Source organism: Haliotis asinina, chromosome 4 (genome assembly GCF_037392515.1).
Source record: "Haliotis asinina isolate JCU_RB_2024 chromosome 4, JCU_Hal_asi_v2, whole genome shotgun sequence".
Classification (NCBI taxonomy): domain Eukaryota; kingdom Metazoa; phylum Mollusca; class Gastropoda; order Lepetellida; family Haliotidae; genus Haliotis; species Haliotis asinina.
The window spans coordinates 17854024-17920832 of NC_090283.1; the positions used below are offsets into that span (position 1 = coordinate 17854024).

Sequence of the window (66809 nt, forward strand, 5' to 3'; positions counted from 1 at the left end):
ATATCATACTCCAGTCACCTAACAAGGGGGATAACTGAACGAAATCCATGTGTTGATACACACTCAAAACATCCTTTATGACTGTAACAACATTGATTCAATCCCATACATATCCTGATTTCAGTAAGGTCTACCCTACTTTTTTTTAAAGAATATTTTTGTTTTGTTTTAGAATGATACTGATTAGTTTTGTTTTATACTGTAGTGTCATTACTGGATAGCTTGACAGTCAGTGCCATGGCAAGGATGCAGGATAGCTATTCAGCGTGATGCATATCCTTGCTACAAATAATCACTTAAGCTAGAACTTGAGTTGAACGTATGACATACCATGAAAACAGATGTCTCTCTGTCTACTAACACCCACATCAATTGCAAGTATCACATTAATCCAGCGAGGTCCTGGCTAAGAAGGTGAAGGATTAGACATCTGAATTAAATTCCCGGGGTCTGTATTGAGTTGCTGAAAGTTGCACCAATCAGGACCTTGATGAAGTTTTCCTAGGAGTTGTGTTGAAGTTATGTTGTCGATATATGGGGAAAATAATCTGTTTGGTGAGTTGATGATGAATGTGGTGTCTCATGCAGTTCCACATCTCTTCTTGCACCTGTTTGTGCAGGGTAATACTTGATATGCCTTGTATGCAATTAGTGTGTACATCAAGGGAGGCACGATGTAGAAAAGCCTGAGTATTTCAGACAATACATGTTTCGAGAACAAACATAATCATGGAGAGGAAGACATTTCTTATGGATAGACAACTTCCTAATTGCAGTAGATGCGACGTTTCAGTTTAGATCCTAACACCGTTATCAAGCACTGTGTGAGGATCCACACCGAAATGTCGCATCCACTGCAATAAAGAAGTTGTCTATCCTTAAAAGAAATCTTCCTCTTCATGATAGTGTTTGTTTTCGAAACAAATGTATCATTACAAATACTATGCGTTAATCAGCTCTCAGGGGAACCTTGGTTCAGACACAACTGATCCGGAAACAAAATTGCAAAAGCGACTTTTACAAATGAAAACAGCAAAACATACAAAAACAGTCAGAACCTGAAATGTTTTCTGATGTTACGAGTTCTCAACGTTCTCAAAATAGTGTCAAGGATGTCGTTTCCTTATAGTGCGAGAAAATGATTAAAATGTTGTTATTTACTGTAACGGGATCGGGTGGGCAGACTCGCTGACTTGGTTGACACATGTCGTCGGTTCCCAGTTGCGCAGATCGATGCTCATGTTGTTGATCACTGGATTGTCTGGTCCAGACTCGATTATTTACAGACCACCGCCATATAGCTGGAATATTGCTGAGTGTGGCGTAAAACTAAACTGACTCACTCACTCACTTGTTTTTTACTGCCTTGAAATTGGTCACATTGTAATCGGGAAAATGAAGCATTAATAGGCTCAGACATTCAATGTTTTCCTCACTTTATATTTATATGCATTTCATTAATCACAGCGTTATTCTTTTACTCAGCATATCCGTGTAGCGATATTCAATGCCATGTGTAATGTTATTTGAGAAATCTATCAAGTATGTCATTCAGCCAGTGTTATTGTGCATCCATTGTGTAATGTCCAATAGTTCTCATGGCAATTGGTCTCATTGACACATGGCAATCTGGAAAGTGAAGTATTATTAGGCTCAAACATTCAATGTTTTCTTCACTTTATATCTACAAGATTTTCCTCAATAAGTGTTCTTCTTAAACAGCAGCACTGTGTAGCGTCATTCAATGCCATGTGTAAAGGTATTTGAAGAACCTGTGAAGTATGTCATTCAGCCAATGTTATCGTGTATCCATTGCATCATTTCCAATAGTTCTCCTCCGACCAACTTGCTACCCCAACATGCGCCTAGGGCCATTGACCAGTCGAAAATTGTATATGTTATGTGCCTTATTGAACAGCCTTTCGCTCGAACAGTTGTGACACTTGCTCTTGCAGACAGAGTACGTGAAAACACATTGTGTTTTGCAGCTGTATTTGGACGGTGCAACCCTTAATCTCTCCTGTTTATCGTCTCAGTGCAAAATAGATTGTCAAATCAAGACTTCCAAATCCTGCTTCATTTCAAGTGTGGGTGAATGATTGGTCCTCGGTGGTCAGTGGGATACGCTGCAGTGTATCGATTCAAGCTTACAGTTAATGATGGATCTCAGAGCTCAAAGAACTCATTACTGTGACGACTGTTGCGCAAAGCCAGCTCTACACGTCCACTTTGGGTCAAATACTTTCTTTTCGTCAGGAATCTTTCTGCTCCACAGATGTTGTTAGAAGTAACTATTGCAGCTATTTTCATCAATGAGCTGACTTTGACATATGCCCTTGGACGATGTTCAAAGCAAACAATATCTCTATGGACTGTCACGCTACAAACATGCAAGATCAAGAAGAAATTCCCTTTGTCTGTCCTACACCAGACAACGACTTGTGAACAATGTTGTCCTCACTGCAACCTTTATCGTAGCGCAGTGGATTACTTGTCCCGACAGATCAAACAGTCTGTCAGTTTCTCACATTTTATCAGTGTATACAGGGTTACTTAAAGACGGGACCAAATTTCCGTGTCGTTACAGTAGGTAACATTCAAGCCTAGACTGATTCGCCAGACAGATATAGCAGCATCCAGTAGTCGTACTGTGTTGGGCAATTTTTACTGTGATGATGGTAATTTCAGTGTGTGACACAGATACCATCCAAACTCTGTGGGAGTTGCAACTTCAAAGAGCAAGCACTGAAGGCTGATAAGAGCGCCAAACAAGATGACTCAAAATGAAAATTAGTGGTCGTAATAGCTGACAAGGATACTCTAGAAACGGTAGCTATCACATTCACTGACTACGGAGCTATCTAGAAGCCAATAACAGAGTTCGAAGAATTTCTACCTTCAACAACACTAATCAATATCATTCAGAATACAAAATACAACAGAATATTATCAGGTAACGTCAGAAAGTAGTACAGGAGTTAAAGCCAAACCGAAATATTTGTAGCAACGATATGCATCACGCTGAATAGCTATAACTGCATCCTTGCCATGGCAGTTGTCATACTCACTGACTGTCAAGCTATCCAGTAATGACACTACAGTATAAAACAAAAATAATAAATATCATTCTAAAACAAAATATAATATGCTCTTTAAAAAAAAGTAGATGAACTGTATTTCAATGTACGATTGTCGAAATTGGGAGATATGTGGGATTGAATCAATGTTGATACGATAATGAAGGATGTTTTGAGAATGCCTCTCCACATGGATTTCATTCAAAGCATAGCTGTTCGTTCAGTTACCCCCCTTGTTAGGTGACTGGAGTATGACACGAAAATTTCAGGTTTACAATTTTCAGTCAGTAGTCTGGTCTACAGTGATTTATCGACCTTCCTGAAAAGCGCCAAGATTCATAATAACACCCCATGCACGTTGTGCACGTTCTTCCCCTGCATTGTGTTTGCGTGTGGTGATTACGTGAAATGATGCTGCATACACAAGATGAATGCCATTTTAACATTCCTCAGATGGTTTTCTTTCTACCAGACTTCATCGTTCAGGTTCCCCTACTTTTTTAAGAGTATTGAATTTTAGTATCAAGTAATGTCACAGAGTACAATTATATAACCAAACCGAAACGTTTGTAGTACTCATATGCATAATACTGAATACTAGTAGGTATAAGTGCATCCCAGCTAGGGTCTAAACGAATGCAACAGCCTGGCAGTCATGAAATGTGAATACTGTCATTGCAGTTAGTCAGGCTTTTCTAAACCACACGGGTTTGGATGATTTAGCATTTGAAGAAAGGACAGATACATTCTGCTCACCGGACTTGAATGACTAATTCACAAGCATAAGTATGCCGAAAAATTAACTTTCCGAAAAACTAGAACTTTCATGTGACCGTGACAGGTCAAATTCTGTTCTGTTCTTTATCTTCTGTGGAGCTACGTGACTGAGTAATGGACATTAGTCACATGACCATGGGCAGGACGTGTTCGAACATTTGGGAACAGTGATAAAGTTGGAGGAAATTGTACATATGTCATCACATATAGATTTTATATGTCATCACATATACATTTTACATCTTTGTGACAACGCCCTGATGTAGCAGACTGATTGTTGAGGAATGTTGGGGTATTATATTACATGTGGGCACCGTTACCCCATGACTTGCTTACTGACTCTTTTGCTGAAGTACTAGGCGATAGCGACTGATTCCAGATTATTGTATCCTGTCTAATGCTTTGCTTATGACCTCATGACGTAATGATAAAATTAAACATTGTTTCTCATGGTGTGTCATCGCCAAGATGTTTAACATCAGTGTAGCTATGACGATCGATCGCAGTTGAGTTCTATCAGTTAGTAGCCAAGGAAGACTATGGTCATCTTCCGTCAGTTGTTGGCGATCTACGGCCTGTTTTCACACTGGATATATTTATGACACTGGATATTCTAGCTACGTGGCGGAGATCGATGGAATATATTGACCTGCGTCCACGCGGTACCCGTTAAAGGGCAAGGCACAGTATGGTGATCTGCCGTCAGTTTCACACTGCATCGTCTTCAATATTTAAACGGTTTTAGATTATATTACTAGCTTGTACAAACCTGTATAGGTGATAAACTACGTGTTTTACTGTCAGTGACTGACAAGTGTTTATAATTTACATTTCATTGAACCATAGTTTAATTTAGTCATGATGTAGCTACAATATTGATGTGACTTAAAATCACAAGTCACTCACCAACTCACTGTGGTATCCGTTACACAATATACAAAAACAAACTGCATACATCTATGTGTTATATATTTATGGCACCCGTCCACCCGGTCACTGAGCCTGACGATCCGACACGATGTGCTTCTTACTAGAAACAAGCTTGGTTCCTTTCATTGAGAGATGCAGACATACCGACATTTCCTTTTTCCTTATTTCGCATGTTACCGGCACGAAATAACTCCTCTTTGCGCATGTCCAGGAAAGTACCATCGGGTTACCTGTATTAGAAGCAACAATAGTTTTGCCACGGCTTGCTGTTTTCCAAGGATTTCTCTCACTGAAATTGAAATCGCTTAGGATATGATGAACCAACGCCTACGACAGGACCGGAATCCGTCGAAAACGCTGGATCAGTTTGGCTATAACTGATTGACATTTTGAACGAAATCACAATGTGTTAAACGTTCCAACCGTGTGTTCAATGCATCGCCACCGCCTCTCTTGTTGATGTTGTTGTGTTGTTGATGATCATGCAAAATACAGTCAGTGGGGGGTATGGTCACGGAGTTGTGACACAATCCTTTTTCAGGGATTACGTCACAGGCGGATCAAGAACGAAGACCTTTTGGCCCCTAGGTTTATCAAATGTCCACAAACTCTCGTGAAAACCGATGAACTATGCATCCACCCTGCTTTAACTGTGCAGCTCCCACTTCTCCTGTTTTGCAAAACCCTGTACCCGCCTCTGTACGTGTTGTGTCACGATCTATCACTGATCAAACTTAACACTTAACATGATGTTATTTTCCAAGGTATTTTATTTCCAGCATGTACGCGGATGTCTATGTAACACGATTAATATCGATTCAGAATACACACAGCAGTTCCACAAAGACAATGCGTTGGATGTATTTGATTAGGTGTCACCGTAAACGGTGTATCGTTGTAAATGATATAGATCCTAGATTACTTTGCACAGACACAATTATTTACGCACCATCTTCATTCACTTAAAATCTTGCTCAGAGGCTTTAAGACAAATAATGGAACGAAAGGCTTTACTTACTTGAAGCACCTTTTCATGCTCATCATTCTAGGCCTAAGGATTATGTTACAACTCAGCGCTGGCCCTTTAAGAAAAACAGAAAACATCATTAAATCTCACAGCATATATCATTCTTCAAACCCAAACAACATACATATTATGGGAAAGAAGCCAGGCTATAAATCTCCATTTGTCTTTCAAGATACAGTGGATAAATCTAGGTAGCTATATTTACGAATCATTTCCCGTTCGATTCATTCATCTCGTCACAAATGACAATGGTAGTAAAAAAACGCGCGTCTAGCCACAAACTGGTTTGCAGTGAGTGAGTGTGATTTTATGGCGTTTTTAGCAACCCAGGTCTGTATCGTGACGATCGGACGCATTAAACATTAGGCTACCCCACCGCTCACAAATTAGCGCATATAATAATAAACACATATATGCGAAGTATATAAATATAAAATGCACAAAAATCATGTCAATGACATTTCTTTTAAACATATTCAGAGGTGAAGAGGCTAAACCACTTTGCTCTTTTGTCTTTCATAAGAAATGCAAATTTGTTAGTATCATTTAAAGGCCGCTTCAAATGGGGGAGAACGTATTCAAATTGCAATTCGTCAAGAAATGAAATAAGAACATGGGAATCAATATCAATGATACAGCTACAATGAATTTGTACAAGAGAAACAGGTCTTGGCATATCCACCGGATTCATTGAACAAGGAGATAAAATACCACATCTGAAATTGGATAAAATACGATGGTGATCTTTAAACATAATTATTTTACACGAGTTTCAACAGAGGGAGTTTACATAAGCGATTGCCCTCGATGAAAAGACCCAGAGACTGAGTTATAAATCTGAACCAAAGAAGGTGGGCAGCCGCTAGTGTTTATCACTGGGCCTTCTGGTGCTGACTCGATTATTTACAGACCTCCGCCATATAGCTGGAATATTTCTGAGTGTGGCGTAAAACTAAACTCACTCACTCGCTCGCTCGCTCACTCGCTCACTCGCTCACACACTCACTTCTCTTGAAGAACAAACCGACAACGTGGTGTAGTGGTCAGAGCGTTCGCCCAGTTCGCGGGATCGACCCCCGACTGGGTCATACCCAAAGATTTTAGAATATGGTACTTGCTGGTCCCATCTTGGCGCTCGGCATTAACGGTCGACTCGGAGTCAGAATAATGTGTCTGACTGGAGAATTCATGCTTAAATGCGTCATTGTATCTCAGCGAGCTAGCACAATAATACTAGCTTAAGCCTGGGCTAGTATTAGCAGCCACAGACAAAATGCATATGTTTATGAACAAAATGCATATGCTTATGAACAAATTGTATATGTTTATGAACAAACTGTATAAGTTTATGAACAAACTGTATACGTTTATGTAGTGGCTTGTGTAATTTGTCAGACAAGTATTCTAGTGTGTTTCTTTTAATGTCGGCGGAGCGACAACTTTGCTCACATGTCGCATTCCCTATAGAAGACGGACAGGAGGAAATCTTCTTTTCTTCATTCTAGATGCAGGGATGCAATTGAACGACAATAGTATTGACTTTAAGAGACATGTCCTCGGGGACGACTGCACCTTTTGAACAGCGCCAAAGACCATCGGTCAAAACAAGGTGTTTTTGAGCGAGCCGCTGAGTGGATATATTTAAATAATAATGTGCGACAAGTCTCTAGGCAACAGGCACAGATCTGAAAAATGTGAAACCTATTTCATCCATTTTTTTTCCTTTCTGTATACTTAAAGAAACAACTGGTGCGCGAGGGGACAACGAAATTCCGTTTACATAGAGTGAAAAATGAGTTTCTGTTGCCATGTTGAAAGGGGGAAAAGGAAACCTTCACACTTGTCAGGTTGACAGACAGACTGGCAAACTGACAGACAGACATGCAGACTGACAGTCTCGCAGACAGACAGGAGGCAGGCAGACAGACACGCAGACAAACAGCTGGCAGACAGGATGACAGACACATAGGTACACAGACAGCAGACAGTTTTATTCAAAGTGAATACCACAGATCCCAAATGCAATCATGAGTCAATAAATGATTAAAGCGCACATAAAATATGTGATCAATCAATAATTTTGTTGGCACTTTAAAGAAGCTATCATCTTCAAGTCAGACAATATATATTAAGTAAGTTTGAATTCATAATTCACTGACTAGAAAGTGACTTAATGTTTCCTTACGTTTATGATGTTTGATCTTCAGTAACAGATTGTTTGATTGTCGTAAAAGGCGACTATCGGGATCGGGTGGTAAGGTTCACTCACTTCGTTGACACATGTCATAGTATCCCAGTTGCATAGATCGATGCTCATGCTGTTGATCACTGGGGTGCCTGGTCCAGGCTCGAATAATTACGGACTGTCGCAATGTAGCTGGAATTTTGTGCGGCGTAAAACTAAACTTACTGACCTTTAAGATACACGTGTTGTTTTAAGTGTCAAAGAAATCGTGTGTTTTTTCATAATTTATTCCCAGTGGTATTTTGGCCAACGAAGCATCGAACACCGTACATGTGGATCGATCGATTGATCTTGGTTATTTACAGGCCCACGTGTTTTAGATCAAATATTACAAAAGCAAGCAAACATCTTTTCACTTGTTGGTGCAGTTTCAAATAACTAGAAAGCTGAGATTTTACGCACGATTCGAACTATATGGAAATATAATGATGCGGACGGAAGGCACTGTTACATTGAGTTCTACTGTTATATTGAGTTTTATTGTTACATTGAGCTCTGCTCTTAAACTGAGCTCTACTGTTAATTTGAGTTCTACTGTTACACTGGGATCAAATGTAATCCTCAGTAATCCTACGCTCATATACATGCATGCAACACACTCTCTCTCTCTTTTTCTCTACCACACATTCTCTCACACACACACTCACTATGTTCATATACATGCATCACACACACATATACTTCTCTCTCTCTCCTCTCTCTCTCTCTCTACCACACATTCTCTCACACACACACACTCACTACGCTCATATACATGCATCACACACACATACACTTCTCTCTCTCTCTCTCTCTACCACACATTCTCTCTCACACACACACTCACTACGCTCATATACATGCATCACACACACATACACTTCTCTCTCTCTCTCTCTCTCTCTCTCTCTACCACACATTCTCTCTCACACACACACTCACTACGCTCATATACATGCATCACACACACATATACTTCTCTCTCTCTCTCTCTACCACACATTCTCTCTCACACACACACTCACTATGCTCATATACATGCATCACACACACACAAACACACACACACAAACACACACACACACTTCTTAGTCATACAGTCGTCCAGACAGTAACCTAAAATGGACCTAACCTAGAGCGCTTTACGTAACGTTTGTGAATAAACATACTGCGGAGACAGATGCAATAGTGTTCCGCCATGACCGGAAGGGGTACGTCCTAAACCGGCAGTAAAGTCATATGAACAGGAGGAAAGTGCTAGGTCACGCAGTCAACGAAACCACAGGCGGAACATCTCCTCAATACGATCATAAGTAGAACGGACAGTTACATGCAGAACCACTACTGCTGAAGCATTTTGTGTCCGCCTGGTGGCCAGAATTCTACAAACAATCCATCTCAAAGTGCTGTCAACACTTCCGAGTGGAAACATCAACTTTTCTAATCCATTATAAGTCTTTGAGTCTTTGTAATTGTCGTTTAAGATCAAAGCGATACTTTGTGTAAGGGTGTTGTCAATGTCAATTTCAGCAGCACATCGCACTGTCAATCTCGACTCCCCTGGGAATATACAATCCCCATTCTCTTCCCTCAGAGGTTACTCAAGTCAGGGAAGATATGACAATCCACATTCTCGTCCCACAACAGCTGCTAGGAGCGGCGAGTTATGCGTCTTTCTCGTCCTTATGAGGAGAAAAAGGATAATTTCTTCTCTGATAAATTGTGAATATCAATACAGTTTTCAAATTCTGAGAAACGATACAAATGCAGTTTCAATTTGCAAAATAAAGTACGTGAAACTCGCAAGTTAAATATGTGTGCAGATGCACAGCTTATTTTCGAGTGTATAATACAGTGACCACGTGGCCTCTCACACTAAGTCTTGCGACCAGACGCTATGTCTTTCTGGTGAATTATAAAAGGTTCCCCCACGGTGAAGTGTTATGTGACTGACAGAGTGGATTCTTGTAGATTATCCAATGTTCCAGTAATACCTTAGCACGTGAACACCTATTGAGTGAGTGAGTGTGTATGGTTTTACGAGTATTTTATTCCAGTTATATCACGGCGGGCTACCCCAAAGATGGGTACCCATATGGGGAATCGAACCCATGTCTTCGATATGACGCTTTAACCACTAGGCTATCCCACTGTCCTACCCATTTAATACATTCAAGTAAATAAATACGTGGTTTAACCTCGACTTTTCATTTCATATCTGTGACATTACAGATGATTACAAAGGGTGTGATTTTGGGGAAGGATGTATTGGTAGGGAGGGTTGGAGATAGGTTCAGCAAGGGATTAATTGTTATGTAAGTAGAGACTGAAATACTATTAATATATACTATTAATATATATATATATATATATATATATTGTATATATGTACATTGTCTAGACAGACGTAGAATCGCTTAGGCGTTTAATAGGGAGCATCTGGTTTTTATGCCATTTGATTCTGCGTACACACTTCGATAGAGAGAGAGACATTTTTTAGCACAAAATGGAACAGAACACCTGAAATGACGACGATGATCGAACGCCTTGACAAGAAGGTTACCCACGCCCTAGCGTAAGTCAGCAGGACCGTGTCTGAGATCCGTCAATGCCGTGAGTGAGTGAGGTTAGTTTTACGCCACACTCAGCAATATTCCAGCTAAATGGCGGCGGTTTGTAAATAATCGAGTCTGGACCAGACAATCCAGTGACCTACAACATGAGCATGGATCTGCGCAACTGGGAACCGACGACATGTGTCAATCAAGTCAGCGAGCCTGACCATCCGATCCTGTTAGTCGCATCTTACGACAAGTCGACACAGTCGTCTTTTTTTGCTGAAGGCCTATTCTACCCCGGGACCTTCACGGGTGCATCACTATCGTGGGATCAAGAACTGTTTTAGTACAATATTGCTTTTTTGTTTAAATTTGATTACATTCCACATACTAGTAAACTGGTTGTTCTCTATTTATTAAGTATTTTACGTCCCTTTTAACATTATCTCTACAACAGTATGAGGTAGATGACCAGGAGAAGATCTTCATACATTGTACCCATGTTGGGAATCGAACCCAGTTTTCGGTGTTACGAGGGGGCTACCAATGGCACCAATGAGTCGATCTTAAATATGCATCTTGCAATTTAAGGACACGAACGAGTGAATGAGTTTTACGCCGCAATCAGCAATATTCCAGCTATATGGCAGCGGTCTGTAAATAATCGAATCCGGACCAGACAATCCAGCGATCAGCAGTATGAGCATCGATCTGCGCAATGACAACCGACGACATGTGCCAATCAAAGTGAGCGAGCCTGACCACCCGATCCCGTTAATCGGCTCTTACAAGCATAGTGACCTTTTATGGCAAGCATGAGTTGCTGAGGATCTATTATACCCAGGATCTTCACCGGGTCTTGAGGGCACGACCTAGTGGAACCAGATTAAGGCACCAAATTAATTTTTTTGTTTTTTTAGCACATGTTTTTTTTACTAAATTAACCATTTAATATCGTCAAACGTGTAAAATGCCTTCAAAATTACTAGACGTGCTGGAGTTTCATTCATGTTAAGCAAAATGTATTGAAGATGAATATCCTTGTTCGGGGCTCAAAGTTTACTTACTATAATACTCAGGGGCGATAGGGAAGCCAAGTAGTTAGACCGTTCCCTTGTCACGCCAAAGATCCGGGTTCAAATCCTTATGGGTACGATGAAAGAAGCCATTGTATGTGTCTCACCGAGATATTGGTTTATTGTTGGTAAAACCGACAGAAAACACAACCCATCCCTGTAAGCCCTGTCAGCACTTTTTAGGAAATATTCGGACGGGCGCCCGGGGAATTGTAAAGAGCATTGTGAAGATGACCTCGCGACGGAGCTAAACGCAAAGAAGGGTGCAGACGTTTTCCGCGTGCACCACGCTAAGGTAACCTACACAGCTGACATCCACGCTGCAGAGATTTTGTTTATTTATTTTTTTCAAACATTTTCAAGAAATAACTGTCTTTTCGAAATATTTCTATTCCCGGAAACTAACCAGGACATAGCCTTCTGCTGAGATGGCTGACATATATCGTTTTCTGAGTCTATCCCACTAGCGGCTTCTATGGAATGTTAACGTGAGTTTCCAAAATGCATCGTCCACAATTTGGCGAGAACATCCGGGTTAGCATTGGATTTCAGGAATCCATGTTTGTAGTTAGACGCGGCAACCATGGATGTCAAACCAGGGTTGATGTCATACGGTATTATTTGCGCGGATCGATTCTCTGGATTGCCCATTCTCTTCCCACAGAGTTTACTCAAGTCATATCTTCTCTAACTTGAGTAACTCCTGTGGAAAGACAATGTGGATTGTCATATCTTCCTTGAGTTGAGAAACCTCTGTGGAAAGGCAATGTGGATTGTCATATCTTTCCTGACTTGAGTAACCTCTGTGGGAAGACCATGTGGATTGTCATATCTTCCTTGACTTGAGTAACTTCTGTGGGAAAACAATGTGAATTGTCATATCTTCCCTGACTTGAGTAACCTCTGTGGGAAGAGAATCTTTCCTGACTTGGGTAACCCCCGTGGGACGAGAATGTGGATTGTTATATCTTTCCTGACTTGAGTAACCTCTGTGGGAAGTCAGTGCGGATTGTTATATCTTCCCTGACTTAAGTAACCTCTGTGGGAGGACAATGTGGTTTGTCATATCTTTCCTGACTTGAGTAACTTCTGTGAAAAGATAATGTGGATTGTCATAGCTTCCCTGACCTGAGTAATCTCTTTGGGAGGAGAATGTTGATTGTCATATGTTCCCTGACTTGAGTAACCCCTGTTGAAAGAGAATGTGGATTGTCATATCTTCCTTGACTTGTGTAATCCATGTGGGAAGAGAATGTGCATTGTCATATCTTCCCTGATTTGACCAACCCCTGTGGGAAGAGAATGTGCATTGTCATATCTTCCCTGACTTGAGTAACCCCTGTTGGAAGAGAATGGGGATCGTATATTCCCGGGGGAGTCGAGATTGACAGTGCGATGTGCTGCTGAAATTGACATCCGATGATGAAGGGCAAACACTGCCTTGAGCATGTACTTGTGGAGTGGATATGTGCACTATGTAAATATCCAATAATAATGTTGAAGATTGTCTGACCAAAACAAGCACGTAGTATTACAACTTTTTAAAATGTATACCCATTCAATCAAAAGCACAAAATAAAACGATTTTAACGATGTTTTAGAAGAAAAAATAAACCTTGACTTCTTGTACAGCAATTCCCCCAACACCATTACATGTGGATTGTCATATGTTCCCTGACTTGAATAACCTCTGTGGGAAGACAATGTGGATTGTCATATCTTCCCTGACTTGAATAACCTCTGTGGGAAGACCATGTGGATTGTCAGATCTTCCCTGCCTTGAGTAACTTCTGTGGGAAGAGAATGTGGATTGTCATATCTTCCTTGACTTGTGTAACCCCTGTGTGAAGACAGTGTGGATTGTCATATCTTCCCTGACTTGAGTAACCTCTGTGGGAAGACAATGTGGATTGTCATATCTTCCCTGACTTAAGTAACCTCTGTGGAAAGACCATCATTTGCAGACGTGCGTCGAGTGGCTAGACAGGTCGATGTAGTTTGATGCAAGTAGTACATTACAAACTCATGATGACGTTTAAATTGGTCTTCGTGATGTATATCAAAGAGCCGAGTTGTTATGGGAGATTAAAAGTAAAACAAGACGATTTAGGTTTGTAAAAGACCCTGCATGGATAGCTGGCCCATCACCATGTTATACTCTTGCAGTTAAATATGGTGTCCCCATCACTCACTCACTCACTCACTCATTTACTCGCTCGTTGACACAGTGAATGCGAGGTCTTTAAGGTATTAGTATCTTATCACGTGCTAAATTTCGCACATTCGCTAACCCAATCAATCATTCACTCACTCACCAAACAAACCCTTTTCTGTTTAATACAATCTTTGTCCGGAAATTCAATTTAGACATGTTTACGATTCGTTTCGTTATGTCATATATAAAGAAGCGAATTATCTTCTTTCATAGACAAAGTAAAGTTTGAATTTGAAATGTAGTTCTTAACGAATATCCCTGACTGACTTTATGAAATCAAATCATTGATTAGATGGTTTGGGTTGTAAAAACATTAAGTCTTCTGGACATTAAAGACAGGATGTCACACCAGTAACCAACGTCAGGCTCAGCTTTACTGCGTCATCAATGACACCTGGTAATGAACAGAACGTCGCAAATGATGAACAATGTAAGTGGTAAATTAATACGAAGCGCGTCACTTGGCTTCCACCGTACCAACCGGAAGCAAACCATCTCGCGTTAAGTACTGGCGGAACATCTCACTTGAGTTCTTACGCGTTCACTCAATGAGTAACCCAGTTTTAAGCGAATAGGACTGAAGTGATGGACAATGAATGAATCGGCCGGCAGCACGGACGGGATATTGTGAATGGCGTTGTCACATGGCAGGACCGTGTGACTGAGTGAAAGAATGAGTGAAAGAGTGAGTGAGTGAGTGAGTGGAGGGACGGAATACAATACGGGGAGGACAGGCGGGCGGGAGGCAGGGCGGCGAGAGAGCGAGCGAACGAACGAGCCGTTGTCAGAGAACATTAAGCCGTGCCTACGTGATGGTAACAATCGTATCCCGACTGAGTAGATCGATGCTTATCACTGGATTGTCACTGGTCTAGACTAGATTATATTACAGACCGCCGCCATATAGCTTGAATATTGCTGAGTGCAGCGTAAAACTGAACTCACGCATGTGACATTAATACCAGTCATGAAAGACAGACTCCCAGGGCGAGTGAGGACAACGTGTCAGCTAAACGAGGGAAGAAAACCCGAAGTAACGCAAGTCTTACACTGGATACCGTTGTACAAAGCGATCTTAAGGCTACTCCCAAACCTCAACATAGACTTCAACTGTCGTAGCAAAGGTTTCTTTGCACAACGGCTCTAAGCTTTATCAGGAGCACATGAATTTTCACAATTTGCATAAAACATTGCTCCCTAACTCAGATATCAATTTCTTTACTGATCGTTACACCTTGGTCAACCTTTGAATCGAAATATGTGAGAACGAAATCGACAAACAAGTAGTGTTCGTGTTATTTAAATTAGCACGACGGTGTTTCCATAAAGCAATAGCAAGGACAGAATGAGTCATAAAAAGCAACATATAGCCTCAAGAAAGTGACAAGTAACCGGAACTTTCCGACCTTAACGTCAGCCATTAAACATATGTAGGTAATAACGACGTAAATGAACATAGAGAACCAGGAAGAACATTCCGTATACTTCAGTACATCATCTTGCAATGGGAAAATATGTTCAGTTTGTCATTTTGTGATTCCTGGCAAATCAAATCTGCACAAATACCTTCAAAATTCAGTCTCTGTGATCCGTGCATCAACGTGACGTCTTGCCTGCACAGGCAGTGAGTGCGCGAGTACGACCGTGCGTGGAGTCAGTATGTTTTGCATTTGGGTATCCATGTTACTTTACTAGTATATGCATGTGTGTCTGTGTGTATATGCGTGTGTGTCTGTGTGTCTATGCGTGCGGGAGGTGGGTTGGAGGTGGCTGAGCATGTGTTCTTGTTGGTGGGGGGAGGGGGTTGGTGGGGAGAGGAGTATGTGTGTATGCGTTTTAACTAGTTTAGTCACTCTTATATCTTAAATATCTTCAAGCAAATCTAATTACATAATGTCTCGTGGACCAGCTGTCCAGGGGTGTTTTAATGTATTATAACATGACCGTAAATTTTGTACCATAGCATGTGGCACTTGAATAAAAAAATCGTTCCTTGTTTTATTTAACACTGCGGTATGGTGTCTAAGAAGATTACCAGAATAAACAGATATTTGTCCGGACAGGGTATTAACTTACCTCCATCACGCTCTCTGGAGGGACGTTCCCTCCATATACGGCGAACGTCGGTATAGTGATAACACGCATGCTGATCATAAGTCTGTTATTCAGTGTGATATAAGAAATACACAATGAAACAAATGAACAAGGAAAACTTTTATTCCAGAAATATAATGCTACGTGCGTGGATGGGCGTTGATGGGGTGTTGTAGTGAGTTGTGTTTGTATGTAGCGTGTGTATGTTTCGTGTGTATGTATGTAGTCTGTGTCTCTGTGTGTATGTAGTGTGTCGAGTGTACGTGTGTGTATGGTATGGTGTAGGTATGTGTGTGTCTGTGTGTGTGTTATGGTGTGGTGTGGTGTGGTGTGTATGCAGTAAGCGTGGTGTAAGTGTGTGTATGTGACCTGTGACAAGGGAAAAGGGTGTAGTGTGAGAATGTGGGGCTCCGTCTGGTGTACCCATGGCGTATTGTGTGTTATCTCCGCGGAGTGATGGTGTATACATGTGCGTGTGAGTTATGTATATACACATCCTGCTAGAGCACGTATATAACGCTATAATATCAGCATTCGGACAAAACCTGTGATGTGTACGTAGTACCAAAATCAGAGTATCACATGCATTTAGGCAGCGTCGTGCAAACACAAAAAACTCGAGACTTGTTTAACAAGTATATAAAACGATATCATGTGACTAGCATATACACATTATAGATGAACAATCACACCAGTTGTGTTCCTTAAAACGGAGAAACAGATCTCATATCAATAATATCATAGAACAAAACTCACAGTGGTGAATCACTGAGCATACCTTCGTCACTTCGTCAAAGCAAATTGCGATAATAAAATCCAAATGAATATCATAATAGTTATGCAGTGCAACTATGGTCAAGAAACATTCGTTATGAATGAGATGTCCATAGAGTTTGCGGGGGTTTACAATCAGTGTACTACAAGTATTTGAGATAAACCTAATGTTAAAATAACTAAACAAAGCAGAAATTTGTATAAATGTAAAGTTTCTTAAGAATGCTACACAGTGACCCTCGTTTTTCCAAACCCTTTGAATAATGACACCACACACACACACACACACACACACACACACACACACACACACACACACACACACACACACACACACACACACACACACACACACACACACACACACACACTTCCAACCTACACTCGTCTAGACACGCGTATATGAGGGAACACTAGCTCCCAGTTTCGTTTGGCAATATGTTCGACGCGATATAAATGGAACTGCAATAGTCTGGATTATCAGGCTTGCGCTATACGACTATAATAAGGAAAATCTTAAACCACTAATTAAACCATCCCATCGTCCCCAACCACTCACGAAGAAACATGGGGTCATGTACATAAACTGGTAGCAGGTTTACTACAAGTATATCAAAACTGAAATCATTATCCCATCTCCATAAGCTTGAAAGAAAATATAGATAATACTGCTTGCAATTTATGTTTTATTTTTCAAAAGTGGAGATACCGTCAAGGCCTTGACGTCTTGCAGTGACTAGATAATACTGACTGATGCTTGAAATTGACTAGATATATACCCTCTGTCCCCCCAAAACCGCTATGTTGAAGCATGAGTTAAGTTTTATGCCTCTTTTGTCATATATAATTGGAATAGGTGGAGTGCAATTTTAAAATTAAAATTAGTCTCGGAGTAATTAATGTGATTAATAAATTTCTGTTATACAGAACAGATCTTCAGGTCATAGAATCAGAATCCATAGGGGGCAAATATGGGGATTGTGATATAGATTGAACAGATAATTTCAAACAGAAGAATTGATTCCTGGCTATATTCACTCTAGAATAACGCACGTGAGTGTTACAGAGCATGTAATTCCGTTCTGAAATTACTGTGGCCAAATGACAAGTTTCAATATGGCTATACGTTCCATATTGCTGAGTCATCGATTTCCAATTCAATTTGCATATAATTTCTATTCGGTTTTCAAGTGGAAGTCTACTGCACGTGCCCTCCGGTACCCTCATGTGAATGAGCGATTTTTACGCCACCCTCAGCAATATTCCAGCTATATGGCGGCGGTCTGTACACAATCGAGTCTGGACCAGACAATCCAGTGATCAACAGCATGAGTATGAATCTATGAAATTGGGATACGATCATGCGAGTCTGACCACAGATCCTGCCGCTGATGTGTCACTACAGGAACCGCTTCAGACAATGACAATAAAACTACAGCTATATCTAACTTTACAAAATCAGTTCATTATCTCAAAGAGTTCGGCATATCTGTGTTCGTAATAAAGGCAGTTCGGATAGGTTCGATTATCCATTGACTGCCGTGATACTGTACCTTTGTTTTTGTAGTGAATGAGCAATTTGAAGACACGGAGTCGTCAGTGTAAATATGGTTGTAAATTTAATACAGTGGGAGCTGACAAAACCGGCATCTGTCCAATCCGGCAAGTTGTCAATACCGACATGCAATATCAGCCCCATCAATGGCTTGTACATTTACCATCAGCTCTACAATCCAGCACCTTGTCTAAACCAGATTATTCCTTCAGTCCCAATGAGTGCCGGTTTAGACACTCGTACACGTATTAAACAGCATGAGTATTATCTTTCAGTGAGTCCATAATTCAAACACATGGACAACAAATGGTGATGATTCTAGTGAGTTGTTTTCAATGTCAATTACTCTCAGACACTGCTGTGTCGAAGGTATGGCTATCTCGAAGAAAACGATTGGTCCTTGAGTACTCCTTCTTAAGTCAGTATTTCACGGTTGGGACGAAACTTGGAAAACTCGAAGTAATCCCATGATAAGCGTTTCAAAAATATCATATCACAGTTCAGTTTGTCTTGAGAACGGTTTTGTCTACAGTTCAGCATACGCTAATCTCAAAATTGAATTGTTTGTGTCGAACTTTGCATACCTGAAAGTATTTACGTAATCCCCATCAACGTCGACTCGACGGAGTCTGCCTGTAGGGTAAACGTTTCAAAGCCCACAGTTTTGTTTGTCTTGAGAACGGGTTTGTCTACATTTCCGCACTCATATGTCTTAAAGTTAAATCGTTTGTGTTGAACTTTGGATAACTCGAAGTATTTACGTAATCCCCAATACGGTCGACACGATGGTGTTCGACGGTAAGTTAAACGTTTCAAATCTCACAGTTCAGTCTGTCTGAACTTAAATCATGATGTCACGTTTGGATAACTCAAAGTATTTACTCAATCCCTATAAACGTGTTTGACGAAAAACGTTTCAAACGTCACAATGCAGTTTATCTTGAGAACGGTTTTGTCTACAGTTCCGCACACGTGGTCCAACAAATGTCCGCAGCTTCTTGTGGAAGGCAACATCCTTCTCACTGAGTGGTTGATACGTAACCAGATGCTTCACAATCTCCTCATCACACGGAACATTCATCATTCCTTCCCTTACCACCATCCCAGCCAGGAAAGACTTGTCCACCATCTGACGCTCACTTGCAAACCGGAACACGAACAAAATCCATTCATCCACTACTGACTCCTGTGACAGGATGATAATAGTCCTGTCGCTGTCCTCCACAGCGTGTAGGATGTTCTCCTGAATAGCTGCTCCTGGGATGAAGCTTTTGTCAGCCAGGATGAACGTGTGACCATCAGCTTCCAAAGGATGCACAATCCTTTCCATCATAAATGGAAAATCGGAATCTGCATACCACACAAAAATGGTTGACCCATGCTTTGTGTCTTCAACCAGGTCGGGCTGAGGCAAGGCCGTTGGGTGAATAGTCATTATATCAGTGTTATCCCCATTGTTGATATCAACATGGACACCATTAGCCGTGACGGTTCTTGTCAAGTCAGTTTGGTCTTCGTATGCCATGTTAACTGTTTCTGTAACCTTTTCAGAGTTACCCTGTTTTGTAGGCATGTAATATAGTAATCTTTTTAAGAAGTGGTCGCTGGACTCATTCACATATTTCCGTGCTTTGAAATATTTTTGCAATTGGTCATTGTCAAAATTCTTAGGCATAGTATTGTGTAGAACTGGTACTAGGAAATTTGCCTTTTCCTCTCGGCTCTTCTCGAGACCTGCTTCCAGAGCTATCTGCATCATGGAGTCAGTTTCGGAGTCTTCTCCGAGAACTAAAACCATTCTCTTACTTGAAGCCACACCATGTTGGATATTATCCTGTAAAGGCAAACCAAACTGGAAATCATGTGCTACATCATAAACTCTGTAATTGTGATCGGTTTTCAGTGGATTCACAATATTGTCTTGGGCCCAGTCAGATAAATAGGCGGGGTATACCACGAAAGCGTCATAGCACATTATTCCACTTGGATCGCTCTTGTCGAATGGGTGTATACCAGTGTGAACATAGAGAAATACCTTGAAGTCATCCCAGTGAATGAACAATACTAATGACGCTATGAGGACGAGTAACACAATTACTGTGGGCACTGCAATGGGGACTGCGACTTTGTGGATCGGTATTTCCTCACAAATGAAATCCCCATCAGGGACAGCAAAGATATTCCTCCCAATATCTTCAACAAAATTAACACATTTGACATCAAAAGAATCTTCCACGTCATCGTGGTTTGTAACCAGCCACTGTTTCATCCACAGCGAATGACAATCACACTGTAATGGATTACCCCCAAGCTTAATCCTTTCCAAGTTCATCTGTTGTATTTCTGGAGGGATGCTTGCCAGAACATTATCTTGGATGTATAATCGCTTTAGTTTTCCCATATTTGAAAGACATTCAGGATTCAACTTTTCAAGACCGTTTCTCTCTAAATTAAGTTCTACTAATCTGTGAGTTAATTCCTTCGCGATGTAAAAGTTCCTAATGTGGTTGTCCTGGAGCCAAAGCTCTGTGTCTCCAGTGGGCAGAGTTTGGGGAGCTTCAGTCAAACCAGCTCCTCTGCAGTCTACAATATTTACTCTACTGATGGATCGCTCGTAACATGAACAGTCATCCGGACACTGTGTTGTGTTAGAAGGACAGTACGTTTCGTCGTCCTTAAGGAGCAGCACCTTTCTCCCCGAGAGTTCTTGAGGTTGAGCACACTTCCAAGCATCAAAGGGGTATTCATTTCCATAAACCCTTAACGGAATGTCTGAACCAGTTAGAGTCCCGTTCTCCTTGAGTTCCCGAACATACGTTGTGAAGTTCAGAAGGTTACAATCACATCGGATTGGATTATTATCAAGAATGAATTTATAATGCTTTAGAAGCAAACCTATTTTGAAAGGAGTGTATTTATCCGTAGGGGTAAACGATATCCTTTGGATATTGCCATTTGACAAGTCAACAGCTCTCAGTCCGTCAGAAGGCCGATCCAAGTCTGGATTCCCGTTACTGACTGAATCCACCAAAGTATATTTCAAACGGTCGAAGGGTATTGTACGGTCAAGCTGAGAAAAATCAAGATCTGTGATATTGTGTCCTTTCATTCGGATATCGTACAGACTTCTCAACAGCAACAGACTCTCCGGAATATGTGTCAGTGGATTGTCCTCCAAATCTATTACTTTTAAATTCACCAGAAGTTTCGAGAAGGCGTTGCTGTTGATATACAGCAGCCTGTTACTTTTTAGGTCCAACTTTTCGAGTTTGAATAATCCATCAAACAACCTATCTCCTAGCAGAGAAAGACCATTGTTGCTCAGATCTAGGCGAACCAAATGATGAAGTCCTTGGAATACACCTGCCTCCAACTGCTTCAGCTTATTCCCCTGCAGTTCCAGCTTGCGTAATTCTGACGCTTTCTGAAATAAACCTTGAGGAATACTTTCAAGTTGATTCCTTGCAAGGTTAAGATATTGAAGACCTTCTACCTCATAAAACACATCTGCATGTAACGAATCCAAGTTACATCCAGCCAAGGAAAGCATTTGCAGATAGCCTCTAAAGTTATATCCGGTAAGGTTAAGAAAAGGGTTAAAATCCAGTCGAAACTCACGCCTGTATTCACGAGAGGACATATCAACGATTCCATAAGTATACTGATTCTGGAAGAAGGTGGTTCTTGTCAAGTTCCGGGGAAGATCTCTGGTGCTGTTATCCCAGGGAAATTCTGGAGGAACTGTGAAATTATTTACTGATAGATCCAGTCCTTGGAGTGTAGGCATATACTGGAATAATTCCGCTGGCAGCTCAGTGAGAGACAGGTTCCTCAAAATCATCTCAGCCATGAACGACAAATGGTCTTTGCAAGCAAAAAAGACGTCCATATCTAGAGAAGGGTGCCGCTTGTTTGAGATCATCAATGTTCCAACTCTGCCAAGCGCGGCACATTGTGCAGGGTCTGAGGAAGGTAACAAGGCAGACTGATAAACAATATTCAACACGGTTACACTGGTAGTATCTGCGATTACATTCAGACTCTCCAAACCCAAATCACAGTTCTGGATTTGAACGTAAGATATTACTTCCTTGACAGCAGGATAGGTTCCGTTGATGATGATGTTTGTGGGCTTCCTGCACAAAAATGCGTAAGCTCGTATTCGAGATCCCGTATAGTTTTGTTCATCTTTGAAGACATCTTCAGCATCAATGAAACATTCAGTGCTGTTGGACTGGTCTCCCTCTTCAGTGTCAATGACAGTTTTATGAACGTACACACGTTTCTCCGTTCCGTGAATCATATAGGTAGCGGATATGTTAAAGCTCCTTTGAGAGACTTTGCACCTTTGCGTTGATGATACAGAGGTCGAAAGGATGGAGACACCCGCTATGATGACGTACAGCAATGGCGCTAACATGATGCATCAGTGGACAAATCTGAAAAGGAAAAACGATACATTGGAGATCATGTAAAATATAACAAACATAACCCCGAAATGTAGAAAGTGAGTGAACGAATGAGTGAGTGAGTGAACGTGCGGGAGTGTGTAGATATCAAAAATAGTTCAGTCTGTAAATAATCGAGATATGTGTATTTGGATTTGAAGAGCATCTATCAGTCAAGTCAGAGAGTCTGACCTCCTGATCCCATATCTTCACGGGGCGACGAGTGGGTGACTAGGAATGTCAATGTCAAATTTAGTAAATATCTTCTTGATCTTAATTTTTTATTAGTATTATTTTCGGGGAAACTAAAACGAGATACGAAATTAAAATTATTTCACTCACTACATTGCTGGGGGTTCTATCAGGGGCCTACCAGTGGGTACAACAAGCTCACGAACCCCGTGAAGATCCGGGTTAAAATTGATCCTCAGTAACCCATGCTTGTCGTAAGGAGCGACTAACGGGGTTGTGTGGTTAGGTTCATTGATTGGGTTGAAACATGTCATCTGTGTAGATCGATGCTCATGCTGTTGGTCATTGGTCAGACTCGATTATTTACAGACCCTAACCATCTCGGTGGAATATCGTTGACTTACGAAGTTTTCACTGACGAGTTTAGACTAGTCGTCTTTCTGAGCAACCCTAAATCCCGGTTCGCCACCAGCGTTTCTTTGACATGTAACGCGCTTTTGACTGAGAGGCCATTCATACCTCGGCCAGTTTATGTACACTCATGCGAAAGGTCAAGTGTCCATGAAGTATAAGCTTGTTATCATATACAGAGCGACAAAATCTTCGTGTTGTGCTGAAGTGAGGCGTGTATTCCGTGTCGTGTAGCAGCAAGACGGAAATAGACTGGGGAAGTTTAGGGGATTTTTGTCAAGTTTACAGCGCGATCTTTCTCATGGCGTAACGGAATGCCTGGATGGTTTTAGCGGATCCAAATGACACGGAGTGCTGATTTTCAACCTAGACTCCTGGTCTCTAAATATTCATAATTTTGAAAGAAACAAGCAATTCCTTTCAAATTAAATAGGAGTAGTGAGAGGAGAGACGCCTCAGGAAATCTATATAGACATGCTTCAGTTAGGGTTTTAACAGGACTGGGCAGAAGGTTGGTGAGTTTGTTGTTTAACCCCGCACTCTTCCAGCTGCATGGACGTCAAATCGGCTAACCTGTGTAATTTAGTTTATTTCATGTTGCGCATTATTATTTATTGTTATTATTATGATTGTCTTATCGACCGGCCTATTTACGGTAGAATGTATATGATTACAGTCCAGTGCTGCGTCAAATTACAAACAAATTACATGTGTCTAGTCCCATATATGCGGCTATCCAGGTACGGTTTGAACTTATGACCGTTACATAGTGTTTGGACTATCTACAGCAGTGGTTGATAAGGAAGCGAATGGACAATAGACTCGAGTGTACTGTGTGCAGTGTCACGAGGGGCTTAACCCACTTCTCTCAAATGTTGTCTACGACATGACGAGGTCATTGCCAGGCCATCTTTATCGTGAATTTGAACTTCACCCCTTTTGAGAATGAATTTAAGGCTTGCGTATGTCGCATGTTTTTTTTTGTGTGTGTATTGCTGTATGTATGTGCGTGTGTGTGTGTATGTGCGTGAACACGTGTTTACGTACGTGTGTGTGTGTGTGTGTGTGTGTGTGTGTTTACGTACGAGTGTATAGTTGCGAGCACGTGTGTTTACATGAGTGTGTTTACGTACGTGAGTGTGAGTGAGTGTGTTTGTGTACGAACATGCCCTCATGATTTTATTATTTATCACCTTACGTTCTACAATTTACACCCTTGGTTAAATCCTTCATCCATATCTCTTTTGGGCAAACATTATTTGCCATTTCAGTCTGCTAGACCAATCTTAACGTCTTCGAAAATTGACGCTTAATCTGACTACATAAACAAAGTACTTACTTAAGTTGCCCCTGACATATCTCACGATTGAATGAGAGGTGATCTTAATCCCTTGGAGCATATGTGGGATATGGCTCGTCACCGTGTGCAACAAAGGGATCCTCCTGTACAGAACCTGGCCCATTTGGAAGCTGCTTTACACGAGGAATGACGAAGATTAATTGCTCCTTCAGGGATCACAGGAGGCTGACGGGGGTATCAGGAGGAGAGTGCTGGCTGACACATGGAGGTTACACCTGGTATTGACCTTGAATCGTGTAAGACACGCAAAAAGGTATTTTGAATGTTCAAATTCACTAAGATATTCAAAATTAAACACCACGGGGTCATACTTGTACAGTCATGGTTTAGTATTTTTGTCAAAATCAGTTATTATCATCATAAAATCCATGAATCCATAGAGTTCGGAACACGTTCACAGCCGCTCCCTCCCTCAAAGCCATATTCCCCCCAAACACACCCCCATATACTCTTCCCCGTCTCACTGCTCCCCCACCCCACCCCCATCCCCCATCTCCCATCCTCCCCATCACCCCAACCCACCCATCCTCTTCCCCCAACACGTTTTACGTCATCCTTCACATCTACGTATACGTCAGCGTTGTACCGATCCACCGTGCCTCATTTGAGACAAATATTAGGCAGTGCTGAAGAGGATTGGGGCAGGGTGGGTCTTCAATCTCCAAACTCCGGACCACCTCACCCAACCCCCACCACCCCCGACCCACCCACCCACACCCACACCTCTGTGATTGATGCGCAAAAGCGGGTCCCAGATCATACTAGGCAATTTTCACCTCTGCTAATCAAGCAATCAGTGTAGATATACACAGGTGTCAAGCTTGAGATGTCGTTGTTCATCACATCACACTAACCATATCCGCTACGCACCTCACACGGGTGTCATTTTACCGTTATGAATCATGCTGCAGTTATAACATAAAACCTCTCAACTCGTTTGGCTGACAGTGCCATAGTCTGCCTCAGACGTTGTACTGCATATTTCCCTCCCGCCCAGATGTTTCAGCAATGTTAAAGCTCTAACGAAGCAAGTCTATATTTATGATTACACGATGCTATTTAGAAAGTGGTCAAATGCAACATATGTCATATTTGGGATTTCACTTTCTCAGTAAAGTACAAATTCTAGTACTTTTTTTTGTGTGTGTGTGCTGGCGATTAGGTGCCTGACTTTGAGGGTGCGGGTTCAAATCCCGGATGGGACTCAACCAAAAAAAAGTACTAGAATTTGTACTTTACTGAGAAAGTGAAATCCCAAATATGACATATGTTGCAAGTCTATATTTATTTCCTCCACCTGACCGAGACTCCTTTTCAGTTAAAACAGTTTGTTTGCTTTGGGTTGGTTTTTTGTTTGTTTTGTTTTTGTTGGTTGGTTGGGGTTTTTTTATTGTTGTTGTTTTGTTTTTGTTTTGTTGTTGTTGTTGTTGTTTTTGTTTTTTTTGTTGTTTTTTTTTGTTGTTTTTTTTTGTTGTTTTTTTTTGGGGGGGGGTATATTATATTATTTAGAGACTATAAGCATTAGTATGACAGTTTCAGTATATATATCATCAATACAAATTATCTTGACGCTACGTTATGTCATTTGTCCCGCCGTGACAGTGTCGACATGAATCACGATGCGGATGTCATCTGTGCAGCTGACGAAAAAATAATCTATCATAGGACAGTTAGGATCGTTTGTGTGACATTATCTCGGGGAGGTCACACTGGACTCTCACAAGTCTCTAAGGTGATAATTAATAGATTAAATGATAGTTACTGAAAAATATTAATATCCCTCAGTCAGGCGTCCTGTACTGTCCGCTTATCTAGGCTGGTCTCTTTAAATGTTAGAATTACTGTACTGCCGTGCCTCATTTATCCGAACACTTGTGGTTTTTTTCTTGAAATTGTCCGGATAAGCAAATTTGGCCTTCCGGAGAGAAGTTAGGGTCTCACCTAGTCTTGACTCTATCCCAGAAGTTAAGGTCTTTCGTAAACCCTGAAGGGGGAATGGGACGAATGTAGGTGGTCTGCATCCCATGCTTGGCTGAAGATATTGAACTTGGAGACTGAGCTAAACATAAAAGCCATCGTGAGGAGGTAACAGGGAGGGTTGCTTATGGTTTCAATCACGGGTTTACTTGGTCTGGATTCGATCTATTTACAGGTAGCCTACTGACACCAGAATTGATTGAAAACAGTTTACAAATCCCTGCATCACGTCAATAATGCGAGGAAAAGACTTGATTGTGCGAAGCTTGAAATCGGACGCGCGTAAAGTAATGCAAGTGAAAGACAGGAATAAATGTTGCACCATTAGAGAAAGTCATCACTTGTTCAGAATAGACGTATATATGTTACCGCAATATCTCACATAAATAGCTTCCCTTTGCTTCAAAACCAATCAGCTCTCACCCCAGTTTAACCTCCCTCCCTACATCATTTCTCTCTCTCTCTCTCTCTCTCTCTTTCTCTCTCTCTCTCAATAGTTACGATCTGGGCATTTGACCGTTGACCCAGTCGCCATACCTACCAACAAGCGCGAAGTATCTCCGGAATTCCTTACAAGAGATAAACTTTAAGGGGATATGGGTGATATCTATATTTTATCTGTGACTGGTCTTTGAGAGTGGGGGAGTGGGGTTTAAAATGACGCTGAGATATATTCAGATGTTAATAGATGATAGAGATGTGTGAAAGTCCAGGAGGTGTTGGGTGTACGTTGCCTCGTATCAGGATGGATCGTTTAGGTCGGAAAGTTAAAAATTGAAAGAAAAAAATACATATCTTCCGTTTTATGGTCACAACTCTTTACGCCTTAACCCCCAGGCACCTTTCTTCACATTCTTTTCTTGTGAAGTTTCCATGGTGAAGTACAATCATCCATCAAGTGTTCACCACACCGTTTACATTAGGGCCTGAGCTAATTCTTCATCTGACTTTTAGCGCGTTGACAGTACGAGTCAGCGCAGTCATACTGTGTCTCTGTCTCAGCTGTTGGACCAGGATTCATTTGGGACGGAAAGTTAAACATGTAAAAAAATTCGTCAGTGTTTCATTAGTGCCCCGAATGTTTCTCACAACCTCCCCCTGCAACTTTTTGTCTGCTTTAGGTCGTGGGCGACTTCTCTAACGAGGAGCCCTGTGCTATATGACGATACCGTTGTGGAATGTTCCTCATATGACACAGACGGCGGTGTGGGGTCATTTCAATTTTAAAATTTCAAATTTAATTCAGTACCGTCAAAATGTGTGGACCTAGTAGCAGTAGTAGTAATAACAGTAGTAGTTGTAGTAGTATAAATCGTCGTCGCGGTAGTAGTAGTAGTAGTAGTAGTAGTAGTAGTAGTAGTAGTAGTAGTAGTAGTAGATGAAGTGTTTGCAGTAGAAGTCGTCGTATATTTATCTTCAAGGTGTTGATTAAAATATGTTTCAGCTGAGCATTACAGCACATGGACAGTATTAAAAGGCCACTATAACCCGATCTAATATATTGTCTTTAAACACGAGGAATGTTAAAAACTCCTCGCTTTCATAAATGTGTACCCGGTCATCTCGACCATGTACTCATTGAGGCATATCTCGCAGTGCACTCCACCCCAGGTCGTAATGCTGCACGTCCGCCGTGTTACTGGTTTACTGTTGAATGAGGGGTACAAGCTTCTCACAAGACTTGCACAGGTCTCTAAAGTAATTACTACCACAGTTTAAATGATAATTTATGTTAAAAATATAAATAACAGACTCGAGTCCATTCCACTCAAGTCGACTTGCCTTTCTATAGGATAGAAGTGAAAATTACCATATTCGCATGGGCTTAGCACTCGGTACAGTCTTGGACCAAGGCTAGCTTCTCACAAAGTGTTTAACGTTCTCAAGATCTGCGGTAATAATTAATAATTTAAATGATAATTATTTTTAAAAATATAAACAACAGTTTTTGTTTTGTTTTGTTATTATTTTGTTTTTGTTATTAATGATATTATTATTATTATCGCGATCTTTTGTAGGCCAGAAAAGTCGAATGTAAAGTAAAATTATCAAATATTCAAACACGTTGTATGAACATTTAATATTGTAATAAAATATATTATAACAATACAGTGATGTTTTCCCAGGTCATTCAGTTTGTACATAGCTCTGTAGTTTGACAACGAAAAGCCACGATACGCTCTGTTGAAAGTAATACGCTGACGAAGAAGTTTTCAAAACACGTCGCATAAATAAACATTATGTTCTGATAACAAAACGTCGCCCGAGATCTTAAGCTAAAGCTCGACTCACGTTTTCTTACTGACATTCGCCTGTATATAAGTAGAGATATTTCTTACCTTAACAAGAAAGTCATGAGCATAAACAACTGCTGAACGATTTGCACGCTGTCCTCAGCTGTCAAGCCGGCATTGTTTTTGTGTGGAAGCGATTGAACTCGCGTGGATCCGGCATGAGAAACTTGTTCTCGGAAATAGTGGGCAAATACGTATTACTCGACCTGTATGATTTACACAAAGACAAAGAAGAGGGCGACCATTGCAAACCAACATAATACAAAGGGAGATAACCGCTGTAAGGTACATTAGTAAGAACAGGTCGTACATGCGCATGTCAGAGGCCTTTGGGTGTTTACTCCCTCGGCGGAATATGGCCTATATATTGCGTTGTTGACTGTTCTATCCTTCGTTAGAGCTGTTGGGTTTTAATGCACACGCAGAGTAAAACCAAATTTGTTTAAGTTCTAGTTAGGAGACTGTGTTACGACGCAAAAATGTGTTAAAGATGTATTGTAAGAGATGCTCCGCCAATGTTCTGTTTCACACTGTTGAGAGAGTGGGGTGCACACTTCATTTTCACGAGTTTCAATGGTCATTTCATTAGCTTTCAGGGCAAATGGGGAAGTAACCCTCCTGCAACCCCCCTCCCTCCCTCTCTGGATCTGTCAAATGCAGTTGTTGTTTTAGAAGTAGTAGTAGCAGTATTAGTGGTAGTAATAGTAGAAGAATTTGTAATAGTAGTAGCCGTAGTCGTATATCTAGGAGGAGGGGACGAGTAGAAGAAGCTGTAACAGTCATCGTCAAAGATGTAGCAGCCGTGTAGTAGTAATTTGTGGTAGTGGTAGTCGTGGTTGTCGCTGATGTAGAACAATTAGTAGTAGTAGTAGTAGTAGTTGTTGTTGTTTATAGTAGTAGGTGTAGTAGCTAGTCTGTGGCAGTAACAGGAGCAACTGTAGTACTAGCACAAGCAGTAGTGGTAGTGAGTGAGTGAGTGAGTGAGTTTAATTTTACGCCGCACTCAGCAATATTCCAGCTATATGGCGGCGGTCTGTAAGTAATCGACTCTGGACCAGACAATCCAGTGATCAACAGCATGAACGTCGATCTGTGAACTGGGATATGTTGACATGTGTCAACCAAGCCTGACCACCCGATCCCGTTAGTCGCCTCTTACGACAAACATAGTCGCCTTTTATGGCAAGCATGGGTTGCCAAAAGCCTATTCCACCCCGGGACCTTCACGGGTCTAGTAGTAGTAGTTGAAATCGGTTGTAGTAGTAGTAGTGGTAGGAGTAAAAGTAGTGGTTGTTTCATAGAAGTATGTGTTGTAGTAGTCGTGCTTGCTGTCGCTGTGGCAGTAATAGAAGTAGTTGTAGCAGCAGCAGCAGCAGCAGTAGTAGTAGTAGTAGATTTATAGAAGTATGTGTAGTACTCGTGGTCGCTGTGGCAGTAAGAGGAGTAGTCGTCTTTTGAGCGAAATATTCTCAACTACGGTGTTAAACTCCGTTTGGCCTCTCCTGGATATAAGAGACCGCTAGCAGTGACCCCAGTGCGAGGAATGTAGAGGAAACGAGGTCAGAACTACAATTTAATGCTTTGTCTACAGTAAGTCCATTCGAGTCAGTGGCGCGGAACATGTGTGACACGTGCTATCCAGGAAATGAAATATACAATAGTTCACTTGTCACGCGATTACATGTCGTTTTCCTCTAACGGAGATCCAGAGAGAAGGTAAAACGAGTCTCCCTTCTGGGAGTGGTATAAAAGCCTTGGTCACGAGGAAGGTATGTTGCATGTTTTGATGAGAAATTTTATTTGGTATAATGTGTGCCTAGCATATTATCACTTGCTACACTCACCCTGCTAAGTAAAACGGATGAAACAGCATGGCTTTCGCAACTCTTGATTGATGTAGATGACGCCTGTGGCAATAAACGTTTCGGCTAGTGACAGGAGACAATTAACTTTGCGACAGGCCTGTTGAAAGAGTCCGTAAGTTTCAAATATATTTTCATGTAATACATTTCTTATTTGGGATTACTCTTTCTCAGTAAAGTACATATTCTAGTTACTATGCTGGTTTGAGGCCCAACCGGGATTCGAACTTAAACTCTCAGAATCAGGCATCTATTCGCCACAAAGTCTGCAATCTAACCCACTCAGCTTCCGCGTCTTCCAAACGCCACATTTGTAAATTGCATTGTGTGTTCGTATGTTTCGTAGCCATTGGGAAGATCGATGCTCATGATGTCTCTCACTGGCTTCTCTGGTCCAGACTTAATCATTTACCAAGTGCAATCACATATCTGGAACAACTGTTGTGTTCGGCGTTACAAACAATGAAACAAACAAACAAACATATCCTTTTCAGGCATACAAAATCTCCCCTAGCTCACGTGCCAGTGTATGTATTGTGTTTAAGTATATGAGTCTTAAATGTCCACAGTAGCATCTCGGTGGCCATAACGGATGTGCACTAACCGCTCCTTCACTGGAATATGTATAATAATATAAGATAATATAGACAGACAGACAGACAGACAGACAGACAGACAGTTTATTTGTATATGTGGCCCTAAGGCCAATAGTACGTCTGAGAGAAATCTTTACAATGCATATATGCGCTACCTGTAATTTCATATGTTGCTATTACATGAAAAAATCTATAGACACTCATTTATAATTTACATTACTTTCTCTGAACCTATGTATGTGGTACAACAAAAGAGCTAGCTTAAACAATAGGTCCGTATCTTCTGTGCGGAGCAGCATACAGAATTTGTGTCTCGAGGGTTGGTTATGAAAGAAACTAGGCAGATATTTTTTTCTAAATATTGTATTGCGGGCATATAAGTAGTACATGTTACTCATCCTCTTGCGATAGATTACAGAATGGACATTGGGTATCTATTGTATTTACAGTTTTGGCAAATCGTACAGCTTGGACATTAAAATTGTGGGCATTACATCTAAATTTCGTGAGCGCACGCTTAAGTTGTGGTGATTTTTAAAGTAAATTTCTGTATTAATACAGTACATTGTATTTATATTCTGTATAAAAGTTTATAGACGTAGATAAAGTTATTTCATTGTACCAGATACTATAGAAAAGATAGATAAGATAATATAAGATAATATAGTTGCTTTATAAATATACTGACGCACAAAAGAAAGTACACATTGGGACTAATATTTTGAAAAGTTTTACAAGTGACAAATATTATGTACGTATTCCCCAATACCACGGTACATATTTACGTTGGTCTTCAGAAAATGATATGGAACTGGCTGTTCAACCGAGTAGCAGATGTAGATGTATTTATGTTTATGCCGTGCACTTCACATGAAAATGGTCCTCATTGTTTTTCAAAGTCAGCCTCAATCTGCGTCATTCATTTACTTCACTTCTTTGCCGTCGGATTTGCCACGACCACAACACTTGGGATGTCATGAATAAGGATGACAGCGCCACCTGTGACGAAGAAACCCCTAGCAGTATAGAACGAAATAGTGTAACTTCGGTGAGATCGTACAGCCAGCCTGAAGCAAGGAGCCATTGAGGATAGTTTTACGCCGCTTCCAGCAATATTCCAGCAATATCACAAGGGGAACACAAGAAATGGGCCTCACACATTTACCCATGTGGGGAGTCGAACCCGGGTGTTTGGTGTGACGGGTGAATGTGTAACCACTAGGCTACCTCTACAGCCCCGCCTTAAAAAAGGACAGTGAAATATCATTGTGACATGACCAGTAAAATCAGTAAGTGTAGTTTTACTAAATCCCTAGTCTTAATGAACAATTGATGGACCTTAGCGATGAAGGCAGTGGGTATCCTAGTGTTTAAGCGTTCGCACGTCACGCCGAAAACCTAGTTTGATTCCTAAAATGGGTAGAATAATAGAAGCCCATTTCTGGTGTCCCCTGCCTTGCTATTGCTAGAATACTGCTAAATTGCAAACTCACTCAATCAATAGTAACCATTATTCTAAATATGTCATATGTGCAAAAGGTATTGATGTATGCTAAGATATATATAAACGATCGAAAGCAGTGTTCGGACAGTTTTTAATTGTTCACTTAAGTGGAGTTCATATCACAATTCATTATTCTGGAAACAGGACAAAACTTCAACACGCCACTGTAAAATACTGAATATGATTACCCACCAGCTAAGAGTGAACCGAGCAAGACACGCACTCCCGAAAACAGTTTAGAAAGCCTATTCCCCAACTGATCTTGTCCCCGCTAAGTGTGTCGGTCAGGATGTAGGTACAACCATACACCTGAATAAAGAGAAGAAAAACTAGACCCATTATTTTATGAACGAACACGAGGGGTGTTTCAGAACTGGACAAGATGCATTGAGCAAGGTGCTTGGAAACAAAGGAACAGAAAATTCACTTCACTTGCAGAAAAAATACGACGGAAATGAAAAATGACGGAATATTTCTTGAAGACCCTTGAAGTCATCACTTTAGAGTAGTATTTGTTGCAGCATTTTATACTGAATGTGAAATATGCAAATGCAATTTCCAGTTTTTAAGTAAAACAAAACAAACAAACAAACAACAACAACAACAACAAAAACCCAAAACAGAGAACCCCGTTACACATATCTGTAATAACAGTCTCAACAGGAAAATCTGAAAAATTACGCTAACAATATTTTTTCGATTATTGCTGGTTGGTGATGAGACAATTGTAAGTTGTGAGATTTCAACATATTCCCAGCACTACCCTGACATAACCTAAAAACGCACTGAATATATATTTTACTCAGAAATTTTAAAAAAACCCATTAATTCACTTACCTAAAAAGAAACCGAAGACTACAGCATACGTCATCAATGCGGGGAACGACATCATCAGTGGACATGGTATAGTGGCAAGTCCACACAGGTTACCGGCTGAAGCGAGTAGAGATACTCTGTTTAAACAGGGGATGTCGGATACCCGAGCAAACAGTAGGCGTCCCCCTAAGCTGGATATCCCGATGGCTGGAATCAGCCACGTTGCCCTCTCTTCGACGATATCCAGGTTATTTGCCAGGCCGAGAAGATGGTCGAATGGTACGAGGTGTGCCAAGGCCCCAGTAGCAGCTCCAATGAGGAAGAGGGTGTATTTGATGTTGATGAATGTTGCAAGGATGACTTTCGTCTCGGCGATGATGGCACCGGCGATAGAAACCTTGGAATCGTCTTTTTGGCTTGCTTTTGTGGGAGATAAAAGTAATTTTAACTTGTGAGAGAAGAATGTCTGGATTTTCTGAAACAGCAGTCTTATCTGTTTGTCAGAGGGGTTTTGGGTGTTAAATACTAACAGGTGTATGTAAATTGTGTTTATAGTGTCAGGGCATGCTTTCGTTTTTAGGAAACCCCTAGGGTCATTTGATTTACAGTGGGTCACTCGTGCAGATCCGGGTCAGAATTGATCTTCAGTAACCTACGCTTGTGCTAAAAAGCGACGTACTGTTTCGGGTGTTAGGTTTCTGCCAATATTATAAAGGGGAACATCAAAAATGGGCTTCATACAGTGTGTCCATGTGGAGAATCCAGCCTCTTTCTTCGGGGTGACGAGCGAACTTTGTAATCAGTGTGAAACCTAACCGCAGTACATTTGATGAAACACAGATACCCGCTTTAAAATACATAAACAAATAAACACCCCAAAAGAGAACACTGATTGGAAAATAGTTGAATCAATTTACGATACACAAACATATACTCGACGTCATTAATGAATGGTCAAGCTGTTAGTAACACTATTTCCATTCAGTTGTGAAATGGTCGTATTTTGTTTGAAACATATGCAACTGAATCTTTTACGGACGTTTGTAACGGTATTGTCGTTGACATGTCATTATTGTGTTCTTTTGCGTCCGATACATTCTCTTACAAATGACATATTTTTTATTCAGATAGTCAAAGTGGAAATCCACCAGTCACTTGATGTGAGTGATTTGCATGAACATGTCTGTCCATGGAAAGTGAAGGACAATGCACATGCACTGATGTTTTTTTCACTGTCGTTCACTTAGGAGATAAAGATCATGTATTGACCAATTTCCGGGTGAAGCACGGGAATGCATTTGGAACCGACGGCGTCAGCCGGAGGCTTCAAATGAAACATTCCCGTGCTTCAAATACTCAATATTACCCGGAAATTGGCCAACACGTGATGTTTATCGACATTGTAAACACAAAAGTAAACCAAAAGGTTTCACTGTCTGCACTCGTTTACATCGAGTTCGGGTACAGCAGTGAAGTGTCATCAGCAGGTCGTTTCAGCTGGTTCTCATGGTAGCGTCTGGAGTTGCTCATTTGTGACGTCATTCTTTACGTCACAATATGATTTGAATGACGTCACCACGGTTGATGACTCAACAAAACACTTGTTTGCGAGGTCAATACGCGGTGAATAGTCTCGCAGTTTCTGGGAATCTAATACCATTTGATCGTGTTTTTCAACCAATTAGATTACAGAACACAGTGACTTTTGGTTTACAATGTTCAGTTACCTGTTTGAAATCGTAGCTTAAAATGAGGGGTTTTTTTTACATTTTTTTAAAGGGATCAGGCTACAGGTCTGTTTGAATTTGGTAGATGTCAGCTTTAATGTGAGTCAGAGCGATATTAGTAGACTGTGGCAGAGATTTCAAGTCAATGCATACCTGGAATATGCACCTCAACCAGGGCATAGATTTTCGAAGCTCTCTTAGCGGTAAGACAGCCGTAAGTGCTACACGATAACAGTAACGTACGACTATCTTAGCGTTAACCCCCTGGATGCCGAGTTTTTTTCAGGCGCACATTTTCGTAACGTTTGAAAAGTGAGCGTTGTGCGAGATTTGCGATCGCGTGGCCCAGGTTCTGCGTACGGCTATGAAATTGCACAGACATGTAGAATATTTGATTTCCTATCCGTTGGTATAAATATAATTGCGGCTACCTCAGGGGTTTGAGAAATAGACACTGCTAAAAATTGTTCAAAACTTTTGTGTGTGTTAAAAAACAGTAAATTTCTCATTTTTTTATCGTGCACCAATAAAAGCACTCTGCTACGATTTTTTTAATTTGGCATCTTTACGGAAAGTGTGAGCGAAGAAAATACAGCTTGATATCTGAACGACATGAGTGTATATGAAATGGATGTATGTGTTAATGCATAACGTCATACTCACAAAATCACAAATGACCCGCAATAAATGTCAAAAATCGATTTTCTACTATGACGTCAAACGTCGACAGAGAGGTCATGCACGTATAAAGATAAGGGGGCATAACTCAGCTATGGTTTACATTAGGTCAATGTAACTCAGTTCACATGGAGAGAATTTGCTGTGGATATGGACAGTATATTTTCGTGATGTTTTGTTCACAGTGAACCAAACTATTCCAATACAAATTTCCCCAATGTGAGAGGATACCTTTTGGTAGTTTCACAATTTGTAAGAAAAGATGCAAGTGTACTACATCAAAAATCAGGCAATAGCGATTTGGATGTCCCTATCCGATACATATTTTAGTTCTTAGATTCCCATATTCTCCTGTTTGTGTATATGTATTTTTATTAATTTTGCATCATTATTAACAGAGTAACAGCCACATTTTCAAACGTAATGAAATAACTGAAAATAATGCGACATTTTAGTTGACGTCACAGCATGTTTTGTGCATTTTGTGACGTCGGAAAAAGACTACTCTGGTTGCTGATTAGTATATATCTAACCTAATTTCCATTCAATTTTATAAAAGATATCGGCTTCTGTGTCAGAATTCAACACTTTTTAGCCAAAATATAAAATGAATGGTTTTATCACTGAAATAGTGTCCTGAATATATCAACAATTACACGGTTTTACTACATATCTTATTGTGAGCAACACGCGCACCTGCCTAGCATCAATTTAGCTTAAATGAAAATTTCACAACACCTGAATATTCATTGAGTATTCATTTAGGAAAAAGACTTTTCTTCTCATGATTATGAAATCAATTCCCTTCATAAGTATGCAATGAAAGGTACAAAGAGATCGCTTTTTCAGTAAAGAAGTATTAGAAAATGGACGTAATGCTTGTCGAAATTAAGACTTGACCTGATGTATATATTTTTAACAATTTCCGTATAAATATTGTTTGAGTTAGACATTCTGCCATCAGATATATTTTAATCGCATTTGAATTGACTTTATTATCGAAAAACAATGATAATGAATCATGAAACGTTTTGACAAAGTCGCACCTGGTCAATTAATATTCATAATAGTTTTGTCTGTAAAAACGACACAAACCAATACAATGAACAAGACAATTCCTTTAAACAGTAGTATGTGTGCCCCTACATTTGATAAAATGTACAAATCATTTTCATTAATATTATCCGTTTTACTTCTAAGTTGGAATTAAATCGCTGTTTATTAACCTGTTCATATGTAACTGCAATATTTGTCCCAACGTATTGAATATTGCACATCACGTGAACTAAAGCACATGTTGCAGTAATGGCTACGTGTGATCTTCCAACACTTGTGTAGAGGCTTAAAATGTGGTATAATACACTTACTGAGTCAATTTCCCATGTAGATATTATTCAAACAATCAAAAGCTTTCAAAGAATAAAAACGGATACCTTATATCCACACATGATATGGTGTTGAACATGGATATATGTAGATACTGAAATCAGTTTCATGAAAAAATATCTGAACGATGCGCAAAATATACATCACAATACAAAAAGTGCAATCGGAATGGTATGGGCATTGTGTTTACTCTTGTTCAACCGACCTTCACCTCAAAGAAATTGCCTAATATGTGCAACAATGTTGACGTATGACATCACTACCGATGACCGATTTCTTTCAAAATGGCGGCTTCGCTGAGAACGGTACACGGGATTTTGCGACGACTTTTTGCTTGATTCAGGGATCTTTTGTATATAAATGTGAGATGTAAGTAATCAGAATTATTCTGACTATTTGTGTATTGTGATATGTTCTTATCGTTTACATTGTAAATGACGGAACAAGCCAGAAATGCCGATAAGTACCGTTGTCGTTCTGCGTGATTTTGCGTCAGTCATGGCGTCACGCTGCACTGAAAGTTTGACAGTTTCTTATGAATTACCAAATTATTTCATTGTATCTATTTTCAATTTGCTATTTTTTGCCACGATACTCTTCCCCTGAATATACTAAGCGTATTGAGCCATTGTAAGCAATGATTAGAGAGCTGGATGTTGGGAAATTTCCAAAAATGCTACGCAGTGTAAAATTGGAATTTTTCTTTGTTTACATTTCAGTCAAGCGCTGTCTTTCGAGCACAGCGTTCGTTTTCATACTAAATATATTTCGTTTCGTTTTGTCTAGACAGTTGGTATTGGTGACAAAGACCATTTGTAATTTGATTCTAAGATATATGGGGAATTCAATGATGCATTTGTCGCAGCTAACTATGAAGTATACATGATGTAATGGGCTTCTCAGTACCGGCCTTCTCGAAACGTGATTTTGTAAACACTATCCAATATGGCGGAAAGCGCACTTCGGCGTTCGTGTAAGTGTATTTTCGAAAACATCCCAACCGATTCTGGGTACATCGGTGACGTTTCAGAATTATCATTCCTGGTTACATGAAAACTTGATATCAGTGATCATTAATATGCTATTTTTGAAATTCATTACTCCCAGTAATTATCCGATTTTCACATTTCAAAACATACTGCAAATAACGCTGTTAATCTCGATTATGTACAGTTTGAAAAATGGCGACATTTACGATGAAGCCTATTTTGAAAGGCGATTTTCAGCACTTTAGCTTGGTCTGAGATGATAGTGGATGGTATCAATAAACTGGGAATTTTCCGCAGAATTCAAAACTGTGTAGTATTTATATATGCGTGGTATATTTAGAATTTTATTGGACTTCCAAGTGAGGTATGTAGAGGGGGGTTAAGAGAGCTTTGAAAATCTCGTCAGTGGTCTCACAGATGAAAACAGATTAGTTTGGGCAGAGATAAATCCTACTCGACGTACTCCACTTCACGTGTGGGTGTAGAGCGGATGGAGTGGTCAGCATGCTCGCCTGACTTTAACCTAATTGAGCATGCCTGGAAGAAACTTTGTTAATGTGCACACATGTCAACAAGTACCAGTGGATCTCCCAGGACTCCACAGAGCCCTAGTAGAGGAATGGAATGCGATTCCGCAAGCTTTCGTAATGGACTTGACATGGAGCATGAGACGCACAAGGTATTGAATGACCGAGTGTTTCATGTTTGTCATTTTAATTTGGGGGGTTGGTTTATATAACTGATACTTGCTAGTACTGTTGACCTGTTTGTGTGTATGTCGCCAGGGATCGAAATTCCCCCTGTTTGCGTGCCCTCGGCACGGATAAATTGAAAAGGGCACGGATAAAATTACAAGTCGGTGCCATTACGGCACGCCTGAAAAATAGATTTACCGTCTGTAAATTTTATTGTCTGACCATCAAACTGACAAAATAATTACTTTTCACTCTTATCATGGTGAGAAATACAACATCTGGTATATATTATTTCATTTGTCAGCGTGTTGTATGGGCGCCGCCATTTTGGTTTCATTTGCGCATGTCAGGATATTACGTTTCAAAGCTGCATTGAATTATGGGATAGGATGTTTACAACACGAGGTAACTAGCCGGCAAGCTGTTAGCAGACGACGGAATCATGTCAAAGAAGAGTGTTAAATCTAAAACAATTTTAAGCTTCTTTAAACCACAAACAAATGTTTCTGATAAATCAGATAGCGTCAACACAGGGGCTTCAGTTGAAGAAATATCTCGTAATGTATCTGACATTCCTGAAAACGATTCCAGTGTTGATGGTGTCAAGAAATGTGATACGACTGGCGATAATGCTAAACATACACGTGGCATTCCTCAGAATTGGCCTTTACCGAAATACAGGAATTGGCTCATTTGTGACAGGGAAAAGAACTTGATATTTTGTAAAGTGTGTTTGGAATTGGGCCGTTCTATTGGAAGGGATGGAAAACCAAATCATTTTGTGACAGGTTCACAGGGATTTAGAACTAGTAAATTAGAAACCCATGTGGCAAATGATGAACACATACTTGCACTGAATGCTCAGTATGCTTCACAGATTAAGCCTGGCCAGTCAGAAATTGAGAAGGGGATAGTTAATCTCAATGAAAAGGAAACATCTAAATTATGTAAACTTTTTACAACAGTTTTTCACCTAGCAAAGCGTGAAATGCCATTTACAGAGTTTGTTGAATTATTGAGACTCCAGACTGTCAATTTTGAGGTTGATCTTATGGCAAACTATGCAAATGACAAGCAAGCCAGAACATTTGTGAAGTTCATTGCACAAGATATTACAGACAATATGATGAAAGATCATGTGAAAGGGAACTGCTTTTCAATACTATGTGACGGCAGTACTGATAGTTCAGTTATTGAAGAAGAAATAATTTATTTGAGATACATTGATCAGGTTGAGTGTAAACCTGTCACCAACTATCTGTGTGTTTGGGGTGTTGAGAAAGCTGACGCAGCAGAGATATATACAGCAATTGATAGAGCTTTGACGGAAACTGGAGATTATCCAGACTGGAAGGAAAATGTTGTGTCTTTCACATCAGATGGAGCCCCTGTTATGATGGGTAGGAAGGGAGGGGTAGCTGCAAAATTAAAGCATGACGTACCACATGTGATACCAATCCCATGTGTAGCACACAGGTTAGAGTTAGCTATGAAAAATGCTGGGAAAAGTCTGTCCCTATTGAGTACCCTTGAAAAGTTTCTGGACGATGTGTATAAATTCTACCATTATTCGCCACTGAATTGGACTGGCTTACAGGAAACCGGAGATGCCCTTGGAATTAAAGTTGTGAGACCAGTGAACATATATGGCACAAGGTGGGCAGGGCACAGGCATAGAGCACTCCAGGCTCTAAACACAGACTATGTTGCTATTCACACCCACTGTACTCAGGTGAGCATCAACAGCAAGGGGGATTCAGCTTCCAAAGCTAAACACATCTTGGATTGTCTCCAGTCACTTGAACTTGTTCTCTTCATGCATATGATGCTCTTTTACTTTGCTGTGTGTGCTTTGTTGTCAGACACATTCCAGGACAATGACACTTCCATTGACCTGATCCCAGTTCGAATGCATGCAGCATGTGTTAAACTGACTGAGACCAACTTTGACAAGATGGCAGAAGAGTTCATGAGTGAACTTCAAGATGGACAGTACAGGACTGTTACCCTGGAAAAGAAAAAGAGAGGTTCTTCTACTGAGGCTACAGTCATTAAGAGGGTAAAGACAGAAATGAGAGCCCTCTCACAGAACACAGCAGAGGCACTGTATTCACGAATTGCTGAGTTTGAAGGAAACAGTGGTGTCATGGAGGCTTTCAGCATATTTACACCAGTGTCCTGGCCAGAAAATAGAAGTGAATTTGGTACTTTTGGAAGGGAAGAAATCAACAAAATTACTGAACACTTTTCAGAGTATTTAAGGGCAAAAAACATTACAAGGGAATCATGCATGAATGAAATGCCAGATGTTCTAATGGAAGCAGCTGATCTGTTCAAAAAAAACCCTGACTGTTCTTACATAGATCTGTGGTCCAAAGTTTTGAAGCAAGACAAGATGTACAACAGGTACAACAACATACTGGCTCTAGTAAAGATCTCTCTTGTCCTAGCTGTGTCCTCTGCAGAGTGTGAGAGAGGTTTCTCCATGATGAGCAGGGTGAAGACTGATTGGAGGTCAAGACTAAAACCATTAACACTTTCACAACTTATGACAGTGGCCCAGTGTAAAACCCCACTTGAAGATTTTGACCCAAGAGGAGCCATAGCAAGATGGATGACAGGAGGGAAGGGTCCAAGAAGATGGACCCCTGCATATGGCACTGACTAAAAGTAAAACAGTGTCAGCTACAACTAGCCAGTAACCAGTGACCACAAGTGTTGACAATGTTGTTTACCTGTAACCCAGTGAGAACACTTTAATATTCAAGTAAGTACACACACACACACACACACACAACTAAGAAATAAAGTAACACTATAGTGTGATTAAGTCATTTATTATGTTTGAATTTTAGAGGGCACACTCTACTGTCTCAGGGCACACCTAAATTTCAGTGTGGGTGCCTTAAGGCACTCCTGAAAAAAATTGCATTTCGATCCCTGACATAGTTTTTTTACCTTATTAGTGAACCAATGAAGGTCCAGATTAGAACTGTGCGTCTAGATTGTCGTAAGAGGTGATTGACGGGATTGGGTGGTCAGACGCGCTGACACGGTCAACACAGTCATGTCACTATATTCCAGCTGTCTAGATCGAGTATCATGCTGCTGATCGCTGGGTCGTCTGGTTCAGAATCTATTAGTTACAGGCCGACTCCATGCAGTAGCTGGAAAATATCCCAAGCAGCAAAGATGACCACCCGATTCCGTTAGTCGCCTCTTATGCCAAACGTGGGTTGAGGGTGGTCAGTTCGTGAGAGGCACTGCTATGAAAGAGGCTGGTATCAGTGTGTGCGTGCGTGTGTGTATGTGTTTGCCCTCTCTCTCTCTCTCTCCCTGTCTCTGCGTTTCTCTCTCCCTGTGTGTGTATCTCTCTCCATCTATCATCTTTCCCTCTCTGCATCTACCTATCTACATATCTATCTTTCTCTCTCCATCTGTTTCTCTCTCCATCTATCCATCTATTTTCCTCTCTATATATATCTATCCATCTCTCTCTCTCTCATTGTATGTGTGTCTGTGTGTTATCAAAGGCCATTCTACCATGACTTTAGTAAATACTGGATTGTGAATTGGTTAATCAAAGTCATTCAGAGGTATATCCCAGTGTTAGGGGTTTTCGACGGTATAAGACAAAAACGTATTTTTTATCCTTAATATCATTTTAAGTTTTGACTTTGCTAACCTTGAGTAATAAAGGTATATTCATCTATTTCACACAAAAAAATCATGTGTTTCCCACAAAAACACCGGTTTTTACATGGTATCGGCGAAACTGCAGTCGCTTGTCACATCCGGGTATTTTTCTATGTGTTTTCGACGTTGAGCCATACTTTTCCCTCCGCACTGCGAGAGAGTGTTTTGATCATGTGGCTTCCTGTTTCATACATAACCTGTCACTTGCAGACGACTGATCTTGTTGAATTTTGCTCGCTATGTTTTGTTATATAGGCAATTGATTTTGCATCTGAAATGGTATTAACGATCGAGGGTAAATAATATTGTTGTTTAATTACTCTTTACGTAACTTAATTTCTTGATTTCAATTGTCCATAAAACGTCTCACGACAGCAACTGATCATTCGCCCTACCAGGGATACTCTATAACAGGGATTGGTCACTCGCTTGCTTTCCTTACCATTTGTACCAATTAACGTGTGCCTCGTCATGCTCCACTGCACACGTCGACTTGGTTTGTTCTCAGCGCAAATCGGCTGCGCTTAACAGTATTTCAACCAGTTTACTGTCGGAAACTATCGGCATCTCCCGGAGTAATACTCGGTAAATTGGAGTAGGCTCCCCTGAATGTTGTCACAACAAGCTGGTTACACTTCCTGTCGCCGAATGATGCATGTGTGGATTAATGAGAGGACTTGAGAATGTGTTTACACATTGCCTTGTTCAAAGACTCTCTGTTTATGTGACAATTTTGATACAGCATTCGAAACGATCGCCAGCCCAGAGGCCCAGCGTCGGTTGTTAATGTATCAGGCCAACAGTTTCAGTTATCTGCAGGCCCATGTGGTCTTCTGTCAATTAGATCTCATTTCTTTTCAACTAGCATCGTGCCCATAATTTGTATTAATGTTCAGGAATTATCCTTGATCCCTCATGTTAGGATAACTTCCAGTTTCACTTCATAGTATTATATATTCAGTGCCGCATAGGAATGTCAGCAGTCTATAACTAATGTAAACTTCTCTGTGCTCCATACACTTCACTAATGGATTTTGTAGGGACTGTGAAACTCTCTGCAATGAAGACTATTTTGTTTTCATTGGTTTGATTTCAACAAAATGGGTATGCAGACTTTAAAGACTGCAAGTGGCAGCAAGCCCTGATGGCCAAATGGCAAACTAAAGGTTATTAAGTAGTATAGGGAATGACAGTCCGAAAACACTTTTCAAAAACCCCTCTAAAAAGCCTCATTTACTAAATGAGGCTTTGGTGGGACCCTTAGCTCTTGCTATTATTACCCCTACTACAAAGCCACACCATCACGTTTACCGTGACTTGGCAGGCGGTAACACTGTGCCGTACGGTACGATCAATAATTCTTCTCTTACAAATCCCCTACCCGGCCCATCCCTCAAGTAGTATAAGTTAGGTTCGTCGGCTTTCATATCCACTTTATCTATGTTGTAAGTTTTGACTGACCATATAGGATCGGTGGCTCGCTTACGGCTATCGCCCTCGTGTTCCCCCGGCTGGTATAGATACCTAACTAAGACCCTATCTGGTATCTGTTTCTCCTTTCCACGCAATGGAGCAGACGACTCTGCTAACACTGATTTTAGTTTGATAGCGTCTGCCGGTTTCTTACCAGTGAGCCGGGTTACTTCATGGTTGATTGCCGACACCACCTCGGGTAACCTCGCTACCCATTCAGTCGATCGTTTTCCAGTGGTTGTCATTTCCCTAGCATATTGATGGCCGAACAAGCGCTCAGCCAAAGTCCTATTAAATCTCTCAACTATGGCTTGGCTGCGATGGGCTCCGGCCGTGCCACGTCTGACCTTTGTATCGTGTTTGGTTAGCAGTTGTGACACGGCACCCATGAACTCCCGTCCGGGGTCAACTTGCAGCTCTGTTGGCCACGTCAGCGGACTGCGTTTGTATATACGTTCGAATCCTTTGGCTACTTTAGCCGAATCTTTCGTGGTCAAGGGTTCGGCTTCCTTGTAACGACTGGCTACGTCCACTACGGTTAAGGCATACTTGTACCTCTTATCATGAGGTAGGAACAGTAGGTCTGCCTGGTGAATGCTATTAGGTATGTTAATTCCGAAACTCCTTCTAGGTACGTAGCGTGGCGCCGGCAAATAGATCTGCCACAGGGCTTGTTTTTCAAGCCACGCTTTGGCTTTCTCTGGTGATACTCGTGCCATTTTAGATAGCTTATCTACTGCGCTAGCTCCTTTCCAATATCCACGCGGGCTGTAATAAATAGCCTCAAATTTTTTCATGTCCATACGCGTATGTGTTTATACCATCAATAGCTATCCAACGTTTCGTGTCCATAGGCGATAGGGACGTCTTGTTTATAGTCAGTCCGTATATCTTATGTCCATCACTTCTAAGTGTGTTCATTTTATGTCTAAAGGTACGGGTCTTGAACAGGGCCTCCTTGAATCTGGCGTGTTTGATGTGTTGTTTCACCACATACTTCTTAACCCCTTTAGCTTTTCGGATCTCACTATTGTCGGCTTTCAATATGGAGTACATCTTAGGCCTCAAACCTATGTACTCAGCTATTGGCGTGCCAGCACACTCGTCCTTCATCTTACCTAGGACCTTTTTATTTACCGTGCTGTGCATGGTATGGGTCTTAGGATAGTCGCTGGTGTCGTATAAATCGATGTGTTTTTTCATGTCCTCGTACACGTCCTCGGTTCGAATCTCCATCAGCAGGGAATCCGTGTCAGTGTACAGCACTTCGCACCTGTCGCCGTACTGTTTCTTGAGCTCGTTGTAGTAAAAGTCGTACATCAGGTGTTTGGATAAATCGAGGATACTCATCCCAACGTAAACAGGTCGGTTGAATTTTATGTGGCTTTTCTTCATGTGTATGGCAACTAGGTCGTCTGTGAATATTTTATTACGGTTGAATGCCGGACTGGCTATCAATTTCCTGAGCTTGTCTTCCTCACTAGATCTAACCAGTTTCACGGTTACGCGTTTCCTCAGGTTTTCCATAGTCTTACCAAACACCGAGTTGTTCATGAGCTTGTAGAGATTTTTCTCAAAATCACTGGTGGCTTTTTTTCGTAGGTCTGTGTTCATTCTGATGTAGGGTTCCATCCATGGGCTCTGGTCGAACATGAGCACCCTGTGTATTTTGGTCAGCCTCATACCCAATGACAGGTACAGCTGTAGGTTGCGATAGTGAACGATGTACTTGGTCTTATTCATTAAGTTAGGCACGAGTTTCTCAACGTCCGCCACACGACCACCTGATAAGTTATGTTGGTACTCAGACATCCAGTCTGTGTTAACCTTCATACGTTCGGGTGCAAGGGGATAGCTGTTGTGCGATGTGTGTAATTCCTTGGGATACTCTAAGTCAACTTCGAGGATATACCCTTTGTTCGAATCTGGTGCAATGCTCATAATATCAATGTTTGGTACCCATTCGAATCCTCCTGTAGGTAGATACTGGCTCATGGCCCAGCCGTACAGGTTGTTTGCGTCGAGGTATAGAATGTGATTGGTTGGTTTGTTAGGATCGTAACCTTTCACGTATTGATTATTTGCTTTAGCGTATCGTTTGGATGCCATGGAAATCCCACCTCGCAAGCCTTTCTCAATGAATAGGTGCATGTCGTAATCTGTGAGCAATTCCAAATTAACTCCGGTCTTTCTAAGCAAGGCGTCCCACGACAGACCTGGGCTGGTGTAATACCATGCGGGGTCGAGTTTATACTGCTTGAAACATGTTTGCCGAAACGTCTCGAACACGTCGGCTAACAGCAGTACATCTGTCCTCAAGTACAGGTCGTGATAATCGCCAAGGTTCTTACAACCCAGTTTATTCCATACGTTAATCGCGTGCGAGTAATCGTCTCGTGAGACGGACGCCTCATTCAGCTTGCTATAAAAGCAGTCGATAGGAGGTAGTCTGGTCTCTGTGAACTTAGCCCAGCTATCCATGTACTCATATGGGTATACGCCCTTCCTCATGAGCAGGTGTCTAGTCTCGGCGTCTGTGTATCGATCGGTGATAGGGAAGGTATTGTTGGCCTTGACCAGACTGTCGAGTGACGACAGGAGGAATTGAAACGAGTCAATGAACCTAAGTCCGTTTAAGCTGAAGGAGATGTATCTCTCCATGTTGTTGGGAATGCATGATATATTACCATCAATTTTCGCGATGGCCTGCATAATCAAGTGAGAGTCGTATCCTCTCAAGTTGTGAAAGACAACGGGGATGTTTATTGTCTTAGGATTGATTTTAAGCTTGAGGTTGCACGCGTTGTGAGCGGCGCCTCTATACTTACCAGTTATGTGGCAGTGATCTCTCACCGAATCACCGTTAAGTGGTGAGTCGCACACGTGACAGTTAGTGCTACTGGCGTGAGCTAGCTTGTCGGCTCTGGTCATACGCATTGGAGCGATTTTATACAATGTATTCCTAATAATTTTTTCTTCCTCCTGCAAGCACTTTAGAAACCTTTCAGCCGCGTCAGGACCTCTATACACTACCGGAGCTTTCGTTTCCCCGTCACAACGGACGACAATGTATCCAAACGAACAGGCTTTATGCTCTTGTGTTTTGTGTGTGAAACTCCCACTAGTGGATGATTCCCCTACAATTAAGGCTTCGAAGTCGGCGTATATAATATAAGGCACAGACATTTGGTTCTTGTGATTGTCGAATTTTAGGATATTTTCACCTTCCTTAGGCATGTCGACTCGTATGGCCGTCTGCCCAACACCTTGGCAATCCTCCAGGTGGGATTCTAATAAATCGGCCCGACTGAAACAGTGTAGGCATCGTACACAAAAATGTTTTTCCCCATCGTGTTTCGACTGGTCGTGTAACAACCGGCTGAGATGTTTTATCCACGTGTAGTGATACTTTTCACCTTTTTGAATCATGAATAAATTAATAACTTGACAATCCTTCACCGGGCTGACCCTGTGTATTATTGTTGTATTACCTTCGTGTCCAAAGACATTTATAGCCAGATTATTCTGTTTTTCTACTTTAGTGATCTGGGATATTGGGGTGGGTTCATCTATACCATCCCAGTTGAGCCCATCGTCCTGTGGATAATTAGAAGGCCTGTTCGGATTAGTGGCAGCTGGAAATATGGCTGACCTGAGAGATAACCTCAGGCAATCGTTTCCTCTATTCTTAACGTTTACTATGGCTTGTTTGTTCTTATAGTAGGGAGGCAAGTCTAGGTATGACCCACCTCTGAACGGCACGTATTTAGCTATATCTAGATAGACATTATCGATTTTATCTACAGCCCACCCGGACCCCATGTGTGTGTAGCGTTCTAGGTATTCTCGTATCTGCTGAAAACTATTATCGATTGATGTGTCAATGGTCTCTGCATGTGTGACGACCTCTTGTTTACCTCGGAAGTAAGGTTGAACATACTCAGTGGTACTCCCAACCTGCTTATCGAGTGACATTTTCACTGTGATCTGAAACTTGATACTTCCTAGATTATTTAGTTCCTGGTTGACCTTATCAGCTATCAGAGGCTTAATATCTGTAATGTCTATGTTTCTATCAATGTGCATGCGCCAACCTCTCAAATAATTGCCTACGGCGTGTTCAGTGCGCACAAACTGTAGGTCAATAGCTCTATTCTGTCGTAATAATTCTACAAGCTGTGGTTTTTTCATACGAGAATACCCACCTAAACCCAAATCGTGTGCCTCGGCTTTCAGTTGTTTTACAGTTGGACGTGCTACTGGGGTATGTGATAACAATGCAGTTAACCCGGCTTTCCCCAATTTTGAATAACCCGTGTATCCAAGCTGTTTCGCTTGAGCTTTTAACTGTTTTACCGTAGGAGGGACTTCTAAACCTAGTAATCTCAACAATGCTGGCTTCCGCATTCTAGAATACCCGATAACACCTCTCTGTTTTGCGACCCTCTTGAGCTCGCGCACAGTAGTCATTGTGTTTACACCTAAGAGAACTAATGTCTAATTGGTTCACAGTAAGGGGAGGTAACTCCTCCACTCTTGATAAAAAATATTTTATTTCTTGTAATCACTTATTAACCAAACTCGGTTTGTTGGCCACAATTCTCGTAAGTCTTCCAACAGCTTGTGTGAATCTATGTAGGCATCGATCAGTGTTTGGTTATTTGATAACAATTCAATTAACCCGGCTCTCCCCAGGTTTGAATAACGCCGGCATCCAAGCTGTTTTGCTATAGCTTTTAATTGTTTTACCGTAAGATAGGCTTCCATATTCAAGAATGTACAGTAGACATGTTTACACCTAAGAGAACCAATCTCTAATTGGATTTTATCTTGAGCAGTCGCCTACGTTCTTTTATGTAGTCTTTTTTATTCTCGTATATGAGTTGATGTCTGACTACGTTCGCTCCGTGAGCTTTACATAAACAGTAGTGCCCTTTAACCCCGATACCACACACAGAACACGTGTAGTTAGGACTTCCCATATGGAAACAACAGAACCCCTGATTCCTGCATTTCCTACCACAGGCCTCGGTCTTCCCCATAAGTATATATTCGCATCGGTATGGAGCGGGTCTCATGTTTACTTATATAGGTATTTTAGTTTAATTGCTTAGCAACCAACGCAGTAGCTGCTATACCAAACACTATGAAGCCCAGTTCACGATTCATTTGTCCCTTGGATGGTGTGTAGTACTGAGCGAGTGTGGGTTTATTGAGCGCTTCCAATCGTTTACCAGTTAGTAGGTAGTATTCTTTCATTCCTTCATCGACATCGTAGAATGTTTTAATGGCATGGTTTTCACGCTTGAGTTGTTCGTTAATAAAATCGATCCTCTGGAGGCGTTTTTTAACGTACTCGGCCTGTGCTCTTTGTAATTTCTCAGTAGCGAGATCGTGTCGCTTCCTTTCTTCCTGTATTTCAGCCGCGTGATCATCTCGTAGTTTCGAGAAGAGGAAATTACTCCCGGAAAATGCCAGGGCATTCACTAACGCCCCACCAACCATCATAGCTATCGTGGCCATCCCTATATTTATTTCATTATATTATCAGGTATTATTCCTTGTTTTACTAGGATGTCTTTTGTGGCCATCGCCATACCAAGGTTCATTATGAGCATACCCATATCCTGCAGGTTGAAATCTAGCTTGATAGTTGGTTGTTTAAGCACCATTTTAGTCAACCGAGCGTACCCTACTGCTAGACTGGCTACCACTGTGGCGTGGTATGCGTCGTTGACGAACGTTTTCCCCTCAGACATTATGTATATGATATAAAATATTTTAAATTATAACATGATATGCGGGTCTACAATGGGGGATACCCCCACACCCCCACTGTTCTCACTGTTGGGTTGTGGCTCACTGTGGGAGGTGTATAACCATGTTATAACCACGGCAGCAGTTACGCCTACAGCCAACAACAGTCGGGTTGGGTTAGTCACTTTATGTTGGTTACACCACCGTTTTTTACCGGCAGCTACTCTCTTAGGATTCTTCTGTCTGGTTACTGTTGAAGTGGTCTCCTCCACTGGGGTTTCCTCCCTCACTGTTGGGGGTGTGGGGGGTACCCCCACTGGGGTCTCCTCCTGTGCAGCATCCATCTATACTATTATTATTATTCTTTCTCTCAAATTGGCAATGTTTTGCCGTGATAATCGCCGCCGTCACTGGAGCCAACAACATACCATATTTGTGGTACAACCCGCAGCTGATAGAGCTCACGGCGTGTTCGATAAAAGGGTCTTTATCTAGGTCCTCCCACAGGTAAAGTCGGCGCTCTGGTGGAATGGGAAGGAAGTGTGATACAATACCGGTGTATATCTGGGTCATAGCCGATCCTATTGTCTTTGTCATTTCTGCTCCGAGCCGGGACTCGTATCTAGCGTACAGCTTATCGATTTCTTCGGCTGTCATTTTGTGAATTTTATCCGGAGTGTAGTCTCCAAAGTAATGTTTGGCTTTGCCGCCAACAGCCAACGCCACCAGTTTCTCTCGCTTGGGGGAATCCCCAGTTGGGGAACCCTCCACAGACAATTGTTCGAGCAATTCCTCACACTCCATCTTATAATATAACAAGTAAGATTTAGTTTTAACTATATAATACCCGATGCAGACAAAACACAGAGAAATGAAAGTTAAGTTGCACACAACAAATACTTCAAATATCATAGCTATGCTTAGCATTTGCTTAGCTTTGCTTAGCTTTGCTTAGCTTTTACTTAGCTTTGCTTAGCAAACTATATATGCTACTGGTTGGTCGGTCTTTAGAACGAGCTTAGCGTGTTTAGTTTCAGCGAGCTGTTTCTTCACCCGTTCCCGTTCTAATTTACTCATCACATCGTTCTCTCTCAAACACTCCTCAAACGAATCCCTGTCCTTGCAGTGAAATAAGGCCACCCATCGCGTCTGCTCCCTGAGGTCTTTCAACACCGAGTTGAACTTCTGTGTTAGCACCCAGACGCTGTGATTTGCATGCCGGCCGGAGAAGGCCAGGTACGATAGCATGTCTCTCTTTTTTGTTATCTCGCGATTAGCGCTGCAGTCGTCCAGTATAAACAGCGTCGGTTCCCCTTTAAATTTCTCGTGAAGAGCTTTCAACCAGTCCTGCAGGCGTGTTCCAGGGTCGATTTTGTGTACGTCCGGGTCCGTCATCACCCAAGGTCGCGCGTACGTTTTATTCATGCCCAGAGTAGGGCACATGATAACGATGTTATCGAACACATCCTTGTAGTAACCCTCCAACATATCCAACACGAAAACGGTCTTCCCACAGCCAGTCTGCCCGCACACTATGGCGCAGTGTGGGTCAGTGGGGAGGTGGGGTAGTTTATTGTTGGGGGGTATGGGGGGGTACCCCCCATCAGTAGATGGCTTGCACGAATCTCCCATTGTCTATATTAAGTTGCGCGTCCATAATAACGTACAGATATAATTTCAACTTACCAGCGGTTTGAGCCTTCTTAGTAATCTGGATGGTTATCCCTTCGCTGCCGTTATCTATACGACGCCCGCTACCGTGCAGTTTATCATCATCCGTGGATCGCATGTCCAACCATAGGGCATACTTGGTGGTCAGGTATTCACCGATCTGCACGGAGCCGAGGTCCAGGTCCTTTGTTATGTAATCCCCCACTGGTAGCTTTTTTATCTCATCCCACTGCTGGTGTGGCCTCATACCATGACTGAACAGCTGGTTGGGCACGCCCTCGATGGTAACTTCCACCTTTTCAATCTCGGGGTTGAAAAACTTCTCGCTGTCCCTCCGGAATGGATCGTAATCCTCCACGGGGACGACCAGGATACCTTTCATCGATCGCGCCGGCACGTTCAGGTTGATATTCCACACAGTGTCGCTCTTATCTCGCACGACTGATCTATGTCTCAGTACGCGATCGTATAGGATAGCCATCTTCCCAGAGTACTGACTTCGAACCTGCCTGGCCAGCTCCGGGCTAGTGACCATGTCGAACTCCAGAGAGATGTTGTCTATGGCATAACTGGCCTCATCACCGTTCGGCGTACGCACTACTTTGCTATAGTCGTTAAACGTGAGCTCGTATTCTAGCCTATCACCCAGCGCGGCCTGGTAAAACGGCGCGTGTCCCGTGAGCAACTCGAAGTCGAGCGGCACGCAGAATCGATTTCCGTATGCTAGAGCGATGGCCTTTTCACCGTCCGATAGCTTGTCTTGCTGGTCTTGCGTGAAGACGTATCCTATGCGCGCCCGGGTTGATTTGCTGATACCCTGGTACACATCATTGACTCGTTCTCTCTCGCTTTTCCAGAGATCCTTGTAGCAGTGAAACACGTCGCTGTCGTCGATGCTCAGTACCTCGTTACCGCTGATCTTGACGGTCGTTTTCTTGATGATAGCTCGACCCACGTTCCGCACTAGCTCGCGTTTGTCGTTGTCGGAGGTCAACGTGATATTGAACGCCAGTCGAACAGTGCCTGGTACAATGAGGTCATTCTCACCAAGGTTTGGAAATCTAACCAGCAGAGTTTGATTCTGGTCTATCTTGCTGGGATTGTTGGTGATGGTCACCGACTGTCGCACGGCTCTGGCACCTAATGGCTCTCTCAATTTTCTGAAAGGATCTAATTTTCTACCGTACATTGTTATATAAATGAAATATATTTTTAATACTAATGGATGAAGACATACCTATGGATGATATGCGGGGCGCTAGTGCCCAGGTATACGATGATGACCAGGAGACCTCATTCTCGCAAGGTGACGAGCTCCTTAAAGGCGCCGTCGACGATTATTACAACGCAGTTGAAAATAAATCCAAACTCAAGCCGTTGGGAAGGAACTATTCCGATTTTACCTTCGATAGCAATGGCACGCTGCGTTTGAAGGCTCACCCGGGGATTGATCTCTTTCATCAAACAACGAGAAAACCGCTTGCTTTATCAACATTGGCCGGTAAATATAAGATTAACTTTGTTCAAGATGAACTAGGCTTCACAAATTACGGTGGCGCGCGACCTAAGCAGTATCCTCCGAAGTTAGTTCAAGATCTGGAAGGCATCAGGGACGCCACATCAAATCAAAACATGACTTATGATATTAAAAAGGTGTTGGCCGACTACGAGAACAAACCATTCCCGGGGCTCGAATTTACCGTTCGGGAACTGCGGGGGTTGGATCTGACGATGCAAACCATTCGCGGACATCTCGCGAAAAGCACAGCCAAAATGAGTGAGATAGACGACCACATCGCCTATGAAAAGAAAAAACTCGGTGAAACTGAGGACGAGTCTATGAAAGCCACCATCGAGGAACGAATACGTAATTTGGAAGATGAAAAGCAAACCTGGCTGGAGACAACATCCTCCTTCAAAGAAAAGCTTCGATCCCAGGTCAACCGTATACGGGAAACCATCAATCAAGTCCTCTACCGAGACACCACGTTAGCAGACAGGATTCGGATATTATTCCGGGAGCAAGGGATCACCATCGCCAGCATTCTGACTGCATTGGGTTTAATCATATCAACCCTGGTGGTGTCACTGGTGGGAGGAACCCCTGTGGGGCCTGCCGGCGGCGGGGGAACTCCAGGCGGTGGTGGTGGTGTTAAAGACTGGATCAAAAAACTCGGGGAAGGCCTAGCTAAACTGGCTGGTAAAGCCGCCGAAGCCCTTCCCGGCATCCTGGGTAGCATCGTCTCGTGGTTGTTGAGCGCTCTGTCTAAAACTGCCATGTGGCTCAGTCAAAACCTGTGGGCAGCCATCGTCGCCGTGGCGGGTCTGGTGTACGTAGCGGCTAAGAAATCTTTAACCAAATAAGTCCCAAAGTTACCCCACCAACCACTAAGGCTGTTTTATTATCAATATGCTGCTGATAGGAGGCCTGCATATGAGGGGCCACCTCCTGTGGTGTTGGTTGAACTTTAGGCTCCGGTGGTGGCGCCACTATACCTTTTTCACGTGGTTGGATGTGTGGGATATGTGGGGTGTTAATATCGGGGTTGATACCCAACTTTTGGTCCGCCGTGGCTATAACTATTTTGTTGTTATAACCCACCACTTTTTTTATTCTCAGTTGCATATCACTCGGAGCCATGTATAACCCCACGCCGAACACGTAATTGACTTTCGATCTGGCGTATTCTAACACATTTTGGTAACGGTCGATGGCCCTCGGGAGATCAACTGGAGAATTGATAGCATCCTCAACGTTGGAAACGAATTGTGTCTGAGCGTCGTAAGCAGTTCCCTTACCGAGGATGTTGGAACGCGTCATAGACTGCGCACCCAACAGCGCCCACACGTACGTTCGAATCGAGTCGTTCAAGCGTATTGTACCAGCACGAGTGAATCCTTTCGATGTTTTTGAGATCATTTTAGTCCAGGCTGTGGCTGCATCAGGACTGGTTTGCTTTATACAGCTGACATGGATCTTTTCATTCGTTGTGGGGCCTGTAAATGTATGCCGGTTTGGGTTGTATGAACCATCTTTAGAACCGGCATAATATTTTCCGGACCTGTAGAAGTACACGAGAACTATACCGAGACCATGGTTCACACCAGGAAGGCGAAAGTCTTTATTCGTTGGAATCTCAAACTCCCCACAAATACGTTCATAAGCGCGTCTATCATAGGGGTTATTCGTCATACTCCACGCTTTATCTTGGGGAAGAGGAGCACTTATTTCCTTCAATATTCGTCTCGTTTGATAATAAATATGAAACAAAACAACCGCCTTACTCAGTTCGTCTATACCGTAGTCTGGTGTCACACCCGACCCTGTCGTCGCACACCACACAGCAAAGTTGAGTTGGTTCTGCCAAAACTGCATTGGGTTTTGATTCCAGTTTACCACCGCCTGCGCGTTATTAACGGACACGACATACTTTTCAAAGATATCAATAAAGGTTGTTTTAAACCCCGTACCATCTGCATTCACCACGATTTTCAAGTGTGCTAAATCCATATTATAATATATAAATTATATAATATAATATGTACATAACACTTCCAGGAATAACGAGCGGTGAGGCCGTTCAGCTGACGCACGCGATCGATAACACGTCAGGTCAACTCGAAGTCGCACTCTGCGATATCACCTACCTACCGCAATGGACTAACATTAATATCAGCAACAATAAGCTGTTCGTCAGTGGAACTCGCAGCCAGATAACTGACGGCTACTACAGCGTGTGCTCTCTAAACGATGAGGTCTTCAAGCCCCTGGGAGCCGAACTCAAGATGAACGACTCAAACGGTACAGTGGTGTTAATCAACAATGGAATAAACCCTTTGAGGCTCGGCCGACCATTAGCAAGGATGCTCGGTATGTCTCCTGACGAGATAAAACCAACAACAACCGTCACAGGCACGAAGTTACCCGACCTAGTACCGTACCGAGAGCTATACATTCATCTCGGTCAGGTGAGCACAACGTATAACATTCAAGGAGGCCACCCTTCCACTATACTGAGAGCAGTGCCGGTGAAAACTGAAAAATTCAACGACGGTAGAACCGAGTCGTTTTCACCACGGCAGTATAAGAGATTAACCCAGGGCAACATACCTGAACTGACAATATCAGTGTTAGATATAAATCATAATCCTGTAAATATAGGATACCTCAGCTTAACGCTTCACGTAACATGACCAGCGCACAAGGACCCGGAGTGAAAAAATGCGTCAATATCGGGATCTCCGACCTCGGAGACACACGCGGTTTCGACGCTCCCGGAGTAGATGGTAAAACGTACGCCTTGCAACTGAAAAACAACATTTACAAACGCGTTGAAGTCTCCTCCGGTGGAGCCCTAAGTGATATGATAGATACCACAGGGGCAACAGCCAACACTAAGTACGCCCTCGTCAACACCGGTGATGACAACTGGAGAATATACCCATCATTCGGAGGTAAACTGTTCGACTTAGACGATGTTGAGAGAACTACCATCAAAAAGAACCGGCCATATAAGCTCACCTTCACTGAAGATAACAAGTGGGTGTTCGTACCCAATTACGACGACAACTGGTTTCTCAGTATTAAGCTCTTCTCCCCATACGTGTTCACTGATAACAAAGACCACTACCTAAACAAAATTGTGAACCATGGATTCCTGCTCGTGGCTTACATCCCAACTCAGAGACGTAGCGTAGTCGTCAGCCCAATCAACAATTCACCATTCCACATGCTATCGAGTAAAACGGGTATACAAAACGTGTCATTACAGTTGGTGTCTGAATTCGAAGGCGTGGACAAAGTACTAGATGGTATACCATCAAATACAACACTGGCCATCAAAGTCTACCTAGGGGAATCATCGGGGGATAACGTCGAGATCGTGAAGGGAGTCAAACTAGGGTGGGAGAAACGACACAAGGATGAAATTTGCGCCGTTTACGTGCGGGTGGGTGTCGGCTCCAACACCAGTCTGCAGGGTGTCAACGTGATCGTGGAAAACAAGATATCACTAACCAAGATCTTCCTACCTAACAACATACACTTTATTAGTATGACTTTAATCCCTGAATTATTAACAGAAAACCAGTTGGAAATTATATAATAATATTATAATAATGACCAGTCATCATCCCAACACTACGCTTAACGACCTGGGAGATACAGAGGGATTCGATCAGCCTGGTGAGGAAGATGAATTATACATCCTGCACTTCAAAAACAACGTGTACAGACGGGTGCCGTTACCAGATTTAAAAGAGCCCAAATGGCTGATCAACTTAACATTCACCTCACCTTATATAACATTAAATAATGGGGTTGTCTCTAAGATTAAGAACAACGGTATCTGGGCAGGGGATTTCATTCCGGAGAGGGAATTAATACACAGACAATCTGCTGGTTACAATAAAAAGGGGTTATTTGCTTATCCAAACAATAAATTAATATTTAGCAGTAATATTGATAGAATATCCTCCCCTTTCACCCTCATCATAGAAGTCTTCTTTACGGGTTTATCCGATAGAGACTACCCAATAGTACACCAAATTTTACCCGGGGTGTCAATACGCTGGGATCACACAACCGATTATTGTCGTATTGTTATACAACGGAATACCCCCACTGGTTATATAAAACATTTAATAAACTCCCCTGTGGTTTCTATTACAACAGGAAATTCTATTAGCCTCTCACCTATTGCCCTGACTAGTAGTCTAGAACTTGTAGACTTCAAATACATTGATAGAATATTAACTGAACCCCAATTAAAATATCTTTCAAAATATACATTATAGGATGGGCCTGTACCCAGTCGTAGAGGAAGTAGCGAAGACATTGGAAACCGTAGATGGGTTCCGCTTGAGGCAGTTATGTGATGTGAAACGTCAACTAGAACAAGACCGTGACACGCGGAAAGCACTATGTAAAAAATATAATAGAGCTTTCAATATCGTGGATGGGGCTGACACTACCCTTATGGCAACCAGCATGGGACTAGGGGCGGCAGGCGTTGGGTTGTTAACCACCATCGTGGCTGCACCTATAGTGCTAGGTATTGAAATAACGGCTGGGGTGACAGGGTTGGTAGGGTTGGCGCTTAAGTTAGTATCACGCAGACTTAATCGTAAGGCATTGAAACACGACGAGATCAGGGTTCTGGCCGAAGCAAAGCTGAACACAGTGAGTGAGCGAATTTCCACAGCACTCTCTGACAGTAAGATCTCAGAAGAGGAGTTTAGTTCAATCCTCTCTGAACTAAAAAAATATAACGGAATGAAACAAGATATTCGATCCAAGTCTCGTAAGTCTGCTATCAGCGAGGACGAGAAAAAAAAGTATATAGCACAGGGAATACAAAAAGCCCAGCAAGCCTTTATTATGAACACCAAAGAGATCGTAGGCGGTTCACATTAAACTGTTTCATTGATATAAACATAACATAACCGTAAGCGAGCCACCGATCCTATATGGTCAGTCAAAACTTACAACAAATTATTGATCGTACCGTACGGCACAGTGTTACCGCCTGCCAAGTCACGGTAAACGTGATGGTGTGGCTTTGTAGTAGGGGCAATAATAGCAAGAGCTAATGGTCCCACCAAAACCTCATTTATTAAATGAGGCTTTTTAGAGGGGTTTTTGAAAAGTGTTTTCGGACTGTCATTCCCTATACTACTTATTATGTTATTATATGTATGTGAAATGACCTGTTACACAATTAAAATGTCTCATTATGTTTCAGTGGTTTTCTGTTTGTGTGGAATGCTTAGGCTGCATAAAAATATGTTTCTCAGGCACATTCATTTCAAAAGTGACGAGTAAGACTTTGATTTTTAATTTTTGATAGAAAAAATGTGACGAGGGAGGAACACATTTTTATTTCTTTTTCCTTCAGGAATACAGTTTGGAAAGTTAAGCACATGTTAATGAGTTGTAGATTCAGTCACTCTCATTCTTACAGACACTCAGTCTATAATGGACAAATGGACGGCCGTGGCAAAGTCGAAATTATTTTTTTTAAGAGGGCAGTTAATGAAGATGACCAGATGTCTTCCTCCATGTGCGCAATTGCATGGATACGGACAGAATGTCAACTGACACAGTCACTCCCCCCTAAAAAAACAGAAAGTTTAAAACCATCACAAAGCGTTAAAAAGTCCTTTGCAGTTTTGTCAAATATCAACAATAGTTTCAGAACTAAAACATTCAAGCATCAAAGGCATCCATGGCAGATTAGAACAGATCAGATATGTCATACCTCACACTTTCACCAGATAGAATATTCCCCTCAATACTTAGAGGTGTATTTGAAAGAAATGAATTTTAGGACTACTAAACACATTCAAACATTGGCTTGTAGTAATGAGTGATCAGATCAGATCAACGATATGTCATATTTTTCACACACATGAAATACTTGTGAATGTATACACCCTACCAATTATTTTTTTAATTCATAAAATCATCACTATTACTTCCAAACACCTCTCACCAGATGGAACTTTTTTCCCTAACAGAAATTAAAGGTGTGTGTGAAAGAAGTTTTTTGAGCAATAACTAGAAACACTCAAAAAAATGCTGTGTAGTATTTCAATGGCGGATCAGAACAGATCAGCGAGATGACACGTTTTTCACACACCTCAAATAAATCCTAACAATATGTTTAGATTATCAAATTATAAATATTACCTGCAAACACCTTTCGGGTCATTGTATATTCCCCTCATAAATATTTAAGGTGCATGTGAAAGAGGTTTTGGAGCAATAACTAGAAACACTCAAAGTTATACTATTTCAATGGCGGATCAGAACAGATCCGCGAGATGGCACATTTTTCAACACCTCAAAAACACCCTACCGATTTTTTTTAAATTATACAATTAGCACTATTACTTCCAAACACCTTTCACTAGATGGTATGTTCCCCTAATGGAAATTAAAGGTGTATGTGAATGAAGTTTTTGAAGCTGAAACAAAAGCACTCAAATAACGCCGTGTAATATTTCAATGGCGGATCGGATCAGGTCGGCGAGATGGCACATATTTCACACACCTCAAGTACGTCCTAACAATTTATTTTAGATTATGAAACTATCACTATTACCAGCAAACACCTTTCGCCTGATGGTAAATTCCCCTCATAAAAATTAAAGGTGTATGTGAAAGACGGTGTTGAGCAATATCTAGACACACTTCAAACAACGGCGTGTAGTATTTCAATGGCGCATCGGATCAGATCGGCGATCTGCCACATTTTTCACACCCCCCAATTAAACCCCAACATGTTTTTAAGTCACAAAACTATCACTATTGCTTGCAGATACCTTTCAACTAAAGGTATAATTTCCTGCTAAAACATAAAGGAATGTGTGAAAGAAGCTTTTATTGACGAAACTCAGTCTATCTTCGCTGTGTACCGATAATTGAAGCCAGAGAGTTACAAGATGCCGACTTGAAACTTTACTACAAACATATTTTCTTATACTGACACTAATTACAAATATGTGACTAGAACTGAAGAAACAGAACAGGTGACTTATGTTCTACGTGTAGGATCCGAGTTGTCACAACACTCAGCGAATGTAATCAGCTGTTGAAAATGAACCGAGCTCAATCTTTAATACTAAGCTGCCGCCATATTGTCTCCACTGGTCACGTGACAAAGCGAGACATACGTTCAGCGGTTTTTCGAGGAGTTTCCACTCCCCTCTCTATATAGGCTCCCTGGCCCTACCGATGAAACTGTTTGTGTACTCCGATCGCGCACGTACTTCCTCGATATAGCGCTAGCAATGGAATCGTCGAAATCCCCAGAACGTCGAATTCAGCTCGCTTTGGGATATAATCACATTATACAGATTTCTGATTTTCCGTGCGTAATTATACATAGGTAATGCACTATTTTCGTCTGCCCACCAACATGGCCGACGTAAACAAAGCAGCCGATACATTAATGGAATACGGCGATTTTGCACTTGGAAATTTTGCATCTGCTATTGAAGACGGAGTCAGTGATGAGGAATTTAACTCATTGCTGGCACAAGTCACAGAGACAGGTGATTATATGCACAAATTAATTCTCAAATATAGGAAACAAATTGAGTTGAACAACGCCAAAAGATCGTCTGCTTTCCAACGAAACATTCCACAAGCAAAAAATGATTACGTTATTGCCAAAACAGATCGAGTTATGGACTACTTCATAATTTTCATATTAAGTGCATAACTTATTTATTTATCATCAGATTTCGTTGACGATATGGCCACTGATCCTGACCCGGTAACGGAGAAATCGTTTCTAAATTAAATTCAGAGCTGTCATAATTCCGTAACACTACCTATAATTTCGAAAAACAGTACTGGTTGGTTTATTTTCTATATTCAATCTTTAATTTCTTTAGATTTCACGCTACAGTCAACACGAAGACTGGATGAAACTGTAGGTCGCCCTAATGAATCCGTCCAAACCAAATCTGACTTGAAACCTTTAGGTATGAAGTTAAAAATTATGATGAATAATTAAAAGCATTATTTTCGAACGTCAGAAATGAAAGTGATAACCAATATATTTACAGTACAATGACTGAAATTAGCTGTTGCTACGCTTAAAGATTCACATAATAATCACTCACAATAATAATATACAGTAGATCTATAGCAATTTTGAAGCTGGTCTACATGTCAGTGAACTGGTAAACATGTATCTGTTTATTGTTTTAATAGATGTTAAAGATGACAATTCTGGACCGCCCGATACCAAAAAATCAAGACGCTTCGAAAAAGTGGACGAAGCCGTGTTAGACCACATACACCTGGCCGAGAGGCCTAAAAACACCCTAAAGACAACCCACTAGCTGGGGTGTTTCCATTTTCAAACGTAAGGAAATATATTGTGTAAATGAACAAAAAAAAACCCAAAACAAACACCACTATTAATTTTTAGAAATTGAATTTATTTTCACTAATTTCACCAATGATTTGCCTTTACTAAATTACTACCTACATACACATATTATAACACAGACAATATATTTTTAAACATAACACTTCGTAATGGTTTCATTTTTAAATGTGAAAAACGGGACACCTGCAGTTTACGGGTCGCTGCCTTTGGCACTTACCCGGAAGTAGAAATGTATTCTAAAGTAACGTGTACCTTTGGCAGTAAGCGACGTGCGCAGCGCGTCATATATAAAAGAAAAGCACGCGAGAGCGAGCTGATCTCCGTTAGGAGGCATTTTAGATGAGTTTAGAGGTCATTTTCGTGTTTACTGGCAAAAGTTTAATTTAAAACTTCGTCTAAAAGACGACAGTTTTAAACACGAATTTTAGTAATGCTCCAAAACATCAATCCAATCGTTAGTAATCAAAGGGAAATCCTCATGACGTTCCTTTTCTCTGATTGGTCAAATGTGGACGCACGTGTCGAATGTTCCAAATAAGGTAGTGGGTTACTAGGAATGCCACAACTTGAATGAGATGGGATACCAGCATGTGACAGTAAATCATAGGAAGGAATTTGTGAATGCAGAGAATGGTGCGTGCACTAATAAAATTGCGAGTACGTGGAGAGTGGTGAAAGCGTCCCTGCTCAGGTATGGAACTGCGAAAGGATTGTATGATAGTTATTTTGTGGAGTTCATCGTGAGGTAAAAATATTTACGTTGTTTTGATGATCCTTTTGTTACATTGCCGTGCGTTTGACCCCAAAAACCCATGCATACTTTAAAATGATTGAAATTGAAAATAAAGAAAATGGTGTTCAGGATTCGGAAGAATTTAATGTAAGCGGAGATTTGATCTTGTAATGAGTGAAGCGTTTTGATATTAGACATCAGATAAACGTACCTCTTTTTGTTTATTAGGAATAGAAAAGAAATGATAAGTAATATGTGAAAATAATGTAGGGGGCACCGGGGCACCTGCCCCCCTAACACCCCCCACCCCCCACCCCCACCACCATCCCCCATTCTGTTGAAATATGAGATTGCAAAAAAAATCATACATTCGGTAGGCACTGGGAAATTGTATATCGTGATCTTAAAAAATGAATAAACACTGCAATTGACAATACCATGACATAATACTGACCCTAAAATCATGTTGAGGAATGAAGGTCTTGAGGTGATTTTCGATTATAATCCAAAGGTAATTTAATAGATCAAACAAGGCCATTAAACAGCGGCAGTTATTCGCCGGAGTTAACAAAAATGGCGTCAGCGTTAGTGCTCGCTTCGATGTAAATATGGCTTCTGCACATGCCTGTCAAGTACACTTCCGGGGACCCGTAAAGTGCAGTTTACCCATAACTGTAGATCTACAGTAACCGAACACCAATGTATCACTGAATGAAAAGAAAACATATTTCCTACCTTTTTTATGATATTCCCATTACTGGGTATGTTCCTTTCCATTTAGAATGGCTAACACAACAAAATGGGAATCCGAACTTTGAAAGTCTTCCGGCTGAAGAACTGGCAAAATTGCTCCGACATTTTTATACCGAAGTGAGGACGATCGACGGACACTAGCTACTACTCCAAGTCGAGCTATGTCGGAATCAGGGCAGCCATACATCGTCATGTCAGGGCACCTCCTCACGAACGCAATTTTAATATTTTGCAGGATGAACTATTTCACAGCGCAAATAATGTATTTCACGGTATCTTGCGCAAAATTAAAAAGATGGGCCTGGATAACTCCAAACACCATGAGCCAATTTCTCAGGGTGACATGGCCAAAATTAGATCCCATTTGTCTGTTGACACACCGGAAAACCTCCAAGTAAAAGTTTGGTTTGATCTCACTCTTGGTTTTGGCAGGCGAGGCTGTGAAAATCAGTGGTCTCTCACTCGCGATTCTTTTACTGTCGAAACCGATGACATGGGTGTTCAGTACATCACGATGACACACTCTGAAGCTACAAAGAATCATCCAGGTGGGGTCCGTGATAAAGGGCAGGGAAAACCTCGTATCTACGCGACCGGGTTGTCTTCGTGTCCAGTTGATTCATTCTCGAAGTACAAATCCAAATTGGATCCAGAAAATCCAGCATTTTTTCAGCAACCACGGAAATGTGTACGTGAGTACGACACCACGTGGTACACTCTCAAACCGTTAGGCCACAACTCTCTTTCGTCAATGATGAAAACTGTGTCAGGCTTGAGTGAAATTTACACAAATCACTGCGTGCGTGCCACAACAGTAACACTTTTGGAAAATGCTGGTGTAGAATCACGCGAGATCGTGAAGTTGACTGGACACAAGAATGAGCAAAGTCTAAATTCATACAATTAACACAGACTCTTCCTCCGATCAAAAACGAAAATATTCATCAATTCTGCAGGGTACTCCGGGTAATTCCACACACTTGGCCCAATCTGAAAAATAGGTCAGTGGGTTAACTCATTCCGAAAGTTGAGAGGGTTCTAATTTTGAGCATTTCATGTTTTCATCCGTTAAAACCTAGAAAAGTATGGTTCACACTGTAAACATGAACATATTTAAATGTGTGAATACAGTTTTGAAGCACTGAAGCCGTTGCTTGTCTTAATTTATTTTGACAAAGTTGTCACTGTTCACAAATGTGGACTGGCCGTCACCCCTACAGTTTGACGGTACGAAAGAATGGATGCACCTGCACCTCTTCGGTGTTTGCAGTACCAGCTTGTTGAACCGATTTGCGCAGCGGCGCTGTCTCGGCGGTAAATAGTTCGTTTTTAAAATCTTATTAACGCGGTCATGGTAGAATGGAGATAAACATACTGTGTTGGAAAATCAGAGGTATATAACGAAATTATAATAGCTCTAAATTTTGTATTTAAAACCACGCGTTCGGCTTTAAATACAAAATTTAGAGCTATTATAATTTCGTTATATACCTCTGATTTTCCAACACAGTATGTTTATCTCCTAAATATCGCATAAATTGGAATTGTTAGATCGATTGGCGTTGTACAAGTTGCTGGGCAGCAATAGAGGCACCATGACATCTAACAGTGACATTGTCATCCACAAACGGTCTTTCTTCTTCACTGAGACGACACTGTGTGCAAGAGACTGTTTTATAATCAAATTATATGAGTGAATATTTGATTATGAAATAGTTTGATTTGAACAATGATCTTGGTCTTTTTTTTTGTTTTTGCTGTTTGTTTGTTTGTGTTTGTGTTTGCTTTGTTTTTGTTATTTTTCTGTTTTGTTTTTTATTTTGTTTGTGTGGGTGTTTGTGTTTATGTGTGTGTGTGGAACCGATGGAACAGAATACGTGACCTTTTCGCACACCTCCTGTCTCCAGTATTTCGTGATGGGCGGTGGGGTAGCCGAACGGTTATAGCGTTCGCTCGTTGCGCGCCGAAGACCGGGGTTCGAGTTTTCACGTGGGTACAATGTCTAAAGCCCATTTCTGGTGCCCCCAGCCGTGATATTGCGGGAATATTACTAAAAGCGGTGTAAAACCATACCCAGTCACTCACTCGCTCACTATAAAGGCGATGAAGCGTACAATGGGCTATGGATTTAACAGTTCATTCAGCGAATTTCCTTGATTGTATTGGCTTTCCACATCCAAGTCAACACAAGTCAACATGTTTCCACGCTCATGCCACAAAGTGTATGTTTAGAAACCAAACATCGAATGGGGAATAATTACGGCCATTGATGAGGACACCGGTTTGGGGGTTTTTTTTAAACACGTTTCATTTGCGTCTTTCAGTCAACGAGACAAGACGTTCTTTCTTTCTGGATAATATTTGATACCAGAAAACTATGTTTTTACAGCAACAATAAAAAGATGGAAATTCAAGTTATGTGGATAGTCAACTTCTTCATTGCAATGAGGGCACCATTTCGGTGTAGGTACTAACACCGTTATCAAGCAAGTGTTAGCACCCATGCTGAAACGTCGCACTCATTGCAGTAAAGAAGCTGATTATCAATGGAACTTGATTTTCCTGCATCCTTACAACTTCTAAAATACCTCTCAAATAATAATAAAAAGGCAAACTTGAAAAAAATCCATTTACGTATTAATTTAAAAACAAAACGTGTACGTGTGGACACTCCGTTTGACAGAGGAAAACATATTAGGTCAAATACTGCATGGAGTTATTGAAAGTTATTGTAACACGTAGTCAGCTCGTTAACACAAACTCTGTCAGCAGAATCATTATTAACTGACCTAACAGGCTTCCGTGTGTAGGAGATCACAAGAAAAATGCATTGCTGACGACATAAATGTGATACTTGTTCGATGAGTTGTCTGTAAACATGCTCAGTTTATCATGTTTTGACTAACTGGATAGATACTGTTGTTTAAAATATTAATTCAAGTTTTGGAAACCTTTAGGATTTTAATCTTTAGAAAGCACAGCCATGGTTTCGTAATGTCGTTCCTCGCTTAAGTATTTCCTTATATCATTCTTAATATCGATCAATAATAAATCAGTTTCACGTGAGTAAGCGAAAATAAAATCATCACGTTTTACTTCTAAAAACGATATAAATAAAGGATACTAAACTCTCTTCCGTGTAATACCATTTTTATTAAACGAGTTAATGATTTGGTATCAAACGAGCGAAAACCCGTGAAGGTCCCGGGGTAGAATAGGCCTTCAGCAACCCATGCTTGCCATAAAAGGTGACTATGCTTGTCGTAAGAGGCGACTAACGGGATCGGGTGGTCAGACTAGCTGACTTGGTTGACACATGTCATCGGTTCCCCATTGCGCAGATCGATGCTCATGTTGTTGATCACTGGATTGTCTGGTCCAGACTCGATTATTTACAGACCGTCGCCATATGGCTGGAATATTGCTAAGTGCGACGTAAAACTAAACTCACTCACTCACACTCACTCACAGTTTGATACTAAATCTTTAACGAGTTTAATAGAAATGATACTTCACGGAAGCGAGTTTAGTATTCCGTTTATTACTCGCCAACATAAATTGACAGAAACTGCCGCGAAA

At 41.4% G+C, this 66809-nt stretch overlaps 2 protein-coding genes across 2 annotated transcripts; one reads left to right on the forward strand and one right to left on the reverse strand.

Annotated features, from left to right (window-relative positions):
* Positions 1-16083: 16083 nt before the first annotated feature.
* On the reverse strand, positions 16084-29162 carry LOC137281342 (protein toll-like). Its single transcript, XM_067812516.1, has 2 exons — positions 29035-29162; positions 16084-22746 (listed from the first exon to the last, which is right to left on the reverse strand). Exon 2 carries the CDS (start codon positions 22725-22727, stop codon positions 19224-19226), a length of 3504 nt encoding a protein of 1167 aa, XP_067668617.1. The 5' UTR covers positions 22728-22746; positions 29035-29162; the 3' UTR covers positions 16084-19223.
* An 11569-nt stretch (positions 29163-40731) lies between these two features.
* Positions 40732-41910, forward strand: LOC137280815 (zinc finger protein 862-like). The gene has a single exon (XM_067812017.1). It carries the CDS (start codon positions 40732-40734, stop codon positions 41908-41910), a length of 1179 nt encoding a protein of 392 aa, XP_067668118.1.
* Positions 41911-66809: the final 24899 nt, after the last annotated feature.

What these genes read in the sequence shown, in the direction of transcription:
- LOC137281342 (XM_067812516.1), bottom strand. Translation starts at nt 22,727, where the DNA reads ATGTTAGCGCCATTGCTGTACGTCATCATAGCGGGTGTCTCCATCCTT.
- LOC137280815 (XM_067812017.1), top strand. Translation starts at nt 40,732, where the DNA reads ATGAAAAATGCTGGGAAAAGTCTGTCCCTATTGAGTACCCTTGAAAAG.